The 72,089-nt window shown below is 32.8% G+C and overlaps 2 protein-coding genes and 1 long non-coding RNA gene across 3 annotated transcripts; all 3 read right to left on the bottom strand.

Moving 5' to 3' along the window:
• Positions 1-45,693: 45,693 nt before the first annotated feature.
• Positions 45,694-46,215, bottom strand: LOC149569138 (uncharacterized). The gene is made up of 2 exons (XR_016362709.1): positions 46,054-46,215; positions 45,694-45,922 (listed from the first exon to the last, which is right to left on the bottom strand). It is a non-coding gene; the product is annotated as an uncharacterized LOC149569138 (long non-coding RNA).
• Positions 46,216-49,043: 2,828 nt separating this feature from the next.
• LOC149569137 (protein LEAD-SENSITIVE 1-like) lies at positions 49,044-50,422 on the bottom strand. Its single transcript, XM_089821911.1, has 2 exons — positions 50,259-50,422; positions 49,044-50,128 (listed from the first exon to the last, which is right to left on the bottom strand). The coding sequence occupies exons 1-2, from the start codon at positions 50,416-50,418 to the stop codon at positions 49,506-49,508; spliced, it is 783 nt and encodes a 260-aa protein (XP_089678037.1). The 5' UTR covers positions 50,419-50,422; the 3' UTR covers positions 49,044-49,505.
• An 11,085-nt stretch (positions 50,423-61,507) lies between these two features.
• LOC149569136 (protein LEAD-SENSITIVE 1-like) lies at positions 61,508-63,009 on the bottom strand. Its single transcript, XM_089821910.1, has 2 exons — positions 62,692-63,009; positions 61,508-62,561 (listed from the first exon to the last, which is right to left on the bottom strand). The coding sequence occupies exons 1-2, from the start codon at positions 62,915-62,917 to the stop codon at positions 61,951-61,953; spliced, it is 837 nt and encodes a 278-aa protein (XP_089678036.1). The 5' UTR covers positions 62,918-63,009; the 3' UTR covers positions 61,508-61,950.
• Between the last annotated feature and the right edge of the window lie 9,080 nt (positions 63,010-72,089).

Below are 72,089 nucleotides of genomic sequence, written 5' to 3'. Positions count from 1 at the left end.
TATGTTAAACTAATCAGCAAAGATTTGGTCCTCTGAGTTGCAGTGATTTTGAGAAAAAAAACCCGACTTTTAATCACCATATCTTAAATGAATTTTCATGTTGAGGTGATCCAAGTTTGATCAATTATTCTTGATACAACTTGGTGTCGATTTTCCTTTTTATTATTTTGTAGATCTGTTGCTATTTATTTAATGTACAATTGTGGAGAACATTTCAAATGATTGACTTTTGTGTTTCTAAGGTTTTCGTACAAGTAAGAAACATTACTTGATTAAAAAGTTCGCAATGTCTTTTAGACTCTTGTGGGGAAAATGTTACACATCCACACCCAGGAGAAGATTCTAGTCCATCAATAGCAGTAGTAGGTTTTCAATATAGATCATTGTTTGATGTTGTTCTGGTTCACACAAATCATATGAGAAATGCTTATCTTAATATTTTGGGAATTTGGTGCAAATGTCGGGTGGTTGCATCTCAAGACTAGCCTGAAGTCACAAAGAATTAACTTGGGGAAAACTTTTATAACTTCACACACCATGGATTAGGGACGTGTTCTAAATTACTAAATAATGAAGAGGTGAAAACCCTCTAGAGCACAAGTTCTACCTTGATTATTAGGAAATTCAACTGATTATTTCACTTTGATTCTTTGTAGGGAGCTATTGATTTCTTTTCCCAAAGCAACATGAAAAAAGCCTCTGTGAATCATATTTTATAGGTAATTTATTTCATTTTGATTGGTTTTTGTGGTGAGATTTAGTTTTGCATTTCTTATGTCTCCTTAGTGATAGTTTTGGTATTTATTCAAAGATGGTGTAAGTGAAGGATAGTTTTACCAAGTTCTACTTTATGAACTGGATGTTATTCGCAGGGTTAGTTTCCTAATACTCACTATAGTACTTGTTATTCAATTGAGATAGACACGACTCATTAGTTTGTTTGTATTCTCTTTAGATTTTGTTAAAGAAGACAGCTGAATGCTATATGAACTAAAAGTTTTGTGGTGTCAATAGGCTTGTGCATCTCTTGAGCCAAATTACCAACTCCAGTGACATTTGTTGTTGTTGAAAAGCAACACCATACTAGACTATTTGAAAACAACCATGCAAATAGGCATTCTATAGATAGACATGGGAACATCTTGCCAAGTCTTCAGTACATAATAAAGCAACTGAATTTCATAAATTATTTTTTTGATAGTTGATTTGTTTAAATATTGCCCATCAAAAATTACTTAGTACATCTCATCTTTTTTGTGCATAGGAACTTGTAGTTCTGAAGAATCTGATAACAAGGAATCTAAAGAAGATATTGTAGTAAAGGTATATTTGGTGTTCTTTTTTAAGTGAAAGTGTGACTAAAAATTTTGTATATTGTCATATTTCACATGCAGAAAGGTCAACTTGTAAATAGATGTGAAGCTGTATGGATTGAAGTTTCTTCTTCATTATTTATAATGCTCTTGATTCCTCCTTTGTAGCTATAAAGATACTTTTTATTTTCACCTTTCAAGATACCCTTTACCAGGTTCTTCAAGATTCCAAAATATCTTGGGCTGACGCCACTCCAGCATGCCCTAACTCCTACTTGGTTCATAGACCTAACTCCTTTCTATATGTTTCTTCCTCTTATTACTCCATCTACAGGTTGCAAACAAATCATCCTCTTCCACCAATGTGTCATTCCATTCAAGAAAGACCATGTCTAATGATATCAATGCACAAAAAAAATACGGAGACAATTGCTAGACTATGGTCTAACTTTTAAAAAAAAAGGTGATGGAAAATGTTATTGTCCTTGCAAAATGTGTAAGGGCTTAAAGACTTGAAGATATCTAATCACAAAAGCTGAGCAACATTGTAGGCAGCATGGTCACATTGAAGAGGGAAACAAATATCATCCATTGGTATGTATTTTAATAGTTTATAAATTACATAAGACATGATTTGATGATAACATCATGGTCATGGTTAATATAAGGTCATCATTTTCATATAGGTCAACGTCCTTGAGTTTCATGTTATGGACCATGACAATTTGGAGAAAGCGGATTTCCAAATGAGGGTACATGGAGGTGTGAATATTGAAGTGGAAGGTAATGACACCATGGAAGAAGACCAGGATGATGAAGATCATGATGATCATGATGATCACGATGATCAAGATGATAATGATGATGATGTTGACGCAGAGCTTGATGTACCTATACTTGAGAAGGCACACAAGTCCCTATATGAAGGCCCCAAAAAAACTCTTCTTGCCACTATATTGTTGTTGGTAAACTTGAAGGTTATGAATAGTTTATCCAACATAGCAATGACACATATGTTAAGGTATGCCATCTTCTTTCATTCTTTTACTCATAGTTCCCTTACAATTAACATTGGGTTCATGTAGTGATTAATATTCTTTAAATTGAAAAATTATATTTTTTTTCGTAGGTTGATAGGTGAGTGTTTGTTACCACCATCAAACATTCTACCTCACTCATATCGAGAATTATCTACCATCATGAAAGATATTGGAATGGACTATCAAACAATACATGCATGTCTGAACGATAATATTATATATCATAAAAAACATGAATTTGCAACACAATGCCCTACTTGTCATATCAGTAGATATCAATTAGATCGATTAAAAAAAAAGGTACCTCGCAAGGTTCTTCAGCATATTTCCATTATTCCATGTCTACAGCGATTATTCAGGTGTAATAGCTTGGCACAATTCATGGATTACCATGCACACAATAGAAGTCAAGATGATATTATACAAATGCCTATAGATGGTTCAAAATTTAAGGAAATAGAAGAAAAATGGCCACACTTTAAAGAAGAACCTCATAATCTCAAGCTTTCATTGGCAGCAGATGGTGTCAATCCTTTTGGAGAGATGAGATCTACTTACTCGGTGTGGCCTATTTTTGTTATCAACAATACACACCTCCTTAGTTGTCCATAAAGAGAGAGCACATAATGTTGACACTAATTGTTCCAGGTATTTTTTGATTTAGTGGTCATCTAAATTAATTTATTATTACTAATCCATCAAATGGTCATAATAATTATGTAATGCTTTTGTTCATTCAACTAGGTAAGTACCAAGTTAAAGATATCAACGTATATATTGAACCCCTTATCGACGAGTTGATGGTGTTATGGAATGGGGTTACTATGTATGACATTTGTAGACCAATAGGACAAAAACAATTTCAATTTGATGCAATGCTTGTATGAACAATACATGATGCCCCTGGGCTAACACATTCTTGTGGTATGTTCTCTTCTTGACACCTCTTTTTTGGTATGTCAAATTAACACATTTAATCCAATTATACATGATCTTGTAGGTCTTTGGACAAAAGGAAAATTTGCATGTCCAATTTGTGGTCCAAAGATGAAATCTTGTCATTCAAAAAGTTTAAAAAGAAGATGTTCAATGAGAATAGGCACTTTCTGCACATAAATCATAAGTACCAAATTATCGGAAAACATCTTTTAAATGGGAAAGAAGAGGATACGTCAAAGCCATAGAGAATGACACCTTGCCTATGGAAGTTGGTGTACAATAAAATAAATCATCGAGGTAATATCATTCCATCTTATGGTTTTTGTTTCAAATTTATATTTTGATATTGTGTTTTATTTATTGATGATGTGATTGATGCTTGTGAAGGTCATCAAGGCATCAATGACCAACTTCCAAAAGGACTAAAAATTTATCCTACACAATTTACTAGGTTGTCGTACTATGAGAAACTCCCAATTGTGCATTTGTTTGATCCTATGCATATTGGAAAGAATGTAATAGAGACATTATGGAAAATCTTGGATGGAAGGCATGCCAAAGACCAAATTATCAAAACTTGCAATGACATTGAAGAATCCAACCATGCAATGAAAAATGGCATTCAGTCAAATAACAATGGAGACCAAATTGATACAAGTGCCCTTAGTTGGTTATTGTTAGAGCAACAGAGCAATGCTATAAAAGAAGTCATAAAAAAAATACGATTTACCACAGGTTTTGCTGTGAACATAAACAATCTCATACCAAAGAAAAGTGAATTTGGGACAGGGTTGAAAACACACAATTGGCATAAATTTATTAAGGTAATTCATGCTATTTTGTATTTAGTATATATTTATATACTGCATGTAGTTTTAATTGCATTCTTTTATAAAATATTGACAAGATCATTTTACAAATATGCAGTACGTTCTACCTCTATCTCTCCCACACCACTTCCCCAACAATGTCAAACAGGTTATATATGATCTTGGAAAATACATGAGGTGGTTGTCATCTAAAGAAATCAATAAAGAAGATATAAAATATTGGAAGAGTAAAATTCCTCTTCTGATGTGTGAAATGCAAAAGTGTCTACCTCCAAGTTTTTCAATGCACAAGAACACTACCTCATACATCAAGTTGAGGAGATTGAATTGTGTAGACCTATACCAACCAAGTCAATGTGGATGGTTGAGAGGCACTTAAATTTTTTGAAAGGCTTGGTTCAATAGAGAGCACATCCTGAGGGTTCTATGGTGGAGGGATATATGGTATACTAGACCATGGTGTACATTAGTGAATATCTTCCTCGGTTTGTAGCAAAGATCCATGTAGATCATATTTGGGATCCCAACTCAATTAACAAATTTGAAGGGGATTACTTGATGGGAAAAGGTAGATCAAGGAAAGTGAGAGGTAAATCTAAGATGTTATTATAGTTAATTAATTCTTATAAATATTCAATATAAGTTATTTATAATTAGTGTTTTTTTTTTTTTAAACAGGTGGTCGAGAGTGGGATGCAATACATTTGTATATTGCGAACAATCTTGACTGGATGATGGAATGGATTGAAGGATGTCAGCAAAATGGTTTCTCATTAACATGGGAAGGTATTGCTTCATTGGTTACAGAAGTTCATCGTAATGGATATTCCAATGTTATGTCGATGGTAGTTGATCTAGTAAAGGGTTTAAGAGGTGGAGAGGTACATAGAAATTTGTTAATGATCATTACTTGATGTATGTTTGATATCAACTCATAATGCAAATAATTTACACACACTTCAAAAATTGCAGGTCAAGCACCACAAAGCTATGTACTATCATGGCCACAAATTTCACATAAAAAAGTTGGATGACACAACGAAAACTTGTGATTCTAGGATAACTGGAGTTTTCGAGGTCACTAATTATCATCTAGAAATGACATACATCCTCAACAATCTCAAAATCAATACTATGGCATCTTGGATGATATAACTGAGTGTGAATTCAACACCTTCAAAGTAGTTCTATTCTTCATCAAATGGTATAGGTTATGACTAAATCAAAATGATCTAGATAGAACGGTTATTCAACATGATAATGGATTTACAATGATCAATACAAGGTCATTTGAACTAGTTGGAGATGAGCCATATGTTTTTTGAAGCTAATACAAGAAACTATTTTACTCAAAGGTTCCATATAAACAAGCTTGGTCATTTGTTGTTAGACATGATCTAAGAGGAAGGCCAATAAAGTATAATGTTATGGAAGAAGAAAATATTGAAGATGATGAAGAAGCAGATGATGAAGATCAAGATGATGGTGATGACGATGAGGGTGATGATAATGATGGTGATGGTGGTAATGATGATGATGATGATGGTGATGATGAAGATGATGGAAATGGTGATGATGGTGATGATGATGGCAATGATGATGGCAATGATGGCAATGATGATGGTGATGATGGCAATGATGAAGAAGAAGAAGAAGAAGATAATCAATGACTACAAATGTTGTCACCCCTTCTGTTGATGATCTTGCATTCCATTAAAAGGTAAATTTGTTCATGTTTACGATATTGAATATTGTTCACGTTGTCTTCTAAGTTATTTGTAGCATACACGTATCATGTAATTTTTAGCTAACTTAAGATAAATGATTAACAAATGTAGGAAATTTGATTACATATTTATTGTGTTCATTTCTAATGATTACAACATATGTTATTTATAGTTACCAATGTTTATGTTGTGTCCGATTATGACCCTTTTTACAAATAGCCAATTGACTACAAGTACATTGTCACCCCTTTTGTTGATGATCTTGCATTCCATATGTAAGGGAATTTTTTTCATATTTACGATGTTGCCTATTTTTCATGTTGTCTTCTAAGTTATTTGTAGCAAATGTGTATCATGTAATTTTTAGCTAACTTAAGGTAAATGATTAACATATGTAGGAAATTTGATTACATATTTATTGTGTTCATTTCTAATGATTACAACATATGTTATTTATAATTACCAATGTTTATATTGTGTCTAATTATCACCCTTTTTGAAAATAGTCAATTGACTACAGGTACATTGTCACCCCTTCAATTGACGATCTTGCATTCCATACATAAGGTAAATTTGTTCATGTTTACACATATCATGTAATTTTTAGCTAACTTAAGATAAATGATTAACATATGCAAAAAAATTGACCCCTTTGGTGTGGATCATGCACAATGACTTGGATCAGCAGGTATAAGTCAATAAATAGACATAATTTTCTTATATTCTTCTTGTTTATCATTGAGCACGTATGTTATAAATAGACATATTATATAATCATATAATATATATATATATAGACAAAGAAGGTCCGTATAGAAGTATAATTGTATAATCACTTTCAACTTACTACATTTTATATTTGTCACTTTCACTTTCCATTTGATGGATTGTAGGACCCACCAAATAGGTACTTGTCAGATCTATCTACAACAAATGAGGGAAATGAGGAAATGGTAGATGAGAGCTCTACATAGGGAGATCAACTAGAGGTCCAAAGATTAGAAAAAATTTTGATAAATGCATGCAATTTTTTCTTGCTAATGGGGGGTCATGTTCTTATGATGATAAGACCAAAGGCGACATCAAGGTGCCCTTTCGATACACACACATTGAGAAAGAATGGGTACCCAATGAGCTACCTCCAATTAACATAGATTTTTGTGTTAATGAGAGGATATATCACATTGCTCCATCCTCATTACATGGTTTGGGCCTATTTTCCATGGATGGGATAAAGGTATGTTACAAAAAAGTTGTCGAATTATTCAAGTATGTCGATCCATGTTACAATTACAATGATTGGATGCAGATTGTTCGATAAAAAAAAAGTATGCGTAGGTATGTACTATCAGCTAATTATATACAATGGAAAGAAAATGATCAAAGTAAAATATTTGCTATGTACATTGATGGGAGACCAAAAGAAACAAGTAATATTGTAGGTTTTATAAATATTACGTGACCTTCCTCAACTAGTAAGCAACCCAATTGCATATTTGAGGCACGTGAGGGGAATGAAGTTTTTGTTTGTGTAATAAAATCAATAAGTGTAGGAGAAGAACTACTAATAGATTACCATTTAAATTGCATAGATACAAACAAAGTTACTAGCATGAGGGTTGTAAGTACTATATACCATTTTGTTAATAAGTTTTTTTTTGTTGTCTATTGCTTTCATTTAGCTGAATTTTTTATGTTTAATCTTTGTAATAGGATGATATGGATCCGATAGATGATAGAGGCCACCAAGATGTCACTCCCACCGCTTCTTCAATGAGGGTAAACCTTATTGAAATTGTACAAATTAGATAGTTGAAAAATGTTATATTATTACGTTATTTTATTTACGTTTTTTGAGTTTTTATGATAGTTTTACTGATATTCCTCTCACAATTTGACGTTCAGGATAAGGGTAAAACACTAGTAGTAAGTACTAAGCCACTAGCTATGCCTTTTGATGAGGATATTGCTGAAACTCCCAATATAACAAAAATGTTGAAGAAAAAAAATTTAAAAATTAATTTAGAAATAATGAAAATTTTGGATGAGGCAAATATGGAATCCGAGCAGATGACACATAGGCTATCATATTTGAGAGCTCAAGCTCATCGTTATGAAGTAAGCAGTAATGAATCTTTAGTTATATAACAAAAGCTCAATAAGATTTATATCTTATAATCTTTTACGTTGTGAAGTAAAATATGTAAGATGTGCAAAAATACTTTATTGATGCAATTTTTTTAAAGAGTTATAAGAAACTTTAACAACTAAATTCTTGCTATACAGCATTTTTTTGGCAACTGATCCACAACTTGAAGGACAATGCGGTGAGGCTAGTAGTAGCAGAGCTCCAACTGCCACTAGTAAAATAATCTTTTAGTTGACAAGTTAGAAGGAATTTTTTATATTGAACATTCAAAACTTTTTAACTTAACTCTTACTTTTATTATTTTAGAATGTCTTTGCTAACAATGTATTGTTCAGGTCATCCAATGCAGGAGACTCCTACAAGGTTGACGGATGCCTATACTAGATTTTCGACTACAATGTCGGCAACAAGGTGATGTCTAGCTAGTAAATCCTTATTTTTCTATATTTGGTTTTGTGTTAATTATGAGTTGATAATTTGTACTTTAATCTTGGGTGCATCACATAGTGTATTTTTTTTTTTGTGGTAGGAAATGTATCGTCTCGTATGCTACTAGATGTGGATCATAGTGCATATATTGGTGATAATTCACCATCATTTCTTGGAGCTACTCATGTTTCTAGCACGGGAGCTATGCAGACATCATTGTTGATTGACGATGATGAATCAATGCCTTTGAAATGTCCTAAGATTCCAAGTACTTTAAATAATTATTTTTTATATTGTAATAAGGATTTTCTTGCAAGATGTAAACATGATAGGAAGTGGTGAATGCAAGGGCTTTTGATGTGGAGTGATGCCTCATGGCCTTCTTTAGTATGTCATATTGTGCAAGTTGTTTAATTATTCTGGAATTCCTTTTTATTAGGGGTTTGGTAGGATCATCTAAATTATCAATGACCTTTTATCTATACCAGTAATTCTCTAGTTTAGTAATTCAATTTGAGCTATGAAGTATTTGATTCAGTACCAGTGGTGGTTTTAATTTGGATTGCTCAAATGGTAATATTGTAGGTACATTGATGGGAGACCAAAAGCAACATGTACATGTATATCACTTGTAATTTAGAGTTCATGATTTCATCTATTGATATTTAACAAGTCTATTATGCTAGGGCACAACCCTATACAAGTCTATTTTGCATTTTAATGTTTTAGAAATGGATCTATGAATTCCAAATTTGATCTAAATATTTCTATTGGCACTTTATGATATAAATAGTGCAAGTGTGTGCACCATTGAGATGTGCCATTTGATAATTGTAATATCATGCTTTCAATAGAAGATACTAACCAATTTTTCTACAGAGAACCAAAAGTGGGAGTTTAGTTTTCAATGATTTCCAACATCATTGCTATTGCCTGTTAGAGTTTTAGCATGCTCACTTTCAGCTTCACTGTCTATTTTAGCAATATTTGTTTTCCATAATATCCCAGGTATGATCAATGACAACATAAATTAAGAATGAAAAAAAATGAAGGGCATGGCAAGTTATATGTATTATGAACTTTTTTTTTTCAAGGTTTATTGATTAATATAGTTACAGTACATTTTTTAGTTTTAGAACATCAGCAACAAAACCTTTGTAGAGTTTGACTAGTTTTAAACATTTTTAAATTTTTTCCAAACTTCCTTTTTGGTCAATTTTGGTCAAGTTGACCCTCCAACCCTGAAATAGATCACTAAAAAGATGTAATGTATCTCATTTTATGTATTTTTTATTCACTATGAAAAGTATTCTTCGCATGATTCATTTTAATGGTTCTTACTATTAATTATCCCATGACATTTTTTGTAGGAAATGATACATTTTATAGGAGGCTTTATGACCTCACACTACAAAGATTTGGGCCCACCTTATGTGAAAGGTGGAACATCATAATTGAACTAATTTTATCCCACTTTTTTTTTTCATATCATTAATTGGTGCAACATTTTTCCTTTCATTCGGGTCTTTTCTTATACTAATTGTATCTAAAAAATTTGTGTTTTTTCTTAAAAGGTGGAACTTCCAAGATCAAAATTTAAAAGATGATCTCATCAAAGATATAAAGCATGAGTTTGGTAGTAATATTTGTTATCATAAGAAATTGTTACAAAAAGCTTCCAGACATCTTAAGGTTGTGAGGGACTCGTATAGAAAGAGTCTCATCCTAAACCTAAAGTACGAGTGTACTCCCTTTGTTTCAATGAGGGACTAGAATGAGTTTAGTTTAGATGCAAAGGAGAAAGGAGAACATCAAAAAGAAAGTACAATAGCAAATCTGAAAAGGTACGCAATAGTATTAACTACTAGTACATTAATGAGAAAATTTAGGGTTCAACTTAAGTATGAACAATTTTAACTAGCTCAATTTAATCTGTCTATTGATGAAGGGTATGTAATTCATATGCTGACACAATTGTTTTCACCTTATTATGAATGCTCTCTAAAATTTGGGCATCTAATAAACTGTGGTGGTTGATTGCACATAGAATGCCCATATACAACTGTATATATCTCACTCTGGGCATAAATCCTACATAAGATATAAATAGTGCACTTATAACTTCACATTTAGCTATATTATGTATTACTACCTCTTAGTTTTCTAACATATGCCCTAACTTTCTAAAATTATTAATCTAGGAGTCATTACCTTTTTGTGGAGCAGAGATTTGGCACCACATATATTAGAGACTAGTTGAGTATCTACATTTTGGGAACCATGATGTAAATTTGAGAAATACAAAAAATCTACTGAGCAATGTATTTTTTCATCCTAAAGAGTTTTAATCTAAAAATAGTGAAATGCAGGAAAACCGTTGGCTGGAAACAACATGAAAATGATTCTAAACTACTGGCAAACCTGAGCCATTAATCTTTGTGCATTTCCCATGGCTCAACTCTCTAACTTGAATCCTATTTTATTGCTTTGTTATCCTATGAGCCTTTTGACTCATAGTAGCTACTAGGATTAATGTCTTGAAAATATAGTAATGCTCAACTACATGTACCATAGTTGTATGTGTTAGCGGTATATTTTACCTCTTGATGCCCCAAAAGTTGTAGTAAGATTGAAAGTGGAAATCTCATGATCCTTCATATTTTTTTGTGGTTACTAACCCTTTCCAACTATTTTGGATTATATCAGGCCACCTTATAAGTTATCATTTGTCATTTAGGCATCAAGAGTGCCTTGTATGAAAGGGTGGTCTAGAGATGTTGTGTGCCTACAAATATAGATTTTTGTTGTTGAGATTTCCGAAAATGGGAAGAGCATGGCAATGTTATTTTGACTAATGAATGGAATTACAATAAATTCAAGCTATGGTAGCTCACTGAGTATGACAAAATCATCTTCACTAACTCCGATCTTCTCATTCTTTTAAACTTAGACTTCTTATTTGATCTCCCATAAATATTTTCCACCAAAAATAACATATTCATCTCCAACTTAGGAATGATGGTGATTGAATCCTCTAAGCACTTTCAGATGATTTCTATCAATGCATCCAAATATATTTATCCATTTTATGATTCTTTACAGTTTGATTGTTATAATTGACAGTTTCATATCATGGTTTTTGTTGTTTCTATTTTATATTTAGATGCAAAGAAAATTGAATAAAATGTATTTTTTGAAATAAAATTTGAAAACAAAGCTTGAATTGAAGCATTAGAACAAAGTAGCTGTGGAATTGAACAATTAATTCTTCAAGAATCCATAATATTTTTTAAAAATTGTGAGAGTTTGAAATTTTTTAAGTTAGAGTTGTTAGAAGTGACTTTGGCTAGATTAAATTTGAAGTTCTCATGAATCCTTAGTAAATAGTCTCAACTAACATATATTTTAAGGAGAGAAAATTATTTGGCAACTTTGCTAAGAAATTATTTGCAGATACATGATGAATCACAAAAGAGAGATCATATCTTACAATGGTGGAGACCAGGGTTACCTGAATAAGGTATTGACATGATGGCATAGGCTACCAAGGTGAATGAACTACTTTTGAAACACTTCTGGTCCAATGATATTAAAGAATATGATATCAAAACTAGTCTGTTTGGTGCATTTGACAATTTCACAACAGAATTTTGTGAAGAAAATAATGATAATTCAAGAAATACTTATCCTGAAAGAAGTACACATGTAATTATCCCTAGACTATTTCAGTCCACCTTATTTTCCCTCATCATCCCTATTACAATGACTAATACATTAAGCCTTTGGAAGAAATTCAACAAAGCTAACTTGAGTATTATATATTGTTCTAAAAATTATCCCCTATACGTCACGAACTCCATGGATAAATAGCATGATTACACATGTCACTAGAAATGAATGTCATGAGAAAGGGAAAAAAAATTGAAAAAATTGAGACTAGCTCATCAATGTGGTTGATACTTTAACTTGAAAACTACTAACATACCTAGATTTCCCTATAAATTTAATCTTGAATTGTCCATAATATACATTTCTTGTATTATATATCCCAACTTGTATAGTCAATGAAAAACTTTTTTTTTTTCATCTAATGTCTTCCACCATACTTTGACAGTCGTGTGCTCTCTCTTATTGAAATATGTGCACTACTCCCTGCAAGCTCAACATGATGACATGAGAAAATATTTGAATTTGTTATTTTAAATTTTTGAATCTATTGTGAATAATGGGTAATTAAAGATCAATTTAAAAGGCATATATGTGATGTTATTTAGTTTTAGAAGCTATTTTATAATTAAAGGTATGATGCTATAATTTCTTTCCTTTTTTCATATTTTTGTTGGAACATGCTACTTTATGTTAAAACCTTCATACCAATATATAATAATCCACTAATTATTATTGATCTTTATATCTATATCATCTAACATATTTTAAACTTTTCATAGTTTGTAGGACATATCAAAGGCAACAAAGGCCAGGCTGGAAAAGGTTGGGCAACACAGACTTGGCTCTGAGGATATTTGAAAATCAAAGCATGCATTGTAAGTAGCATTAAATGAATTGCAAAGAAAAATTATTTATAAAATGCAAATAATTTTGTTGATTAATAAAAAAATGCAGGGTGCTGATTTTAATCTAGAGGCCATAGAAGAACACAAAAAAATTGCCTTCAAGCAAGGCTATGCAGTCGTGGTTGAACGCCTACGGCAAGCTTCCATTGCACCAACCAAATAGTCTCCTACATCATGTGCATAGGTAAATATGCCAAAAATATATTAGAAAGTGAATACTTGAGTAGCAATTTATTTGATAATAATGTGCATGACATTGCAATGCAACCTGTTAATTGTGACACAAATCATACACAACATCATGAAGCCCCTGATGTGCATCATACTATCGATGGAGGTACTCATTTTTTATTTAAAACTAATTATGTAATTATTAATACAATTTAACCTCTTTAATTTAAATTGGTCTAATCTTTTTGTGTTGAGGATATAGAATCATGTCGTGCTGAATGAGTGCCAGAGGATGTTTAGACTGATCAATAGGTAGATCATGTCACACATTCAGGCAAAGAAAAACTATGTTTTGTTATTTTAAATTAATTTTTTGATTTATAGTTCTTTTACTTAAATAAAAACTCATAATTCACTAATATAAAATGGTGCAAATTTAACTCATGAAGTACTTGTTATTGCAGCGGACCCCCCTTTGGTGCAGCAGCCTCATGATGTTCCTAAGCAGATGAGGAGGAGACATGTGTTAGAACTAGTAGAAGAGGGGGATGAGGAGGAAATTGATATTCCTCTTAGAAATTTTATGAAAAAAAAACAGAAAGAAAGCCAAAAAGAAATTATTATTCATGAATGACTTACTCTTGAATATTGTTAATGAATATTATTCATTAATGTTGGATATTAATGAATATTGTGTTAATGAGTTATTCATGAATGACTTACTCTTGAATGTTGCGTATTAATGAATTTTGAGTTAATAAATTATTCATGAATGTTGTGTGTTAATGAATTTTATGTGTTAATGAATGTTATCATGTGATTATAATGATTGAATGTTATATTTCAAAAATGGATGAATGAATGAATGTTATTAAATGTTAATGGGGAATTTAGAGTGATGTTGGGGGGGAGGGTGGGGGGGGGAGGGGGGAGGGGGTTATAGGGGCCAAATGAGCTTCCACCTTCACATAGTTGGCACTATTTAATAGAGAATATTTAACTATTCTCAAAACCAAGTGAAGCTCAAACTTTAAAGATAAGTTAATAGTTAATAGTGACAACCAATTAGCAAGTCAAAATGAAGTTCTTTGTTATAGGTACCTTTTTATTTTTTTAAGCACGATGTGATGTTTTAATATTGTAAAAAAACAAAATTCTTAAGTTAAAGTATTCTTTTACTATAACAACATAATTTATGACCATTTTAGTAACTATTCTAACATCACTTTATGACAAATCCCATTTTTGCAAAGATGGCGATAAGTGGTGTTGTCTATTCCTTGGGAGATTGGAGTGCACAAGTCTATATCTCAAAATCATTTGCATGTGGTAGAAATGCATACTTACAACCATTTCACTCTACATTTAAAAACATTGATGATAATATTGCTTCTTTTAATTTATATTTTTGTCTATAGTCATTATAAACTTTGCAACCTTAGTCAGCTTTTATAGGCTATGAAGAACATAGTTGAATTCTACAATAATTTTGTGGTTAAGCATTTGTGTTTTCCCTACTCATAGTCCAATTTATTTACAGTTTGGAAGGGTATGATTAGTGCACAATCTACAATTTTATACTCATTCATATATTTATTTCATAATCAATTTTGTCATTGAGTTTTCTTGTATTGATTTGTAATAATATCTTTAATATAGGGGCCTCTAATTTCAACTTCAATGGAAAAAAGAAGTTCAATACAAGAACACATCATAAAGTCAAATCTATGAGTGTTGAAGGTTCCTCCAATATATTTAACTATATTACCTATTGTACTCTTTTTGTTTAACTATATATATTGTTCTCTAATAACCACTCATCTCGTAATATGGCAGGCTGAGAAAGAGAACAGAGAGAACAAATCATTTGGTTCGATGTGCATAGATGATAATATTACAAGGATAAATATGTTGTTCTTGGAAATTAAGCGAAGATATTCATCTCTTTCTGCTTATGGTACAGGTTAGTCTTTAAATATTCTATTATATAGTTTGATGATATTTTTATAATGATCATATAAATGTAAGAGACATCTTTTTGTTGGTTTAGTGAGCTCAGTGCTTATCCTATCAATTTAATTCTTGGCCTCTCAATGGTAAATCATTTGGAGAGCTTGGGTATAGCAAGACATTTCAAACATGAGATAAAAGAGGTTCTCGATGATGTCTACAGGTAATTGGGAGATTTTTTTCTAACTAATTGTAGTACATTTTATGAATTGATTTGCATATTGTTCGAAATAAATGTTCTTCCTAGGCAGATTTTGGATAGAGAATGAAATGGGTGAAGCAATGCCATCAGCATCAGACATAATAACCATTTCTAATAGTTAAGTCTTAATTTCACATAATTCTTGTTTCTAATATATTTTATTCTATTTTTTAAGTTGTTAAGAATTTTTATTTATTTGTATAGAAATAGGTTTTTTTGGTAAAGTCAATTAGATTCTTATTTATTTTCTTAGTTTATATATATAATATGAATTATGTTCAATTTAGAAGACCATGCCACTAGAAGACCATGTTAAATTTATATAACTAGTAAGTATCAAGCCACTAGCTACCCCTGAGACCATGCCTATGTAAATGATTGGTAAAATAGTAACTTTGAATCTAAGACCACTAGCTACCCTTGAGACCACTTTTGGTAAAATTGTACCGACCCACTAGCTACCCTTGAGAACATGCCTGAGACTAGCTATCCCTAAGACCATGCCACTAGTTCTTAACATTTATGAATTTGAATTTGATCTCTTTGGATACTCCATGAAGGAGATGATGTTTCTACACATCAATTGTGAGCAGTTGCATCTTACTAAAATATATTTCCAACTTCATGAGTAAATCAACACATCATTTGTGAGCAGTTGCATCTTACAGCCACCCTCCCTGATCAATTTTCACTGATACTATTTTTTCCAACATCATGAGTAAATCATAGATGGAACATTGGCAACTAGAAAAATAGATTCTGATAAATGTAATGGGTACAATAGATTCTTATATTTAGTATTATCTATGTAATTTTTTTTTGTTCGTTGGTTTCAAACTTTCACTAGTACCAATTGGGTAGATTCAATAGATAATGTAAAAACCATAGCAGTGGCTACTTTTTGCCTTAGAGCATGAACTGTTTCATGGAGTGACAAGAAACAACAAACATTAACTCTTTCCTCCACTGAGCACATCACAGCTCCTATTCTCAAAGCTTAGTTTGGTTGAAAAGGTTGGTTTCTTAAATGCATGCCATTAAAATAGGGGAAGCAGTAGTTCACTGTGACAATCAACATCCACTAATATAAGCATGTTCCAATCTCTCAGTGCACACAATACATAATTTGCATTAAACCAAATGAATCAACCAAATTGATGATAGAATTACTACTTCTCAACTCAATATAATAGACATTCCCTAAATGTATAGGTACATTTTCTAATTGCATGTTCCTTTTACACATCACTTTGTTAAGTGCATTAACCATATATTGCATTCATTACATTTTCATTGCACATATTTCATTTACATCATAATTTCATTACACTACTATATCTCATCAGCATTTCATATATCAATCACATAACATATAGTGCATAAATAAAAATACTATATTACATACATCACATATCATAAAGCATGTTATTGAAGTCCATAATATACATCAAATATATCATATCCATATCATCAATCATGGTTTAATTTGCAGTTACATCCTATCATCACATGTACCCATACATTAATGTCATTATCCACATATTTCTATTTCATAAACCATTATAATCTTAATTATAACTATTTCATATCATATGCATCACATAACACATATCCTACATCACAAAAAAAAGTACCATTAACATATACATCATAACAACATATATACATAGGTACATCCATGCATCAACATAAGAATCATGTAGAAATAATTGTATCATCGTATAGAACATCAAAGAATATATATATGAAGTTCATAATATCCATAAAATGACCCATCAAAGTGCCAAATCATATATAATTGTATAAATCATAGTAACAAATTGAATTATACATCTAAAAATATATCAAAATGCATAAGTACTGACATAACTATCTTCCCATGGAGTCAAAATTATTTGTCACATGACTAGGTGGTCTTAATATAGATAGCTAGGATGGACCCCCGTAATGTCTTTTTGATGGCATTGGTGGAATGCCCAATGAACCCTAGGATGCCTTGCTTATGCTCTGTAACTATATCTACTTGGAGGATGGAGGCTTCCTCTAATTCTTTGTCACTTCTTGGTGGTAGGTTCCCATATAATATTTTTCCTCTAATCTTTCTATACCTTCCTCTCATAGTGAGACAAAGGCATTGACCACCACCTATCTTACCCCTATAATTGTGGCTTCCTATTCAATGCTTTGTGTCTCTTCTCTATAGGTATCTTTTTTGTCTCTTCTATTCATCTCACTCTACCATCAGTATCTAGATCTTATTTCCAAAATCCTCATCATTGTCCTCTACACCTACAATCACAATTTCATCCCACCCTAATAAAACTCTAACTCATCCACCCTCCTCTATAGATTTGGCAATGAAATCTCTAAACACACACTCTACATTTTCATTACTTGCACACTAAAATAGGATTTTGTCAATTTTTTAAGAGATGTGGTTCTTGTGCCATGGCTTGCCATATATATATATAGTAGTTTAACCTCACAATAACCAAGCCATTTCTTGTTGGCCCAAAAATTTGGCCTCAATGGAAAGAGACAATACCCTACCACATCCCTAGTGAGTGAAATAAGCGTGTTTCAATTTCTCAATGCACACACAATGCATACTAACATACATTTGCATCAAATCAAATGTATTACCCAGATTGACAATAGGATTACTATTGCTCAACTCAAAATAATACATTCACAAAACCACATTGACTAGACAAGTTTGTCAAGTTCAGAGATGTTTTTCTTGTGCAATGGCTCATCACTTAAGGAATCAATTTAAATATACATATTTGGCATGGTTGTTTAACTTCACATTAACCAAGCCATTTTTCGTGTTGTCTTGAAGTTGGCCTCTATGGAAGGAAACAATACCCTACCACATTCTGATGCAGAAGCATCCAGAGGTATAAGGGCAATCCTGTGTCACCCAAAAAATGTACTTAGACTTAGTTTTTGTTTCATATGTTTTTATTTTCGGATACCCATTTGGGTCAAATAAAGGTTCCAACTCTCACAGTTCCACTATCAGTGTGCTAGAAAATCCCGAAAAAATAGGAGCATGTAATTGGGCCATCATTTTGGTGAACTAGGAGGTGTAAATTGGCTAGATGAATTTAATTTTCATTTAGAGCATTCCAGAAAAAGAATCAGGTCAAAAGGCCCCACGGTTTGAAAGTTATTGCAGTTTTTCAATTTTTGCAGACCTCCTAAGAATGCTTCAAAGTCAGGTTAGGGGCATTAAATGACCTCAAAAAGGGTCAAAAAATGGGGAATGAGTGAAGCTGGTCAATAGGGCTATAGAGCACTTCGAGAGCTTTTCAGAAATGTAAACAGTTCATCAATCGGAGCTACGGTTCAAAAGTTATGCCTCCCGAAAGTTCGGTTACCATTTTCGGATTCTTCTAGATTTGCACCGACTTCTAACGCAGCTTTTGGAACCTTCTATTTGGTTGGTGGATGCCTACTAGCACTTTCTAGAATGTACTCCTAGTCCTTAACCCTCTGGGGTCTATTTAAGGAGATTTTTGGCATTGTAAAAAGGCAGTTCGGAGTGGAGTTTGAGAGGAGGTACTGAAAGGAGAAATTATCTCTAAAATTATGCTATTGTAAACCCTTAGGGAATGTTTTGAAGTTTATTTTCTCTGTACTGTTTGTACTAGCTTATTTTCTCAGTTAATATAATTTCCCCTTTTCTGTTGTGTCCATTCTATTCTTGGGTTGTGTCCCCATCAAGGGATGACACCCAAGGTAGATTGAAAAGTGACCCTGTCACTTTATGAATGGTAGAGGGAATCCCAAATGGGAAACCTCAGCTGCTGAAATCCAAGTTGAGTCCTCGATCAGTCGTCCTTTCCATTTGACCAAATACTCTTCATACTGCCTGTTTTTGGTACTCCTACCCACACGATGATCTAGAATGTCTTCTATCTCCTCTTTCTTAGAAGCAAGAATTGGGCATGGTTCTAACACCAGCTCCTCATCTGCACCATCATCATGATACTCTGTTAGATCTACAATGTTGAAAATGGGAGAAATGTGAATACCATCTGGTAGCTCCACTTCATATGCATTTCTTGAGTCATGTTTCTTCAAAATTTTGCAGGGGCCAAATTTCTTCATTTTCAGCTTGTTGTAAGTACTAGCTGGTAATCTTTCTTTTCGTAAGTGCACCATGTCTAGATCCCCTACTTGGAATTCCTTATGTCTTCTCCTTTGATCAGCCCTAACTTTATACTCTTGATTCATCTTGGTAATGTGTGCTTGAACCTCCTCATGTAGATGCTTGATATGTTCAGCAAATTCCTCAACTTCAGCACTTGTCCTCTCCCCTTGCTCTATCTTCCTAAATTCTGGTGCAGTCCTTGGGCTACTCCCATATACAATTTGGAATGGTGATTTTCCAGTACTCCTATTTATAGAGTTATTGTAAGCAAACTCTGCTTGTGGTAGAATCAAATCCCATCCCTTGGGCTTATCCCCAACTAAACATCTTAGCAAATTGCCCAGACTTCTGTTTACCACTTCTGTTTGGCCGTCAGTTTGTGGGTGATGCGTGGAACTGAATTTCAAATCCGTTCTCAACTTTTTCCACAATGTCCTCCAGAAATACCCCACAAATTTAGTATCTCTGTCAAAAACTATACTCCTTGGAAGACCATGTAGTCTTACCACCTCTTTGAAAACAAGTTTGCAATATGTATAGCATCATGAGTTTTGTGGCATGGAATGAAATGTGCCATTTTGGAGAACCTATCAACCACCACGAATACTGAGTCATTACCCCTTTGTGTCCTTGGCAATCCAAGAACAAAATCCATACTTATGTCCTCCCATGGCCTTGATGGAACAGGCAATGGTTGATATAGGCCAGTATTGTGACTAAACCTCTTGGCAACTTGACAAACCTGGCAACTCTGTACAAACTTCTTCACATCCTGTGAAATTTGAGGCAAAAAATAATGTTCTCTAAGAATGGCAATGGTCTTATCCCGACCAAAATGTCCTACCATCCCTCCACTATTTTTCTCCTTAATCAGATTTTCCCTCATGGAACTTCTTGGAATGCACAATTGACTACCCTTGAACAACATGCCATCCTAAATCAAATAGTCTAACCACTTGGTTCTATCTACAGCAACAGGCTCTTTGCAAGCTTTCCATGCTTCAGCAAAATCAGGATCCTCAGGGTACAAATTCTTGAGTTCATCAAACCCAACTACTTCAACCTGTATTACTATAAGCAACAACTGTCTCCTACTTAGTGCATCTGCAACCCTGTTAGATTTTCCACTTCTATGCTTCAACACAAATGTATAACTCTGCAAGAACTCTACCCACTTCATATGCCTCTGATTCAATTTACCTTGGCTATTTAGGTATTGTAATGCATGATGATCAGTATACAAAATAAATTTCTTTGGAAATAAATAATGCCTCCATTTCTTTAAGGCTTGAACTATTGCATAGAACTCTTGATCATAAACATAATACTTCTTCTTTGCATCATTCAATTTTTCACTAAAATATGCAATAGGCTTACCTTCTTGGCTTAATACAGCCCCAATAGCACTGCCACTGGCATCACAATCCACCTGGAAAACCTTTCTAAAATTTGGAAGTGCCAACACAGGCTGTTTTGTCACCTTCTTCTTCAGCAATTCAAAACTTCTCACACCTGCTGCAGTCCATTTGAACTCTTTTCTATCCCCTCTTATTGTATCAGTTAGGGGTGCACATATGCCACTGAAATTCTTAATAAACTTCTTGTAAAAACTAACCAGACCATGAAATGATCTTACCTCAGGAGCAGACCTTGGAGTAGGCCATTCCAAGATGGCTTTTACCTTCTCTGGATCCATTTTGAGACATTCAGGTGATATAACAAACCCCAAATAGACTAACTCCCTTTTTGCAAAGATACACTTCTTCAGATTAATTAACATTTTCTCTTCCCTTAGCCTTTCAAGGACACTATGAATATGCAATAAATGTTCTTCCAAAATCTTGCTGAAAATTAAAATATCATCCAAATAAACAATAACAAATTTTCCCAAGAATTTCTTAAGTACCTCATTCATGAGCCGCATGAAGGTGCTTGGGGCGTTCATCAATCCAAAGGGCATGACTAACCACTCATAAAGACCCTCCTTGGTCTTGAAGTTTGTTTTCCACTCATCTCCTTCTTGAATTCGTATCTGGTGATAACCACTCTTCAGATCTATCTTTGTGAAGTACTGAGCTCCACTCAAGCAATCCATAAGATCATCCATCCTTGGAAAAGGAAATCGATACTTGATAGTGATCCTATTTATAGCTCGAGAACCTATACACATCCTCCACTCTCCATCCTTCTTTGGTGCGAGTACTGTAGGTACTGCACATGGACTCAGGCTCTCTCGAATCAAGCCCTTCCTCAATAGCTCCTGAACCTGTCTTTTTAGCTCCTCTTTTTCAGTAGGAGTCATTCTGTGAGCAGCCTTGTTAGGCAAACTAGCTCCTGGAATCAGATCTATCTGATGACTGATTTGCCTTACTGGTGGCAATCCATCTGGAACATTATCAGAGATAATATCTCCAAACTCCCCTAGTAAATCTGAAACTTCAAGTGGTATTTCACTACTACCTTCTTTATCTTTCCTAGGAATCAAAGCATAGCACATATGCTGATGTTTCATGCCATCTAAAAACTTCCTTTCATCAATAAGACAAATCCTAGCACTGCTACATACCTTTTCACCTTCCTTTTTCATGGGCTTCAATTTGTGGCGAACTCCATCCTTTGTCAGAGAGTATGTGTTTGCATGTCCATCATGTACTGCATGTCTATCAAACTGCCATGGTCTACCCAACAATAGATGGCGAACATCCATCAAAATAACATCACAAAGAACTTCATCATGGTAACTCCCAATTTTGAATTTCACTAAACATTGTTCACTTACCAAGACCTTATGATCATCTTTTACCCATGCAATCCGATAGGGCTAGGGATGTTTCTACCTCTTGAGCTTCAGCTAAGAGACCATCTCTTCTGATACCAAGTTATCAGTGCTACCACCATCAATGATCACGTCACAACATTTATCCTCACACTTGCATCTGGTACGGAATAGACTCCTTCGTTGTCCTGGTTCAATCTCACCACTTATTAGGACTCTTTCATTTACCAAGGTCTCTCCTCTTTCTGCATCCTCTGAATGTGATGATTGTGCATCCTCATCCACATGAGCAACCCTAGCTTGGCCCTGAGCTCTCCTATCTGTCCTTCCTTGTCGTTGAGGGCATTCAAAGGCATGATGACCTTCTTCATTGCAATGGAAATAGGTACCATGAAAGCCTCCTCTTCCTTGTCCACGTCCTCTACCTCTTCCTCTTTGATTTCCAAAGTCTTGATCATGGGAGCAATTGAAACCCTCATTCCTCTGGTTCCTGCTAGTACCCACATCTTCATTTTTCTTTTGGGTTTCATTGCGGCCTCCAGATGATCTACCGCTTCCTTTTCCTCCTTGACCATGCCCTCTTTGTCTTCCTTCAAACCTTTTATTTAGCTTCTCTTCTTCTCATAGGGCAAACTGGTATGCCTCTTCAATGCTGGTCATTCTTACCAGACTTAATTCTTCCTGGATGCTAGGTCGCAACCCACTGATATAATGAGCAACCTTCTCCTTATTTGCTTCTGCATGCCCCGCTCTAATCAAGAGTCAGTAAAATTCCTCTGTATATTCTTGGACTTATCTTCCTGCTTCCTTTAACCCATGCATCTTCTTAAACAAATCAAGCTCGTAGTCCACAGGAATGAAATGCTTATTCAATTTGTCCACCATGAGATCCCATCTTGTGATCTTCTCCTTTCCTCTTCTATTTCTTTCCAATTGGACCTCTTGCCACTAGATTTTGGCATGGCCTTTCAGTTTGGCCTTTGCAAACTTAACCCTATCTGGGTCCCTGATATCCTTATACTCAAAGTATTCTTCCAGTTCATTGATCCAATCGATCAACTCATCTGGTTTCAGATTTCTTGAAAATACACCCACTTCAATTGTAGGTCTTTTCCCAAACTTAGTAATGGCCCTAAAAAGCCTTTCCTCTGCATGATTCAGAACTTCCCCATCAAATTCCCTTTTTGGTCCCATTACTTCTTCTTCATTGTCATCCTCACTATCGTCACCTGTGGCAACATTTGCTCCTCTACGGAGCTCCTCTTGCAATGCCTGTACCTGCCTTTGGAGGGCTCTAACCTCCTCAGGATTAATAGCTCTAGCCCTTTCGCCATGCTCTCTTCATGGAGGCATCTTCTAACTCGAACCCACAACCACACAGTCCTGGTGCAAACTGCCTCACAGTCGGCGCTCTGTCTACACACTCAGGAAAATCGGCTCTAACACCACTTGATGGGGACACAACCCAAGAACAGAATGGACACAACACAAAAGGGGAAATTATATTAACTGAGAAAATAAGCTAGTACAAAAAGTACAGAGAAAATAAACTTCAAAACATGCCCTAACGGCTTACAATAGCATAAATCTAGAGATAATTTCTCCTTTCAGTACCTCCTCTCAAACTCCACTCTGAACTGCCTTTTTACAATGCCAGAAATCTCCTTAAATAGACCCTGGAGGGTTAAGGACTAGGAGTACATTCTAGAAAGTTCTAATAGGCATCCACCAACCAAATAGAAGGTTACAGAAGCTGCATTAGAAGTTGGTGCAAATCTAGAAGAATTCGGAAACGGTAACCGAACTTTCGGGAGGCATAACTTTTGAACTGTAGCTCCGATTGATGAACCGTTTACATTTCTGAAAAGCTCTCAAAGCGCTCTATAGCCCTATGGACCAGCATCACTCGTCCCCCATTTTTTGGCCCTTTTCAAGGTCATTTAATGCCCCTAACCTAACTTTGAAGCATTCCTAGGAGGTCTCCAAAAATCGAAAAACTACAATAACTTTCAAACCATGGGGCCTTTTTACCTGATTTTTTTTCTGAAATGCTCTAAATTAAAATTACATTCATCTAGCCAATTTACACCTCCTAGTTCACCAAAATGATGGCCCAATTACATGCTCCTATTTTTTCAAGATTTTCTAGCACACCGATAGTGGAACTGTGAGAGTTAGAACCTTTATTTGACCCAAATGGTTATCCAAAAAATAAAAACATATGAAACAAAAACTAAGTCTAAGTACATTTTTTGGGTGACACAGGATTGCCCTTATACCTCTAGATGCTCCTACATCACATTCTTAGTAATGCACATGTACATTCCATTAGCCAAACCAATTTGAAACAAATGCCTTCTCAATGCATCAATAATAATAGACATTACCATGAGAAGTACAATGAATAGCGTCAGGAATATTCAACAATATGAAAACATTATCATTAGCTCTAAGTAGTATCAACAATATTTGGAACATGGCTAGCAATGGTAAGCATTTATGACATTAAAATCAATCAAAATAACCATAACATTAAAATCAATGGGCAATGCATTAATACTACACCCTTTATATCTACTATTGTGCTCCAAAAGCCTTGGATTGTCTTCAAACATTCAGTCTTTACCTCAGACTCTACACTATTATCCTTTCTGGAAGGCAAATATCCATTATGAAATTACTCCTCTATTCTTGATAGGATTCATCAAAGTAGAAGTAAAATGGTGAAGATTAATGCCAATATAAAGACCACGAGTTAATAGGCCAATTCTACATGGTTCAATAGTCAATAAGCTTCTCATAGTCACTAGGAAACTAGGCTTCACTAGAATCTGCTACAAGTGGTTTGATCATGAAAGCCATCTGCATAAGCTTAGCTTAATCATGGTTATTCTATTTTGTAAGCATCAAAATGTTATAAGGTATACAATATGACAAGCTAAGTTCAAATGTCCAAATTTGGAATAGTATTGAACATGAGTGTGGATCCAAAACCTAATTCTGACAAATGTGTTGTGTCTTGCATGTCGACATGCCTTGTTGGTTTCTTATATTGCAATGGAGTCAATTTTTGGCTAGTCAACCTTTTTGTTTGGACAACAATAGAGAAATATTTAAGCTATTTTTCTAGTTTTGTAACTTGATTGTATTAATTAAGATGAATCAATGATCAATTTAATGCTTAGATGTATGATTATGAAATTGTATTTCATTTCTTATATGATTACATCATGTGATGTATACCACTCATGATTATATTTAATGTTTATTCTAGTCATATTATCTTGGTTACTGAGTTGATATTTGTTATGAGTCTCTGAGCAGTTGTAGGACATAACAAGATGAGAGTGTGATTGAAGTAGATAGGGTTAGCCTCTTAGAAGGGAATGAACCAAATGATCTCATAGCCCACACACCACTTAGGATATGATGCAAGTAATTGATGTTTCATTTTACTCTAACCCAATTCTTGTATGTTCTATGAGATGTCATGAAGTTGGTAATAATGCAGCGTTTATAATAAGTAAATTGTTAGCATATTAATCATTTTCTTAACTGAATAAGTTATTCATGGCAATGAAAATGTAGGATTTCATCTTGAAGACAACTTAAATGCATTCAGATTTAAAATTCAATAATAATCTTCACACACTATATACTTTTTTTATAGCCCTTCCTAACTTAATAATAATAATAACAAATGACACTAACTTATTCATTTTTTTCACATATAACTATTTAGTTTTTCTTATGGAATTACAATTGGGTCAGTTATTTTCTCCCAATGTTTATAAAACAAAACAAAGGTGCATTCAGGGGTAACAATGGCTAGAGAAGGGAAGGTGCTTGTTCAAGCTGTGAACAACATTGTTTTTAGGTTCTTGTTTCTCTTCCATGTGAAAACTTAAAAATGAGTCTATGCTTTGACAGAAAACTATGTAAATGTTAAGGTGCAAGTTTAATCTAAATTTGGTATTTTTCTCTGTTAAAGCTTCTTGAAAGAAATTGTTGCTTGATTAATTCTCTACCCTAGCCTTTCATGCATAACACATCCTGAAAACAATGTGGTTTGAGTATGAAAAATATAGAAGGAAGATTAAAAAGAAAACAAAGGAAGATCCGCTACTTCAATTAACTTTCTGTCACTTGATTTTGAAATCAATTGCAACTGCTTAAGAATCATGAGATTGAACTAACGTGTCTCCTTTATAGCGTTAATTGAATTACTTCATCCTATTTTCTTCTTTTTCTCTTGACAATTCCCTAACCAAACATCTCAAATTTCCTCATACAAGCATAACACTGAAACAAGTATTGGATGCACTAGATTTTGTCACTAAGACAATGCTGCAAAAGGTACACTTTTAGAGGTATTGTTGAGATGTCACCCAAATGATACCACAAGCTATTGCCCATCCAACAACACAAATATTTATGCTAGCAAAAATATAGGTACAGTTTCAAAGGTATTCTCAAGAGATTCATCAATTCCTTTCAAATGCTCCAAAAAGGGTTCAAATGGAATTTTTGTTGGGCATTCATATGTGCAATTTCCTCCAAAGACGCCACAATGTTGTCCTAGCTACATACAATAATGGCATAGCTTAAAGAAAGTAACTGAAATTCCTATAGAAAAATTTATGCATTGTGAAGTTTGGAAATATGTGCAAATGCCCCAAAGGTAGCAAAAATAATAGATCATATAAATTAATAATTTGAAACCTAGTAAGAAAATACCAAATTAGATAAAGTGAACAATCACCAGCATGTGCTCATTTCTCTCAGGCGGTTATCTTTGCTGAAATAACACATGCTAATCTCTTACAAAATTTAGATCGTGATGATAAGTACACCCCAATCATCCTAGAAATCTACAAAAAATCTATCCAAGTTTATGGCCTATTATTATTATGAGCTTTATAAGTTTATAAAGTTCATTTTCTGTTAAAAATTGCTATTACATTTTGGTTTTCTTTGTGCTGTACATAATCAAAATTAAACCCATTTATTTCTTATTATAGGGCCGCATCAGCCTTATCCTCAAAAAAAGAAGAGGAATGTTATAAGATTAGAACCACAAGAGCCATAGGAGAATGCCGAAGATAGTCACCATGTGCCAATAGGCACATCATGACTATCTTCAGCCAATAGGCACATCGTGACTATCTTTGGCATTATTCAATCAAGAATTATCTTTTAGTTGAGCTTGCAAGGGAGATCAGTTAGGAAAGATTCTCTGTTAGCGCCTTCAAAATCAACAGGAAAGTGGGGTGTGCGACTTCCTCTAGATAATGGTACCATTGGATCAAATCCAACATTAAGCAATCAAGATTTAGAACTAGCTCCAAGGTAGTTCATCATATTAGAACATGGCAAATGGTGCCTTGTAATACCTTTTTATGTTTATTGCTTACCTATTTGCAACTCCACAATTGATATTGACAGTCTCTTGCCCTCACCATGCAAATGAACTACTTTACTTTTATTGATGTAGCTGAACTATGAGTGCCTTTTGTGGTCTTGACAAATCGTAAGCTTTCAACTTTTGTGAAGCCATTACGGATGCAAATGAACAACTGGTGAGGTGTCAATTTTAAGGCAATTTTTTGTTTCTATAACGTACAGTTCAATTGCTAGAAATATTTCATCTAGAAGCGTCAATTGATAGATTGTTAACATGTAATTTTCTAGTTTGGTTGGGTAGTTCTCCTTGCATTTGTAAATCTTGTTCCAGTCTTTAGCCTAATGGCAGTTTGGTATTACATCTAGGGCGATAACATAGTTGACTTAAAACTTTGCATTAAAGAAAACATCAAGGGATAATATTTGAATTGTGGAAATTTGTAAATTATGTTGGTTTTAGACATAGTTATAGTTATAGTTATAGTTATATATGCGCTCTTATGATGATGTGATATTGGGACTGTAAGTTTTTTTGTCGTGTTTATCTGTTTGAAAAATAGAGATTAGTTAGTGAAATTATTGGCTTTCATTCCTGATAAATAATTCTTTCCTAATTTTATTTTTCCCTGCAGGAACCAATATTTAGACAGGTTGTGCCAATATTATTGCATAGGCTTTTCTCTCATAGGAGCCTTTTAAACTGAACAAAATTTGAGTTGTAAAGTATAATTGCTCAGTGGAGACTCAGGATATCGTGCACATTTCTTCTTCCTTCCCATTGTTTTGTATTAAATAAATCATGTGATGAATGAAACAATGGTGTGGTGGTAGAAATGTGCATGATACCCTGACTCTCGTGCACTGAGCAATTACACTTTAGAATCAAATGTTGTGCAGTTTAGAAGGCTCTTATGAGAGCAAAGCTTTTACAATAATTGGCATAGCTCATCAAAATTTCTACCTATCATTGATCTCAATTTTGACGCACATATCTTCTCTTTGACGTCGAATGTATGGCATCGGCATAGAAAATTAAGGGTTATTGGTCGCAATTTCAATGCCAAATTAGTTGAGGTTTACGTCAAAATTTTGACCAGTGACACCTACAAATGGGAAAATAACAATTCAGGTTGGACTAAGGAAATTGATGAAATCCATGTCAGTAAGTCCACCTTTATGAAGTGAAAAATTTGACACAAAATGCTTGCATCAAAAAACTAACTAAAAAAGATCGACAACAAGTTTAGTCACCTATTTGACCTACTCTAGTCAAAATTTTGATCTTTTCGCGTCAAAATTTAGGCCTAAATTTACTAGTGAAGAACCCCTATTTTTACAAACTTTTCTTCACTTCATACAAAAAACATATTTTCCCACTGCTAGGAAATAGGTGAAGACAAATACATTTGAAAACACATTCGTAACAAAATCAAAAGAAATCATAGTTCAAGATTTTTTAATTAAAAAGTTGTCATACTTAAATGCATGATTGAAGATAGATTTATGTGAAAAGATAGGAGATGATAGATGCAACTAAAAGAGACGGGAGGAAAGTAAATATGAGTAGTTGGGGTAGTTGGGATTAACTCTCAATAAAATTTGGCTCCTCAATTTTGAATGGAATGACACCAACCAAACACTATGTCCCAATTTACAAATCGTTCGTGTTCCTTTCTTTTTCTCTGCCACATAGATACTTTTTTCAATTCTATGATCTTTTTTTAAATAAAAATAAAAAATGGATGGAGCCATTGAAATTTAATATTATTAATAACTAGTTCAAAAAATTCACAAGGAAAGAACTAGAAAGAAAACCTTGCTTCCTCGTTCCTTTACATGGTAAAAATAAAAATAAAAGCTACAAGTATAGCTAGCTGTGTAAGTGAAACAACAAGGTTCCTTGGTGTTTACAATCCATAACTGAAAAATCTACATACTTAATCACTTCCCACACCTTGGGACAACCATATTATGAAATCGGTTTACTAATTTTCAAGCTCCTAAATTGTAGTAACCATATTTTTTTCAACAACATACCTAGTTGCTCATCTAAATCAATATAATCCTTGACACATGATGAATATGTGTACAACCTATCACATACCCAATTTGCTAATAGGTCTGCAACTTGATTGCCTTCACACATTATGTGGGATATGTGGACCTCTTAAAAAGAGTATCAATTTCCATACTTGATTCAAGATATGAGCTAGTTTCCAATTATGCATATCTCTTTTGATGTACGCATTAACTATTAACATGGAATCTCCTTCAATGTGCACCCTATTGAAACCCCCTTGTTCAGCTAATAGTAATCCATGTACTAGGGCATGTGCTTCCACATTATTATTAGTTCCTTGAGGAATGAGAGAGAATTTAATTACACACACATTGCCCTGTTGATCACAAATACAAATGCCAATATTTCAAGGACCTAGATTACCTCTTGAGACACCATCAAAGTTTATTTTAACAAACTCTTGAGATGGAGGAAACCATTTTACCTTTTTCCTATCTATAGTGGCAACAACATTCCATTGTTGTTTTGATCTGAAAGGAACCATGATCCCCTTCAATTGTTTCACAATTTGTCTATCTCAAGAAGAGAAGAAAAAATTGCATTTGACTGATAAAAGATTTACATTAACCACTTCTAACATTGACTTCTTGATGCTTATTACCACTTTACTAGTATTATTTCTCTCTTTACAAAAGATGCACTTGTTTCTCTCCCACCAGATTCCAATCAATAGTCTGTGTTCGCTAATTCACTAATTCGCTATTTTTTTTGTCTACATCAAACAATTATACAAATTTATTTGGGGCCAAGTATTATTCACTTCTACAAATAAATATTTTTTTCCCTTTGCAATAGGAAATTTTAGAATAAAATCGATCATTGCTCAATTAATCTTCTTTCTCACTGAGAAGTTGAGAATAAAAATTGCTATTCAGATTAATGTGGCTACTCAATTAGTCTTTTTTTTTAGCTGAGAAATTCGCTAGTAGAGTGCTAAAAACCTAAGCAAGATTACGAAAATGGAGCAAATTGTTTCTTTTAGAGCTCATCTTGGTCACCTTGAGCCATTACAATTTTCTATATTGTATTTATTATTCTATTACACTATATTTTAAAGCCTCATCATAACCTTAATTATACTTTAAATGTAAAACACTTATTAGGGCCCATTTGATTTGTGAGATAGGAATAGGAAATTATCGATACATATTTCTATTTTGCCCCTAAAATGAGCTTTTGATATTATTAGAATAGTCATTCCTATTCTCAATACACATTCCTATAACTACAAGCAAACAGACCCTTAATTATTTTGTTAATCTATTTATTACTAAACTATCTACATTTTGTTATATTAATTTTTGTTTTCATCAGATATTCATCTAAACCAATTACTTTGGTGACAATCTTCATCATGAAAAAATAATTTGTAAAGTTCGAAGATTTATTTTTAACAAAAGCATCAAACTATAATTATTACAAAACAAGAGGAAATCACAAGTTCAACAGTTTAGAAATGACGTCATTGGGATTCTCAAGAACGGGAGCCACAAAAATTGATTGAAGCGTGCTCAAATCCTATACGATGAACAAAATCGCTTGGATGGATATAATCTGATTCTAAGCTTCTCTGTATGTATCATGGACCATATTCCTTATATGCGAAGGCATAAGGATCTTCCTTCTGCTTTGAATGAATCAGTTTCAAGCTTAATATTTGCTTCTATAAGGTGTGCTGATTTGCTCGAGTTGCAGAGCTTGGGAGGTATTTTTGCACAGAGATATGGAGTTGAATTTTGTCTGCTGCATTGGATGAGAATTCTGATTCTTCTGTAAGACAGTAGATTATTGCTAAATTGTCTAATAAATTGGCAGCACTTGATTTTAAGTTGAAATTGGTTGAAGAAATAGCAGTCAAATTTAACCTGCCATGGGGCTCATCAGTTATATGTACAGAGCTTGGCAAGCCGAGGACATATTGATCAAACATTTGATAGGGTCAGATAATTGCATTGATTGATGTGAATCTTCCTACCTTATAATGACACTATTTTCTATAGTATCACGTTCATTTATACATTTTACAACAGAGAACTAGGCAGCAAATCACAAACCCAATGATGGTAGGTAGCACAAATCAGAAAATATGTATACTCTTGAATAGTCAACTGAAGTGGATGAGTTGGGAGTGTGAAGTAGTTGAGAGTGATTTCATTGGTTCCAATTGTAATGAAAAATATTTCATTTCTGATTATAGTGGTGGCCTTTTCATCCCCTACCAGTGCTGAAATTCTCTCTCTCTAGTCTTTAAAATATTCAATTTGTTGCCAAACTAGTATCACATTTTTCATTCATGTATACAAATCCAACGTATAAGTAAAAATATGACAAGAAACATACATGGGCTCCACAACCATTGTAATACAAATGTATTAAGTTCATGTGAAACATTATAATATGTAATGTAGCTGCCTACATTTATTATGCCTTACTAAAACTTTCCAAGGTCCATTGCCTTGAGTTTCTTTGGCAATCCATTTACTACTAAGGCAATGCCTTGTGTTTTCAAGTCCTTCAATATAAGCCCACCAAAGTTACTTACTTTTTTAGCACCAGTCCTCCCTAACAACATGCAACTTACTTGTTCTTTTCTCATTAATTTAGAGAAAATCATGAATAATCTTTTGCAAGAATTCAAATTGATTGAGGTTAAAGAGACAAGATGAGGAGAAGTAAACCGAGTAAGAAGAGAGAATTTTCTAACTTAAGTAAATTCTTCCCACCATAGAAAGATATAAAGGATTCCATTTGTTGAGTTTAGTGCTTATACTCTCTCTAGCCTAATTCCACATCTCATTTATGCTAGGATTGAAGGCAAAAGGAATCCCTAAATATTTTACAACATGATTCAATCCACCCAAATTAATACCATACTTGTTGCACCAAGAAGGAGGATTAGAGTTCTATCCTAATAGGATGGATCTAGGGATAGAGATTTTGCTCCCAAAAGATTTATGAAAAAGATCACGTTTAATCATCATATAAGCCATAATGGTCTCTTTTAGGGAAAAGAGAACAACAGTGTCAACTATGAATTGGATATTGGAACTCACATCCCTATTAGGAAGACAAGGGCCTATAACCTAGGGAGATTTAGAGCTATCTATGAGTAACTAGTGGAGAGAGTTTACTGCTATCACAATTACAGTTGGAGCCAAAGGGAAAACCTGCCTTATGGATCTTGAAATTTCAAAGAAATCTGATCTAACACCCTTAACTTCTATAGTTACATTAGCATATTTCAACATAATTCCTACCATATATACAAATTCTTCTAGAAAATTAAGATCTTTTAGTACCATGAGAATGAATCCCCACTCAACCTTTTTTATAAGAGTTTTCATAATCAATCAATAAAATCCCAATTTCCTATCTTAAGCTATTGACCCACTCCATAGTTTCCCAACAAGTTAGAAGATGTCCAAAATATATTTCTCTTCTACAAACCCTGTATATGTTTGGTTAATAATCTTAGGGAGAATATATACAACCCTAGAAGCTAGTAATTTAGCAAGAATCTTGTAGGACACATCAAGGAGTGTTATAGGCCTCTGATTATTTATAAAAATGTTACCAGCTCCCCTTGTGAATCAACTTGTTCGTCCCTACATTAATCTCTTGCTGCATGGATCACTTCTCTAGCACAAATAGATATAGTTCTTGCAAGATGGGAATAATCCAATCTATATTTAATTACCTTAAAAAATACAACTAAGAGTTGATCTGGACCCAGAGCTTTCTCCTTACTCAATGTGGAAATCACATCTTTGATGGGAAAAATCTTGATATGACAATTTCTTTGGAATAATAAATTGAATCTTGTCTTCTTCATGTCATCCCCAACATCTTCTAATGTGAACAACAACTAATAATAATGGGAAAAATTTTGGAAGCTACAATTGGAAAAGTTATTATGTTGTCATTGATACCAAACCTACTGACGAGACATTATCAATTATAATGGAGAGACATTTACTAATAGTGTAGAGTGTCATATCATTTTATTGGCGAAGATGATTTGAAAAGAAGCGTTAGCAAGGTGAGCTAGTGAAGTTTTTTAGAAAGATAAGTATCATGGAATTATAGTGAGAATTTGATATGTTAGTCGTTGACAAGATAATTTATGTTTTTCAACTATTACATGAATTTAAGAAGATAACTGAATTGATGTATGAGTGAAATGATAGAATTGACTCAAACTCTAAGATTGACTAAGCATCAGTGAAGAAAATAAAGAAGAATATTAAGGAACTTAAGAAGAAGTTAAACAAATGGTTTAACTAGAGTGATAGCTATTTCCAAGGAAGTTGATGAAGGAAATTTTAGTAATGACCGAGTTTCAATAATGATCGAGAAAGATAGTGAACACTGAGCGAGAAAGAATGGTGTATGTCAAGCTACATAGTGATGATCAAGAAGAAGAATTTAGTGATTGTTGAGTGACAACAAAAGTTATAGTTTGTGAAAGAATCAAGTTTGAGGCTAACATAGTTGAAATTTTGGATTAGTCAAAGCATGTAGATGATAAGGATTGATGAGATGGTCTATTTAATGCATGGGGAGAGTGTTTCGTGTGATCTAACGTAGGGATTTGATTAGAAGTTTCTAGAAGAATAAGGAGGACATAAAGATGGAAGGATTCAATGAATTTGACCTAACCCTAAGATCTACGGTGATATTCAACCAGAAAAAGATCAAAATTTCATATTTAAGGAGGCATAAGAGATGTTTTCTAATGTTGGTTCATTTTTATTGGTGATCCTAAGAAGAAGTTGTGAAGAGTAAAGTGGAAGAGAAGAAGTGTGAGGAGATTAGTGAAGTGTGATTACTTGAAGAGATGCCAAGTAGATCAATGATAAAAATGTTAATGGAGGCCAGTCAATGAACCAACATATGAGAAAATAGAGATCTAGAATTGTAAAGTGAGTTGTATTTTATAGATTAAACTTATTGTTACATTATAACCATTGTGGCAGCCAAAATCTTTTAATCAAGGTTGACCTAACACTCATTTTGTAAATCCTTTAATCAAGGTGACATTTTAATGGAATGTTCAAAAGGCCTCTAACAAGGCCACTCCTAAGAGAGTGATTGAATCCTTTAATAGGGTCACATTTAAAAGTGCATTTTGTTACCTTTAATAGGGTTGTCTCTTAATTGAGCCCACTTCAGAAGAGTGGGTTTTCTCAAATTGTGTTTCCACAATAAATCCTGGTATCAAAGTGTCATTTACTTGTGTGAATGATAATGTATACATTCTATTTTTATAGTTATTTATTTTACTATTAGTCGGCACACATAGACAAAATATAGAGTTAAAGAATGTTGATATGTTGCTATATGCACTGAGCTATTTTGTGAGATTGATTAAGTTTTTTGAATCTATTAAAAGTTGAATTGGTACATCTAGACCCAAGGATAAATGATTCAACCAACCTCTTAGTTATTATAAATCATTCTAAAAATAAGTATCAGAGCTATATTTCTTGTAAGGGATGGAAGCTACACTTTTCCTTCCAACCTTCCAGCACCAGGCAGGTGTCAGACTCTATACATCGTGTTACCACTTGGCAGAGTCCTGTGTTTTTAAGAAACAATCGCTACCCCCTGGTATGTGCCGCTTTCCCATGGATGGGAAAGCACCCCTTCTCCCAAAGTTACGGGGTCATTTTGCCGAGCTCCTTCAACATGGTTCTCTCAAGCGCCCTAGTATACTCTACTCGTTCACCCGTGTCGATTTGGGGTACGGTTAGTTCACCGGGAGGATCACCCTGCCAATTTGAAGTTTTTTCCTGGAAGTTTCAACCCGAACAGAAATGTGCAGCCCCCAGATATAGATAGGGGGCCTACCCCTGCACCACCATTGTAGTGTCGGGTTAGCTATGGAAGTTTGAAGGACTTATAGATAAAGATAAAGATGTACAAGAGGTAGATACCAAAGCTAAACAAGGAGAACTTCCCAGTGTGTTAATGCTTGATGAGATCAAACGTATCTGGTATTAGAGATTTTACATCATATTACCTGGACAATGAATACATTAAGGTACCTAGACCTATGAGAGTTGAACAAATGAAAGAGAAGCAAGAGCCCCACTAAGTGATGATTGAACTTGCAACAACCCTAAGTTATGTTTAATTTGATGATGTGAAGGATCACACTACTAAAAATAAAATGTGGGATAAGTTGGCACAACTCCATTGAGGAGACAAAAATGTATTGAGAGATAAGGCATAAAGCTTAAGAGGCAAGTTTGATGATATGAGAATGAAAGATGGTGAGACTATTACACAATACTATGGCTGATTCAAAGAGGTGGTAAATTCTAGCAAAGGTGCTAGAGGAATTACATCTGAGGAGAGACCATGATAAGAAAGGCATTGAGAACTTTATTTCTTGTTTATGCTATTATATTTTCTTCAATACAAGAGTTGAGGTGTACACTTGGTAATGATTTGACTTTGGACAGTCTAGTTGGTAGACTCACTACATTTGAATTATCAAAATTTGATAGTTATTCACCTTCTTGTGTTGATTATACTTTTAAAGCGCAAATAACCCTTGATGGATCTAAGAGAAAGAAGAAGAGAAAGTATGTAGAAAGTGATAATGAATCTGATTATGATCTTGATGAACTTGAAGCATTATTTTCTAGAAGATAACAAGAGGAAAAGGCAAATACAAAGGTAAACTTCCTATAATCTAATTTACATGTAACAAAGTTGGTCATATTGCTACCATGTCCTGATAGAGATGAGAAGGAGGAAGGAAAGAATTCAAGAATTGAGGAAGGAGAGACAATAGAGACAACTAAGGTAACAAAGATTACTAAGATAAAGGTAATAAATATTGCTAAATTTCTAAAGAAGATGGTTCTAATAGTAATCCTAATGATCATGATAAAGAAGCTATTTATGTTGACATGAAAGATGATTTTGATGAAGATGATAAAACTGTATTGATTTCACATGTGAGTAAGAATGATAAATAGATAAGTGATAGCAGTTTCTCACATAATATGAGTGGTAATACTAGTAAGTTTGAGAAGCTAGAACATTATAATGGGAGTAGTATTAAGTTTGAGAAATGATGTACCATGTTATGTGAAAGGTAAATGATCAATTATACTAAATGATAAGATCAAATATGACAATACATATTGGGTTGATGGTTTAAAATATAACTTGTTGAGTGTGGCATAATTGATCAATTTAGGCTATTGAGTTGAATTCCAAAATAAGAAGGAAAAGATCTATGATTCTACTAGTGAACTAATTGGAAGTGGAGAGTAAACAAGAGGTAACTTGTTCTATCTAGACCTATCTAAATGTACTTTTATATTTTCACAATTTGAAGATGTTTGGCTTTGGAATAAGAGGCCATGCCATGTAAAATTTGATTATTTGGTAAGCATTAGTAAGATGAAAAGAGTTAGAGGGTTACCAATATAAAGAAAACCTAATAAAGTAATGTGAAAACTATGTCAAATAGGTAAAATGACAAAGTCTAGTTTCAAGAGAAAGACCTATTTTACTTATGATATTTCTTAAAAAATAATCTGATGCATTTCAAATGTGCAATATAAAGAAAACCTAATAAAGTAATGTGCAAACTATGTCAAATAGGTAAAATGACAAAGTCTAGTTTCAAGAGAAAGACCTATTTTACTTATGATATTTCTTAAAAAATAATCTGATGCATTTCAAATGTTTAAGTGGTATTTAGCTAGAGTTGAAAAGGAAAAAGGAAAGAGTCTGAAGTGTTTGAGATCAGATAGAGGAGGTGAATTCATATCAGATGAGTTCAAAATATTCTGCAATGATAAAGAAATCAAGAGATGAATGAGTGCACATAGAACTCCACCACATAATGGTATAGATGAAAGAAGGAATAGATCAAATATGGATTTTGCAAGGACATTGATGATGGGGGATAATATTTCACAAAATTACTGGACAAAATCTATAAGTATCGTAGTCTATACTCTAAATTGAGTTCAAATGAAGAAAGATACAAATAAAACACCTTTTGAACTTTGGCATGACTATACACCTAATGTTAACTATTTCAATGTCTTTGGAAGAAAGTGTTACATGTTAAAAGATGCAAGAAAAGGAAAAAATTATTAAAAAAGTGATGATGGTATACTTATAGGATATTTCTCTAAAAGAAAAGCTTATAAGTGTTTGAATTCTAATACTAATAGAATTGTGGAAAGTGAAAATGTTAGAGTTGATGAATTTGCAGGATGAATGAAGAAGAATGTAAGAAAGAACTTGAAGAATATACAATTATTTTTAATATCTATGATACTACGCCTAGTACCTTACCTAAACCAAAAAATGGTGGTTGTTGAGCATCAGCAACCAAACACTATCAAGGTTCTGCAAAAGAGTTATGTCAAGCATCAACAAAGTGTCAAGCATCAAGCTGTAGGAGCCAAGTTATAGATAGAGACTACTGACCATTAGATAGAGGAAGCCAAGTTATATGAAGTACACCAGATGCAAATGAACAAGTAGAATCTAGTGAACCACAACAAAAAGAAGCATGCCTCAATTTGTTTTGGAAATGTTTGTGAGAAGATGTCATACACCAGATTAAATAATTGGAGACAAAGATTCAGGATTCATGACAAGAATAAAATTGAAGAATGATACATGCTCATTATGTGAATTTGATCATAAATATGTCAAATAAGCTTTGGAGAATGAAGATTGGAAAGGATCAATAAATATAGAGATTCAAAAATTCAAGATAAACAAGACTTGGACTTTGGCATCTTACCAAAGGATATGAATGTGATTGGAACTAAGTGGTTTTTCAGAAGTTGAATGAGAAAGTTGAAGTAACAAGGAAGAAGGAAAGACTAGTTTGTATCGAATATGCACAAGAAGGTGTTCTCTATGGTGAAAAATCTTCCCCAATTGCAAGCTTTGAAGGCATAAGAACTTTTCTTGCATATGCTTCTTACCAAGGATCCAAAATATACCAATAGATGTCAAATTTACATTTCTAAATAGAATCTTGGAGGAAGAACTATATATTGAATAACCTAAATGATTTATTGATCCTAGCCAGAGGAATATGGCATATATATAAGCTACACAATGCTTTATATGGTTTGAAGAAAGCCCCTAAAGCATGGTATGAAAGATTACACAATTATTTGTTTAAAAAATTATTTGCAAGAACTAATGACAATAACAATATGTACTTGAAAAATGGATTTAAAAGTAAGATAAATTGGTAGGTGAAATCTTTGTTGATGATATCATATTTGGAGGACAAAATTTATCATGTAAGTCATTTACTAATAAAATGAAGTAATTTGAGATGCCAATTTTTGGTGAGATAAATTTATTGTTGGATTTCAAGTTTATCAAATTACTTGAAAGGTATTTACATTAAAAAATCTAAGTTTATCAAGGAGATATTGAGAACTTTTGGAATGGAAGGCTGAAGACCAGCTAGAACACCTATGGTGACTAGACATAAATTGTTAGAGAATGACAAGTAAATTTAGGTGATTCAAACATTATATAGGTCAATGATTGGAAAATTGTAATATGTTGCCCATAGAAAATTGGACATTGCATTAGAAATTGTAATTGTTGCTAGATTCTTTGTTAATCCTAGAGAAAATCATGTGATATAGGTAAAAAGATCCTAAGATATCTAAAAGAAATAGAAGACTATAGATTTGATGTAGGAGCATCTTAAGTCTTGGAGCAATCTTGCATCAACAAAATAATATATCGTCTTTTTGTCTTGGTCTGTTGTTTTCAACATAGTTATTACTACTTGTAGTTTTTTCTTTGCTCAGTTAATGCCATGCAAAGGACCCATCCTCGATCTTTATCCTAAGTGTGTAAGCCTTGATTTTTGTATGTCTCAAGTTGGGTGTCATTCTTTGCAGTCATGTTTTTCTATGTTTGTCTTCCTGGAGGCTTGTTCATTCTTTTAGCACAATTTTCTAGGCCATATTGGTGTGTTGTGAAGTTAGAAATTGAATCCTTGAACACATGTGAATCCTACAAGTGTGCGTTGCTTCATTTTTACATTTTCTTTGGTTTTAGTTTACGCCTCCAATGTTGGACCTATAATATAATTAAATCCCTAACTAGCTGACATGTAGCTTAGATGGCTATGTAAGAAGCTTGGTTAGTAGAAGTTCAAGGGGAGAGCATTTAGAAGGAAATTGATGATGAATATATGAATGCAAGTTTTCATTCTTATTCCATAATTTTATTGTATATGGCCTTAACCTAGAAGGCCTTATAGTCAGACATGTTGTTTGATTTCTTCTAATAATTACAATAGTGTGGCAACCAGTTGTCGAGCCTTATGTTCAATGTGTTTCTTATTATTTACACTCAAGTAAATGCCTATAATCTTGCCTTGTAATCCAGTTGTATGTTGCTTCTATGTGTAACTCTAAGAAAGGGATGTTTGTAGGTTGAGTTGATTTGGCTTAAGCCACCTTCTCCCTATGTCAGGTGGTATCAGAGTGAGTTGTTTCTCATGGATTAGATTGTGGAGAACCATATTGGTTTTTGTAGGGTAGAAAATACAAAATTTGACCTATAACTTGTAGGAGGTTACAATCTTGCAAGATCATTCATGGCAAAGGAAATTTAGAGAATGCTATATTCAACATGTTGAGGAAAATTATAGCCAGGCTTGAAGTTATGGAGACATCTTAGGGAAGAGGAGTACATACTGAAGATGTTAATGATGAAGAAGAGGAAAAAGCTAACCCTAATCCTAAACTAAAAGTTGAACAAGATGAAGAAAGGCTTCTTTGATTTTTATCTAGAGTGAATGCTAGACCTTCTATTGAACTTTATTTCTACGATGGAAGACTTAAGACTAATGTAGTGTTGGATTAGATTTATGAAATGTAAAAATATTTTGAGTATGAAGGTACTCCTAATAATAAAAAGGTTAAGATAGCACTTCCAAAATTGAAGGGTCATGCATCTCTTTGGTGGGATTATTTGTAAACTAGCTGATATAAGAAAGGAAAAGAAAAGATCAAGAAATGGATGACAATATTTGGGAAGAGGAAGAAGAAGTTTCTCCCTATAGATTATCAAGTTAGCTTGTTGAGGAAGATGTAAAATTTAAGGCAAAAAGAAATGAGTGTGAAGGAATATACTGAGGAATTCAACAAATTGGATATTAGATCTGGACATGTGGATAATGAAGTGGAGAAGGTGGCTAGATATCTAAATGGCCTTAAAATATCAATAAAAGATGAGATCGCTTATGTTAAGATGGATAGTGTGAGGAAGAAAATAAATTTTCTTTTAAGGTTGAAGAAAGATTGGAAAAGAAACATGATCTAAGATAGAGAGGAAGAGATGGTAGATTTCAGAGAAATAGAAGCAAAACTTATTAAGAAAGTAGTAGATCTGACAATGTTGTGCAAGATAAAGGATGGAAGGATGAACCTATTATTAAAAGAGATAATTGCTCTAGAGGTAGCTATATTGGTTACTCTAGGAATAATAGTAATGGAAAAAGCGAAGAAAGATCTTAGTTTAAGGGTACTTTCTACAAATGTGGAGAAGATGGTCAGAAAGCTATTGAATCTACCAACTCTAGAAATAAAATTGGAGGTAATAGCTAAAATAGTCTAGCTTGTGAAAGAGTCGATGAAACATCTAACGATCCTTAGAATAGTGAGAACTTGATAGTCTAAAGGGTCTTGTGGAATCAAGAAAATAATGAGGAACATATTCTGTAGAGAACTTTATTTAAAACTAGATGTAATATCGCAAGAAAATATTGCCAAGTAATCATTGATAGTGGAAGTTTTAATAATTTGGCATCCGAAGAACTAGTTAAAAAATTAAAATTGTAGAGATTGAGACATCCTAAGCCTTACCATGTTTGTTCGATCAAAAGGAGCACAAACTACTTGTAAGTGAATGATGCCTTGTCAAATTTAAAATTATGATTTTTCATGATGAAGTCATGTATGATATTATGCCTATTGATTGTTGTCATATTCTTTTGGGTACACCTTGGAAATATGATAGACAAGCTTTGCATGATGGTAGATTGAACCAGTATACTATTTGGGTAGAATGTGAAGAAACAAATATTGTTACCTTTGGTAGAGAAGTTGGATGAAAGTCATTGTACTACAATCAGAGTATGCTTGGTTGAGGATAATGAGTTTGCAAATGTAACAAAAGAACAAAATGTTTTCCATTCTATGATTTGAAGGAAAAATGAAAAATAAGATGAGTTAAAGCATGTACCTGAGATTGAACCTTTGTTGACACAATTTTTTGCCATCATTTCTAATAATGTACCTAATAGATTTCCTTCTATGTGAAGTATAAGTTAGTCTATGGATTTGATACCTGGAGATAGTGCACCACATAGATTAACACATGATGAGAAGATTGAGTTGAATAAACAAGTACAAGAATTGCTTGAGAAAGGTTTGATTGAGGAAAGTTTGACTCCTTGTGTAGTATGTGCGGTGTTTGTACCTAAGAAAAATAGAGAATGGAGAATGTGTACTAATTCTAGGGTATGTGTAGGATCATGGTGTGCCAAAAAGTGGTAATCTAAAAAATATGTAGTTCTAAAATCCATCAAAGCATTTCAAAATCTATTCCAACTTTTTTCCCACCCATCTTGATACTTGAAAATAATTAATACCTTTATAAGGCCTACTATATCTTTTGATACCAACCCTATATAGTCAACTTTAAAAAAATTCCAAAAATGTGTTTTTGGCCTATTCTTGTATTTTTTTTTTACTTCAAACATGTAGCTGATGACTTTCTTTTAAAATTTGATGAAATGAAAAGGGCTTCTTAAGAATTTTCTTAGCTATCCATAAATGTATGGTTTGCCAAATTATTACTTATTTTCTAATGGAATTACATATAAAGTGTTGATTAACACATTGTTGGTTTACAATTTATTCTCCTATTAGATTTTATAATCTTGACACTTTGATACCCAATGCTTGGAGACGCAAAAGGATGTTTACCAACGAATGGGTCAGTGTATATATTCATTCTATCACTACCCTCTGAATTGATTGGGTACAAGATATGCAATGAATATGCTTTTATGAGATCAAAAGTTTTGACATTATAAGCTCTTAATTCGAGAGTAGTAAAAGATAACCAAATTACTAGTAGACAAAAAATTTAGGGAAAATAGATATGGACAACCTATCACACCCAATGGAATGACTCTAATAGACTATCTTGACATTTCGGACTCTCGCTTCTATTCTAAATGCAAAGTTAACCAACTAAATGAAAAAGAGGAAGAGAAGAAGAAATGCACATGAGGGAAAATGGAATTGCTTTGACTACTAGGCTTGAATGAAATGGAATTTAGCAAGTTACTAATAGATTCACACACATCTATCCTTCAAAATCTTAATGAAACTATCTAGCATAATATGAAATGAACAAGAGAAGAAGCAGAATTATATATGAAAAAAGTAAATGGAATCACCTCTACTAAAAATATCAAAATGAAATGGAATCCACCTGATTGTCATAGGATCACATATAATTGTCCTTCAACTCTTAATGCAAAACTAATTTATGAATGGGCCACAAAATATGACAAGAAAATAGGGTAAATGGAATTACAGACCAATTCACCATCAAGTTTTCTGACCTGTTTATTATCAAATGAGGTTACATTTATAGTTCTCTATCATTTCATAACCACGGACTTATCTTTAGTTCAAGAGTTTTTTCCTATGTTTCTCAAACCTAGTTTAACATTTTCAATCACATCAGTATGCATGCTAGAAAATCTTCTCTTCTTTGATGTTGTGTCTACACCTAACAATTTCAATGCCTCTTGCAACTTCTTTTGTGTAAGTAAAAGTGAAAGCAACTGAGCTTGTATAAGTGTTTTAGTGTTATCAAATTGAGTCATAATTTCTCTTATCTTCTTATTCATTGACCTTTTCTTAGATAAAATTAAGGGTTGAACAGTAGCTACAAGTCTTCTCAATTTATCCACATCCATTTTAAGTAAATGATCTATTTTTTTATGAGAAATACCATTCTTTATAGATTGAGCAATATTTAAGAGTTTGTCCATACTAGTTCTTGCACTTGATCCTGACCCTTCTTTGACTTCTATTACTAGAATTTCTACAGGGAGCGATCTTGAGCCTTCTCCAACATTCATTGTTTGAGATTCTGCAGGGAAAGATTTTGACCCTTCTCCAACTTCTGTTATTTGAACCTCTGTAGAAAGTGATTTTGAACCTTCTACAACATTCATTGTTTGAGATTCTATAGGGAGTGTTCCTAACCTTTCTCCCATATGCACTTCTTCTACTTCTGTTGAGCCTTCTTCAACATTTCCTTCACCTCGTTGATTGTCTGCAACAAATTTATAAATAAATCAAATTAGATAAAAAATAAGATTGAAACATAATTAAATTCAAGACCATTAAAATATATATATATATATATATATATATATATATATAATTACATACCTTATTTAATTTGATGATAATGTGCCACAGTCTTCTAAAGATTTCTTTGTTTCAGTTCATCAGATCTCTTCCTTGCATTTTTTTTTGCCTTCCTTTCTTATTTCCGATTATAAATTCATTAAATAAAAAATAAAATTAAAAAACTAAAAATTTACCCCTTGCCTCAAGATAAATTTTGTGCAATAACTATATAAAATTATCGCAATACGGCTTCGCAATTTTTTAAATTGACCTGTCTGCAAGTGACATCAACATTTTTTGTTTTTTACATGTTCGCGCAAACATAATAAACTAGACATGTTCGGGTGAACATGTCTAATTGAATTTCTAGTGGTCAAAAATCTTTGGGCCATGTGTTCACGCAAACATCCTTAATATGTTCACACGAACACTATGTTTGTGTGAAAATAGAAAATTAGAAGAAAATTGCCCCTTTTTTAAGAAAAATTTTTTTTTGGCTCTTTTGACAACCATAATTGCAAATGAATGATCTTCCACTGTAAAATTAAAAAATGCCAATTTTTGTTGCTCAAAGCAAGCTTTCCAATGACTACAATTGTAATACATATTTTATTCATTAAGACTTTCAAATATGAGTTTAACTCATCATAGGTTCATTACGGATTGAGCATCAACTGACTTCGACACTTCGGAAAAATTAGTAAATTAAGTCAAATTTGTTTTTTTAATATTTAAGAAATCGCTTATTGAGATAGCTTTCTATTCAAAAAAAAAGATTTATGATAAATTGAGTTCAAGTTCTCTATGTCAAAACGAATGTATGTCTGAATTACGATTGGTGTCACTTCAAAACTTCATAAACTATACAATATTCAACCAAATTGAATCAAACCAAATGCATCCTATAGATATTGATGTTACAAATCCAACGCCAAAAAAATTACTTCATTATCTTTTCTAGAAAAAAAATTTATGTGTGTCAAGTGGGCTGTCACTCTTTAAAAATATTGAATTTTAATATGTACCACTTTTCAGAGAAGAAAAATTGACATAAATAAATTATTTTTTTAAATTAAAAAATATGGTTACAAAGTATGAACAGAGTACCAAAAATCACTAGTTTATGTCATCTTGAAATTATTTATAGTTTTAGAGATATAGTCACTTGAACGTGAGGTTTGTTTCAAAAATATTGATTTTAGTGTCAAAATTGGTCAAAAAGTGAAACTCATTATTGTGAGATCACCCCAATGTGATCAAAATGAATGATATTCCATAAACATAAACAATACACATGATCCGCGATAAATTGAACAATACCATACTAAATTAATATGTATATCATTGTGCACATAAATGACAAAAATGGATATCAAAATACATGTATCCATAGAGAATTACACAAATATATATATCAAAGTTCATGTATCCATAGAAAAATTACACAAATATATATTAAAATACATAGATCCATATACAAAATGTGGTTGATCATGCCAACGGAATATGTATAATATCAATGTTTCTATAAACAATGTGGCATATGCCATCACAAAATGTCTCATGACACATCCTATGACAACTATACTATCCTAGGTTGTTGGTGGATGATCAAAATGCAACCTCTTCACTGCACTAGGTGGATTGGATGCTTCCTACATAAACAAAAAAGGAAAACCCAAAGTTAGACTACTATGATTATATATATCTAACATTGAATTACTCAAATGCATAATGATCCTTTTTTTAATGAAGATTTATAGTATTAAACTTTCATCATAAATACCTCTCTCGTCGACCTCTTGTGCCAGTTAGGAGTCCTCTCATATGTCCTCAGTAATGCTTGAACCTTGTTGATTGTGGCATGTGTATGTTCAAGTATGTTTGTCAAATGAATCTACAACTTAAACTATAACATTATAATTTATAACATATAATAAAGAATTCAAACTACAACTTACCTATGTCGACGACTCCTCTAGATATAATGGTTGCATCAACAAAGATACAAAACTCTGGCAACCAACCTCCTATGCACTAGGTGTTTCCTATGAGATACAAAATACTAGTAGTTAATATCACAGAAATTAGTTTTGAATTTATTTATGAAAATAAGGAAAATAAAAAATTAATGATACTTATACATATGATGGGGCTCTCAGTGCGAATGGAAATGCCAGAGCATTTGCGACATGGAATCTGCCTGGACTCATCACCAGTAGCCACACCCTATACAATAAAGAATGTAATTAAATTTTATTACCACAAACATTTTATAAGAATGCATTGATATTTAATCAAATAGAAGGTACCTAATTACCTCTCCCTTGTCAATGGGTCCTACCTCATCCCTTGCACTCTATCCCCCACTAACATGTGATACCTACAAGGAAAAAGAAATATTAAAAACCATATATGCTACAATATCAAATAGAAAAAATAATGAGAACACAACATAATGGACCGTAGATGTCTCAAGGCCAAATGAAATAGCAGAGAGTGTGACATTATCAACCTACCTGAGCTCCTTCTCAGTCATCAACTAAACATGAATGAAGATCACATACATGTATAAGTTAGTATGGGTTAAAAATTAAAATTACTCTATTATAAAGATTAACTTTAAATCACATATGTCGTAACAAAAAAATGTATACACGTACCGACACAAGAGTTCATGCCTCTCCATGCACCTCCTCTCTCACACCAAGGTGTGTAGCCTTTGTATGCACATCTAGTGTATCCTCATCAAATACAAACTGATACTCAGAAAGATCACCTATTGGACCCAAACAAATATTCTTGCATGTTATGCAAGTATGGGGAACACAAACATGTGATGAGCTCACAAATGATGAACTCACACTAGCATCATCAACACGGGGAGGCAACACTGACCTAGCCTGGGATATCAATAGGCTACTCAATCTATGGATGGCTCTAATAGTTTGAGAGCTAGCCTCTACAATGATATCAAGATGTGGCACTCGAGGAGGAGGGGGAGACATCAATAGAGGGGACCAAAGTGTCAACTTTCTTCTACTGGGCAAAGGGTCTATCCTGAGGAGCTCCTCCTCCTCCTACACCCATGTTGGGCTTCATGCTCCAATAGTTCACCTTGGGGCCCAACACAAATTCTACATACAATTTTCTAAGGAAATAAGATGGCACCTCTAAATTTTTGTGTGGAGGGACGTCAAAAACCATCCACCAACGATCCCAAAAGTTTGCACACATAGCCTCATTTGTGCACCATTTAATCGATAGTTTGGATTTTGTGTGTTTGACTTGTTTACCATTTTTTGAGTCTGCAAAAAGGTTAACCAAATCAGCTTTAGTTATATCTAGGGTCGCAACCTCATCATAGTCCAACCCATCATCAAACATGGCATGCATTTGGTCATGCCAGCGAAGATCAACATTTTGTTCATTGGTAAGTGTTTCAATATTATCCACTATAGCGTTTAACATGGATAGGAGCCAATGCGAGTATAGTATTATATGTGGTTTGCAAAACCCTCAATTCAGCGAGATTTTCAAATATCAAATCTTCGATTCGAGGAGGGTTTTGAGAGGGTAGGGGATCATTTGGTGGATGGTTTTGAGGGGGCACTAGATTGTTTGGTGGAGTGTTACATGGAACATTATTTCTTGCCTCGGTATCATCATTTCAATTAGCCATATCTATTAATTTGCAAAATATAATGTATATTAAAAATAACCAAAATTTCAATAATTTCTATTTTAAAAAATCCAATTTTTAACAAATTCAATCAAAAATAACTAATTTATAATAAGTTTCATTCAAAACATTGAAAAAAACAAAAAACTCTTACTAATATTGTATAGCCATTCTGAGATCTGATATTGGAATAGAGGGAACTCTCAGACACAAGAAAAATGGAATGTGAAAAGAGCCCTCGAGTTTTTTTTTTTTTTTTTTAAATCAATGTTATAGGTTTCGAGTATCTAATTTCATATCAAGATACCCAATAAGACTTGGTCTTAATTTTTTAACTTTAGTATTAGGATGAGTGGAAAAAAGTCAGAGTAGATTTTGAAATGCTTTTAGACATTTTTAAACTCTATTTTTTTCACATCGCCACTTTTTGGCACACCATAATCCTGCACATACCTTTATGTATTTTTATTAGGAAATTTACAAACCTTGCTATCTTTTCTTCTTCAAACAACTCATTCAAAGAGGTCATGTTTTGTATCTCAAGTATATGAATTCTATTATTAGATATTAGAGATCATTTATAACTAGCAACATCTTGATCTTTGTGCACCTAATGATGGCTTTAAGCTCATTCTCAACTCTAAAGAAAACAAAAATAAATCATCAAGTTCTATTGCATCATTTGAAAGCTTAAGGGGCCTCCAATTAGCTACATAAAAGTTACAAAATAGTAAATTAATAAATCAGAGTTCAAATTTTCCAAACAATGTATTCTATAAAATTCAAGGTTTGAAAGTCTTTATGGGATTACACCCATTATGTTTGACTTCAAAACAATTATATGTTGACAATTTAGTAACTACATTCTAAAAGATCACAAACTTTTGTAATATAGTAGGAGAAGGCAAGTCTAGTATTACACTCATATATTGTTGAAGGAGTTTTGAAAAATTAAAAATTTTTGTGATAAAGAAGATTTGTATATGTATTTTAAGCTTTTAATTATTTATAATTTTTTTAATGAAAATTATCACTAGTTGTTTTAGGTTCAAGCTCCAGCCTCTTTGCCATTCACAATGGTCCACACATGGTACTCCATTAAAATGTACATTTTAAACTTCTCATTAATATAATTGAAACAAACTAAGATAATAATCTATGAAATTCACCATCATAAAACAAATATAACTTTTACCAGTTTCTTACACCCTGGATATGTCGCTGTAATCAGCACATTTCAATCTCACAACAAAGCTTATCTCTACCCCTGTGCCCTAAATTTCTACCAATGAAAACGACACTCGAGCTAGTATTCTATGCAGCAACGACTTCTATCAGACAACACCCACCCACCTTTGCAAAATATTGCAGCTTCAACATACTTCAAGCAGTATATGGTCATGGATCTTTACAACCCAGTTGACAAATTTGACGACCAACTAACTTAAAACTTTATCATGGTTTACACGTAATTAACTAAATTTCTCCAGTTAACATGACCTGAAAAATGAAAAATCCATGAGACATACATGTAGAAGTAATTAAAGTGAAACCGATTAACTTATTCTACCTGCTGTACTCCTTTTCTTCCATTTTTCTAGGTAGCGTTTGCAATGTAAGTGCCAAGTCCATATTCGTCGTGGCTTTCGGCGCAAGTGTTCGCAAAGAGCGAAGCTACCCACAACCACAATGGGGAGAAGCGGCCAGGCGCAGATGTGCAGGCATATCGTTGTTGGCAGAATTATGGAAAGCATTAACGCTTGTGGCAGAATGATGGGAAACATTATTTGCCCACTTCGAATATGTTGACCGGTCTTACAAAAGAGAGCAAAGTCCTCGCAGTTGTTCCTCGCCAGATTGTACTCCCCAAACCCATCAGTAAGCAACAGCTTTGCTCGATCAATCACGGTTTGTGGGGGATCAGAATCCGCCGACGTGCACCATTTCAGCAAGTCTATTGGTATAAATGGACCACGGTACCCATATTCGTATCGATAAATGATTCTGTCGCGCAGAAAGCAATTTAAGAAGCTTAGCACGACACCACTTCGTCCGTTGTGGTGCCCACAGTTAGGGCAAACGTCGAATCGATGAATGGAGCTTTCACTTCCAAGCGCCTTGTCGTCCAAGGAGTTTTGAAAATGTATCACTAGACCCAGATCCTCTCCAATATAAATACCTGTGCAGCAATAATTAAATCTCCCAAAAAAAATTACTACAGAAAATTGGTATGAATGTCGGTAATTAACATTTTAGAATTAGCAGACTAAAACAAGTCTATTAAAATCTTCATAGTGTAATGAGGGTACCGTGATGATCGTAGACGCCACGGGCACGCGGAGTGTAAATGTGATCCCCAGCTGAGATTTCACTTCTGCTAATCTCAACGTGGACACGCCAGCGCCGAGGAAGTTTTAATCGTGAGGAAGTGTTCGCCATGTCAAGCCTGTGTATGCTGCTTCTCTGCATAAAATGACAGTTTTATAGCAAAAATTAAGATCATTCTAGAGCAGAATGAACACGCGGATTTGGAGTGGGCGGGGCCCCATCCTTAATTGAATGAAAAGTCCAAAAAAATCTAGAGGTACTAAATTTAATATTCTATTTTACAATTAACAAAGCTAGTGTTTGCGTGTAGTGGCCGCGTGGAAGAAATCGGAGAGGACAAATGCTCATTTTAATCAAGACATTCAACGGTAGATTATAGTATATGCAATCTACCATTTACTAAGTGAAGTCAATGGAGACTTATGCACTTTTATTAAAAATATATACATATACATATATATATATATATAGTAGAATCTATTAAAAAATATTATCAAAATATTTATGAAAAATATTATTCTTTTATTTTGACTTTCTTTTTTCTTTTTTCTTTTTTAAATTATGACTATTCCATTGCTTATAATAAAAAATATATAATAAAGTTACATATTCACAAAAAAAGGAGCCGGGGGAAACAGGATCCCCTTGTGAGTTCATATAGTCACAGGACGAAAATCAACTATTCATCAAAAAAACTTTTAGAAAACATCAGAAAACAAAGAAATCTTCATGCCGTCAGCGCAACGCCAGCCGAGAGAGGAGGATCCTTATCATCAGAGCCCCACTTAAGGGTGGGGTGAGTAGATGGCTCAGGGGGAACCCATCCGTCATCAACAACAACAACATTATCTTCATCTTTCTCTCCCTCATGCCTGGGAGGAGAAATGGCTAAGTCCAACCAGGGAAACACCCACTTGGGGTCTAAGTGAGCAGAGGGCCAACTGGTAGAAGGAGCAGCAGGAGGAGCCATTGGGGACCACCCTGAACTAGACATCCGGAGGGGCGAGGCAAAGTGGTGCCGACCACCAGATCCTCCAGAAGAGCGGCGCCAACCAAAAACACCACCACTGGTAGAGCGGTGCGACGAAGAGCAAGGCGTGTGCAACCGGCGAGCAGAACTGCTACATCCTCGACGGTGACCACGAGGAGGAGTATGGTCACCGCAGGCCAAATCCGACGGAACATGAGCTACCATGCAAGGGGCGTTTCCCCAATGAGCCAAAAGCTCCTATAAGTGAGCCACCTCCAAAGCCACTTTTTCTATTTGTACTTAAATTTGCAACATGACATTGTTATAAATACATGCTTTAGTATAAATAGCCACATTAATGTCAAGTGTGTTGTTAGCATAAATGACTACATTGTGATCTTTCCAAATGGTAAATAAGATCTCCAATCTGAAAGCATATCATATCTGGGCGTATTTGAAGGGTATACCCAAAAGAACCATATGCCAAGAAAAAGGTTTATCTTGACATTTTAAAATATTTATTTACAATAAATCTTATATCTATTATATTGATTTAATACTAGAAGTCTTTCTTTGGTCTCTATATGAGAGATTGGCTTAGTAATTGTCCTGTGTGCAATCAAATTACAAATGGCCATGACAAATTCAAATGTCAGTTGAATGAGATGATTCACATCTATTGTTCTTTAAAGAAAATATTCACTTCATATTCTTACCCACCGTTGAATAATCATTTCTAACCCTTGTTCAACAAAATATTCATTAATCGATAGGAAACCCTCACTTTATTTCCTTCATCTTTATTTGATGCCCTAACTCACTAAAAAGTTAGTGTTGCATGTTGCTCAAAGGTTTTGTGCACATTCATGAGCTTCAATAAGTGTTTGGTCACTAGTCATCAAATCACCTTTCATAACCCTTATTAGACAAAACATTCGTTGATTAATAGGAAACCATTGCTTTATTTATTTTATCTTTATTCAATGCCTTGACACACTCAAAATTTATGATCATTTTGTAATACAGACACACACACACACACACACACACACACACACACACACACACACACACACATTTTGTAATATTATTAATATCTGATAATTATTAATCAATGTCAAATCATTAATCATTACTATATTATTTGAATAATCAATCTGATTGAATTGATTATATATATATATATATATATATATATAATATTCCATGTGTTGATTGTCACTATTAATGAAATAGTGTGTATTATTATTGTCATGAACTGTAGCATTTTGGATTATTAGGCATGTCCCATGTAGGGACATATCCCTACACAACATGGGCCACATAGATGGACATGACTTCTCTATACATATTTATACATTCAAATCGACAACACTTGGTACACACAGATATAAGAACACTATTATTACAGGTTGTAGAAATATAAGTCATGTATGTGAGAGCACTTCATATTCAAGTAAATACAAAATATACTTACATGTTTAGTAGCCACACCTAACTATACAAATCTACAAGAGAAATTAATTCAGTCATATCATCAAGGAGATTCTTTCAGATTGACTCATCTTATAAGCATACAAATAGAAAAAAGGTATTATAACATGATCCTAATTCCTTAACAATGAGATCTTTGGACATTCCTATTAGAATATTCAATTTAGGAAATTCTTGCATGTCTCCTATTAGTATCTTAGCTCATTCTCTAGCGATTTACATTTATTTCCCTTCTATGTATCTTTCATGGCTAGTGATCATGGCTTTGTGTCCATGTTCTAGCTTTGAGTTGTGTTTCATTTCTGCACTACATATTCAATTAAGGGCGTGAGTAAATAAATATGATTTTGGTTAGGTCTGTCATTTATGATCATTCCATATTATTTATTGTTTATTTATTATATATTATTGCAAACTTACGAAGAATAAAGTTTGAGTAGTTTTTTATAAGTAACATCATGTGTAACTGTCGGCAACGTTTGTGATTCAACATCAAGTTTTTTTTTTGGTAACACCAAATGCTATATCCAAGAGTTTTGAAGTAATTTTGAAAGTTTTATTTTTGGTAACACTAGAGGCTATATGCAAGAGTTTTCAAGTAATTTTGAAAGAGTTTATAGTGATACAAAATTATTATTTTTATTGATTTTTGGGAGGTTAATTGACTTGTAGGAGAACAAAGATGGGTTATATAGAATTTGTTCAATGATATAAAGTGAATGTTAAATTATCATGTGGTAATTCGTGTGTACACACGCACATGCACATGCACACGCACACGCGCACACACACATTACATATACATATCCATACATATACATACATACATTCACATAAATATACATATGCATATGTATGTGTGTCTGTGTTGTATGATCATACAAGTGCATATGATAGCGTTGTGAGTGCTCCAGTGTAGAGGAAGATATAACTCACAATAGAGGAGATGATGCTCAAGGTTTTCTTGGTCAAAGTCATAGTTATCAAGGAAAACTCTTTGCCCTCTGATCTTTAGGAGGACATGCCCAATTTCAATTAAAGGTTCTATTGCTTAAGGGATTCAAGTATTGCCTTAAGGGTGTTATCTTTTGACTACAAGTGATAAGTATTTTATGATTATAGGTCTCATTTAATGTATTATTTTATATGACAAGACTTATAATATATTAAATGGTTCTTACTACCATCATTATTCTCATAACTGTAAATCGATTTCCATCACATAACATATGAATTGATGCCCATATCTAAACCATTTATTACAATCACTTGTTTGAACTGAAATAAGAACATAAAAATGAAAAACTTTGAATTATGAAGGTTTTCGTTTAGCTCATCGTCTCCATTCACATAATTAATTTTGTATTTATTATTAAGCCGATAGGCTTCTCCTTTGGAGCGATAGTTCTAAGACAATATTTTTTTGTCTCACGTACAGTCAGTTGTCTCACGCAATTAATAAACAACTAAGTCAAGGTAAAAAGATCTATTGTTTGTTATCTATTCCTTGACTTCCATGTCTTTGAGAGCTATATGGTCTACAAAGCTAGTTGACATCATATCTTCAATGGAAACACCCCATCAAAATGTTGTAATGGTTAAAATGGTATGTTAAAATTATCATAATGATTCAAATCTTATATTAAATGAGAACCCAAATTTGTAGACTGACTTATTTATATCTTTAGGTCAAAGCATTTATCTATCTTTGAGAATGATCTAGCAATGCAAAAGACCCTATATTAGACGACTCTGTCCTGTGTACAATTCATTGTCCTTTCTAACATTAGCCAATTGACGACATCATTTGCATTTCAAATTGCGACTTTCGTTCTTAAACAAAACAGATTAATTGTTAGGTAATTTGGGCTCCGCGTGTTGAGCTGTATATGAAAATTGGAATGTTTCTTCACCATTTTAAAAAACATATTTTGAAAGTGAAAGAGACATAATGCGTCACAATTGAATGCATCTAGAATACAAACTCTTCACCATTCGACAAGCACAAATGGACAATTGACACCACCGAAAAAATTACGAGTGTCACAATTTTATAAAACGGAAGTTTGGAAGTGAAAAGACACCAGCTAGATGGTGTTAAATTGCTAGTGGAACTTAGTTGGTGTCTACGCGTGGCGATAATCATAGATCACTAGTAAACGGATCGGGCAGGGTGATGTACAAGATGAATAGTGCTCCCGCGTAAATTTTTTTTTTTAAAAATCGTTTCAGCTTTCATGTGAGTGTCCGGATGGCTAATTATATATCGACACGTTCTCGTTCTTTTTGGTTTTTAAACAACCGGCGTTTTCTGTGAGGCGACTGCAACCATACCGCTGGTCAAAGAAGTACAAGGAGATATTCGCAGAGATATGCGTTAGGTAGCATTTAGCTTTCTTGGAAGGATAGGTGAGATGCACATGATAAGGTCGTCATGGAAAAGTTTAAGTCTCCAATTTAACGAGGACACGTTTCTTTGAATAATTGTTTTCTGTTGTGGCCACGAGGAATTGCGCACCATACAATGTATGAGACGTTACTTTCAAGCCGAGAAATGTACAGTTTAAATCCGCTCTGATCAGCCTTAGCTTTTTCTTTTTTCTTTTTTTCCTTTCTCTATCAGCCTATCACTGTACAATGGTCTTTGTTTTTTTGTTCTTATGATTTTTATGACTGCTTTGACTATTGGTTTAATTCATATTTAGCATTATTTTCCGTTCATACATTGAGTGGACTAGTTTCTTAAATAGTGTTTTTTAATTCAGATTCAAAGAGACATTATATTATTTTTTAGGGTTATATTAAATATTAGACCAATGATTTCTCACTGTTATAATATTCATTTGTTAAAACAAAATACATTATGTATCTAGTTATAACTTATCAAAAATTGATCTATTATTTTATTCGGCCACATTCAACACTAGATTAATTCTATGTTATTATAATATCTAAGCAGTAAAATAAATTTTTCATTTTAATTTTCTGTGATTCATTGATGTCTTACCTTGTGATTGTAGACATATTGCCTAATTGCTTTTCAAAGTATAATGTATCACATGATAATCATATCTAATCTTTATCACATATCTTCTATCTTTTATAGTTTGATTACTATATTTATCTTATTAAAGTTTATGTGACATAATGTTACATTAACATATATTAATTTGAAGATTTATTCTATATCCTTATATGGGCTTACTTTGGAATGATTGTAGTATCATCCATATTTCTTAAGCTTAAATCATCATATCATTTTAGATATCATATAATACATTGCATATCTTCAACCTCAAAATTTTCTTTATACTTTTTCTGATGCAATTTTGATCTTTGATTTATACATTTTAATGTTTAGATCATTTTATGTGCTTATAGCCTTATCATTTTCTTTTGATTTATGAAGTGCACAAATGAATAAATGAATAGAATAAAAAATACTACTTTTGACAATAAATAGACTTTTGTAGCACGATACACATCACTTGAATGTCTCTACTATATTTATATAATCCTATTCTAATCAAATTGTTTTTATATTAGGGTAAATTGACTTAATTTTAATACTAGCTTTAATTGATTACTAATTTATAATGTATTCATTTATAACATGTTCTTATCTAACTTGTATTTTTTGCAAGTCATATCAATATTTACAAGCTCATTCTGACCTTATAAATACAAATAAAATTAAAATATTTGAATTTCTTAAACCTCCATAAGTTTTTAATTAGTATATAGGCAGAGAAGTAATGTTTCATTCGATCTTAATTAACAATTTTGACATATATCACCATGGAATAAGCTAAAGTTTTTAAGGATATTTAAAAATAAAATCAATTTTAGAAAACTAGTTTTTATATTTGGATTGGTCGAAGTTAATTTTGGTAGGGATTAATTCTTTTTTTCAAACTAAAAAAATCAACCAAAAAGATAAGAACAAATTAAAAATTAATTACATGTCAGCTAGGTAAGTTGGAATAAGTTGGAAAAAGCACTCACTATGATAGACATATTTGCACCCAATATCTCCACCCTGCCCACTTTGTTCCATCAAAATGTACGGAGTGCAACATTTTAATAATTTAAAAAAAATCTAACTTCAACAAAATGTAGTGACCCAATGCTTCGCCATTTTTTTAAGTTTGAAGAATATTATAATTATAAAACTATGCTTCTATATAATGTTTAAATACTTAAATATTTGAATAATTATTTATTAGTCCCTACTTATATATAGGCAGGGTACTAATGTTTTCATTAGACTCCCTACTAATTTGTGCAAGCTAAAAAAAAATACCAAATTCTAAGTTCAACAAACTTTTTATCTTTAAATTAATTTATTCCCTTTTTCTAATTAGTCCCTTGCATTTTTGCTAAGGTTTATTTTATTTTCCCACTTCAAAAAATACAATATTTTCTAACTACTTTATCATGCATAATGAATTCATTAATTACAACTTTATCTTTTCCATATTTGTCACAAATTCATTAGATTTTTAAAAAAGTAATCTTTTTGTTTTATACAAGAAAAATAATGTCTAATCAATATTAATTATCACAATTTTTAGTTTTTAAAAATGTTAATATACTTTAAATTATTTTTAAAATTAGTTTTATCTAAATCAATAATCATTGTAAATTATTAAATTTGATTTTTTTAATTAAAATATACTATTGCTATTAAGAGTTATATTGCATTATATATATAAATTTTAGTCTATATTAATTAAAAAATTTAAAAACAATTAATTTCTAAATTTAACTTATGTGATAAAATTCTAAAAATCTTAAATTTATTGGTTAAAAATCTATTAATTTAAATCTCGTGATTTTACAATGCATGGTTAGTCACCAAATTATTCTATAAAACTAAAATTTAAATTATTAATTAAAAATCTAAATTAAATTTGTTAAAATTTATAACTTCTCTTTTCAAAAACATTGTATGTCTTTGACTATTACATCCATATGGTCTAAAGATTAAATGATTTTTTATTCTATTATTAAAATATGAATCATTAACTACAAAGGCAGGGACTCAAGCTCTTCCAGAGCTCTTGGTTGTGGTGGTGTCAACTGACAAAATCTCATTTTACCCTGCACTTGAGTGTAATTGGTTATTAATTTGATAATAAAGGTTGTTAAAATGTTATTCACAAATTATTGCATTTGAATCGAATATTACAAACATGATCAAAATGAATGATATTCCATAAACATAAACAATACACATGATCCATGATAAATTGAACAATACTATACTAAATTAATATGTATGTCATTGTGCACATAAATGACAAAAATATATATCAAAATACATGTATCCATAGACAAATTACACAAATATATATCAAAGTTCATGTATCCATAGACAAATTACACAAATATATATTAAAATACATAGATCCATAGACAAAATGTGGCTGATCATGTCATTAGAATGTGTATAATATCAATGTTTTTGTAAACAATGTGGCATATGCCATCTCAAAATGTCTCATGACACATCCTATGACAACTATACTATCCTAGGCTACTGGTGGATGATCAAAATGCAACCTCTTCACTGTACTGAGTGGATCGAATGCCTTCTACATAAACAGAAAAGGAAAACCCAAAGTTAGACTACAAAATTTATATGATTCGGTGTATCTAACATTGAATTACTCAAATGCATAATGATCTTTTTTTTAGTGAAGATTTATAGCATTAAACTTTTATCATAAATACCTCACTCATTGACCTCCTGTTCCAGTGAGGAGTCCTCTCATATCTCCTCAGCAATGCTTGAACCTAATTGATTGTGGCCTATGTATATTCAAGTATGTTTGTCATATGCATCTACAACTTAAACTATAACATTATAATTCATAGCATGCTAAATTTATAACATATAATCAAGAATTCAAGCTACAACTTACCTATGCCGACTCCTCCTTTGGATACAATGGTTGCGTCAACAAAGATACAAAACTTTGGTAACCAACCTCCTGTGTACCAGGTATTTCCTATGAGATACAAAATGCTAGTTGTTAATATCACGGAAATAAGTTTTGAGTTTATTTATGAAAATAAGGAAAATAAAAAATTAATGATACTTATACATACGATGGGGTTGTCAGTGTGAATGGAAATGCTAGAGCGTTTGCGACATGGAATCTGCCTAGAATCATCACCAGTAGCCACGTCCTATATAATAAAGAATGTAATTAAATTTCATGACCACAAAAATTTTACAAGAATGCATCGATATTTAATCAAATAGAAAGCACCTAATTACCTTTCCCTTGTCAATGGGTCCTGCCTCATCCCTTGCACTTTGTCCCCCACTGATAAGTGATACCTACAAGAAAAAAGAAAGATTAGAAACCATATATGCTACAATATCAAATAGAAAAAATAATGAGAACACAACATAATGCACCGTAGATGTCTCAAGGCCAAATGAAATAGCTGACAATGTGACATTATCAACCTGTCTAAGCTCCTCCTTAGTCATCAACTAAACATGAATGAGGATCACATACATGTATAAGTCAATATGGGTTAAAAATTAAAATTACTCTATTATAAAGATTAACTTTAAATTGTATATGTTGTAACAAAAAAATGTATACATGTACCAACACAGAAGGAGTTCATGCCTTTGCATGCCCCTCCTCTCTCACACTAGGGTGTGTAGCCTCTGTATGCACATTTGGTGTATTCTCATCAAATAAAAACTAATACACAAAAAGATCATCTATGGGACCTAGACAAATATTCTTGCAAGTTATGCAAGTATGGTGCACACAAACATGTGATGAGCTCGCCAATGATGACCTTGCGCTAGCATCATCAACATGAGAGGCAACACTAACCTAGCCTGGGATATTAATAGGCTACTCAATCTATGAATGGCTCTGATACTTTGAAAGCTAGCCTTTGCAATGATATTAGGATGTTGTGCTTGAGGAGGGGGGTGGGGGGGGAGATATAGTAGGGGGGGACAAAAGTGCCAACTTTCTTCTGCTAGGAAAAGGGTCTATCTTGAGGTGCTCCTCCTCCTACACACATGTTGGGCTTCATGCTCCAATAGTTCACCTTGAGGCCCAACACAAATTCTGCATACAATTTTCTAAAGAAATAAAATGGTACCTCTAAATTGTTGTGTGGAGGAATGTCAAAAACCATCCATCAACGATCCCAAAAGTTCGCACGCATAGCCTCATTTGTGCACCATTTAATTAATAATTTGGGCTTTGTGCATTTGACTTGTTTACCAATTTTTGGGTCCGCAAAAAGGCTAACCAAATCATCTTTAGTTATATTTAGAGCTGCAACCTCATCATAGTCCAACCCATCATCAAACATGGCATGCATTTAGTCATGCCAGCGAAGAGCAACATTTTGTTCATTGGTAAGTGTTTTAATATTATCCACTATGGCATTTAACATAGATAACATAGGAGCTAATGCGAGTATAGTATTATATGTGGTTCGCAAAACCCTCAATTCGGTGAGATTTTCAAATATCAAATCTTTGATTCGAGGGGGTTTTTGAGGGGGTAGGGGATCATTTGGTGGATGGTTCTGAAGGGGCATTGGATCATTTGGTGGAGGGTTATTAGGAACATTATTTCTTGCCTTAGTTTCATCATTTCGGTCAGCCATACCTATTAATTTGCAAAACATAATTTCTATTAAAAGCAACCTAAATTTCAACAATTTCTATTTTAATAAATCCCAACTTTTAACAAATTCAATTAAAATAACTAATTTATAATAAGATTCATTCAAAACATTAAAAAAAAAAAAAAAAAACTTACTAATATCGTATACCCGTTTTGAGATCCGATACTAGAATAGAGGGAACTCTTAGACACAAGAAAAATGCAATGTGAAAAGAGCCCTTGATTTTTATTTTTTTTAAATCAATGTTATAGGTTTCGGGTATCTAATTTCATATCGAATACTCGATAAGGCATGGTCCTAATTTTTTAGCTTTGGTATTAGGATGGGTGGAAAAAAGTTAGAGCAGATTTTTAAATGCTTTTAAACATTTTCAAACTCCATTTTTTTCACATCGCCACTTTTTGGCACACCATAATCCTGCACATACCCTTATGTATTTTGATTAGAAAATTTACAAACCTTGTTATCTTTTCTTCTTCAAACAACTCATTCAAGGAGGTCATGTGTTGTGTCTCGAGTATATGAATCTATTATTAGATATTAGAGATCACTTCTAACTGGCAACATTTTGATCTTTGTGCACCTAATGAGTGGCATTAAGCTCTTTCTCAACTCTAAAGAACCCAAAAATAAAGCATCAAGTTCTATTGAATCATTCGAAAGCTTAAGGGGTCTGCAATTAGCTAAATAAAAGTTAAAACAAAATGATAAATCAAACCAAAATAGTAAATTAATAAATCAAAGCTCAAATTTTCCAAATATTGTATTCTATAAAATTCAAGGTTTGAAAGTCTTTATGGGATTACACCTATTATTCTTGACTTCAAAACAATTATATGTTGACATTTTAGTGACTACATTCTAAAAGATCACAAACTTATCTGTAATACAGTAGGAGAAGGGAAGTCTAGTATTGCACTCATATATTGTTGAGGGAGTTTTGAAAAATTAAAAATATTTGTGATAAAGAAGATTTATATATGACTTTTAATTATTTATAACTTTTTAATGAAAATTATCACTAGTTGTTTTAGGTTCAAGGTTCAGCCTCTTTGCCATTCACAATGGTCCACACATGGTACTCCATTAAAATATAAATTTTAAACTTCTCATTAATACAATTGAAATAAACTAAGATTATAATCTATGAAATTCACCATCATAAAACAAATGTAACTTTTACCAATTTCTTACACCCTGGATATGTCGCTGTAATCAGCACTTTTCAATCTTGCAACAAAGCTTATCTCTACCCCTGTGCCCTAAATTTCTACCAATGAAACCAACACTGCAGCTAGTATTCTATGCAGCAACCACTTCTATCAGACAACACCCAACCACCTTTGCAAAATATTGCAGCTTCAACATACTTCAAGCAGTATATGGTCATCGATCTCTTTATAACCCAGTTGACAAATTTGACGACCCAGTAAACTAAAACTTAATCATGGTTTACACGAGATTAACTGAATTCTCCACAGCTAACATGACCTGACAAACGAAAGCTCCATAAGACATAGATGTAGAACTCATTGAAGTGAAACCGATTGACATATACTTCCTGCTGTACTCCTTTTCTTCCATTTTGCTAGGTAGCGTTTGCAATGTAAGGGCCAATTCTTTGGACGCCTTCGACGCAAGGCGTCGAAATCAGCGAAGCCAACCACACCCAGAATGAGGAGGAGCGGCAAGGTGTAGATGCGTAGACGGTTGAGGAGAACCGCTTGTGGCTGAAAGAGGAGGAGTATCATTTGCCCACTTCGAATATGTTGACCGGTCTTACAAAAGAGAGCAAAGTCCTCGCAGTTGTTCCTCGCCAGACTGTACTCCCCAAACCCATCAGTAAGCAACAGCTTTGCTCGATCAATCACCGTTTTTCGGGGATCAGAATCCGCCGACGTGCACCATTTCATGAAGTCTATTGGTATAGATGGATCACGGCACCCATACTCGTATCGGTAAATGATTTCGCCGCGCAGAAAGCAATCTAAGCAACTCAGCACGACCCTACTTCGTCCGCTGTGGTGGCCGCAATCAGGGCAAACGTCGAATCGATGAATGGAACTTCCAAGCGCCGCCTTGTCGTCCAAGGAGTTTTGAAAATGTATCACTAGACCTAGATCCTCTCCAATATAAATACCTGTGCAGCACAAATTAAATCTCCCAAAAACAATTACTACAGAAAAATGGTATGAATGTTGGTAATTAACAGTTTAGAAGGCGCAGAATAAAACATGTCTGTAAAAATCTTCATAATGTAATGAGGGTACCGTGATGATCATAGACGCCACGGCCACGCGGAGTGTAAATGTGATCCCCAGCTGAGATTTCACTTCTGCTAATCTCAACGTGGGGACGCCGGCGCCGAGGAAATTTTAATCGTAAGGTGATCAAACAAGCGAAGAGATCTCTTGTGTTCACCTCAATGTTAATGGGCCGACTCGGCATGGAGGAAGCGTTCGCCACGTCAAGCCTCTGTATACTGCTTTTCTGCATAAAATGACGGTTTTATGGCGGAAATTAAGATCATAGAGCTCGACATTTTTTAATAAACTAAAATTGTTTATGTTTTTCTTTGTCGTCTTGAGAAGCTTATAGAGCAGAACGAACACGCGGATTTGGAGTGGGCGGGGCCTCATCCTTAATTGTATGAAAAGTCCAGAAAAATCAACATTTTGGAGGTACTAAATTTAATATTCTATTTTAAAATTAACAAGCGTTGTGTTTGCGTGTAATGGCCGCGTGGAAGAAATCGGAGCGCACAAATGCTCATTTCAACGATATCAAGACTTTCAACATATCTACTTCTATAAGATATAGTATATGCAATCTACCATTTACTAAGTCAAGTCAATGGAGACTTCTGCAGTTGCACCGGTAAGGGTTCAAGATGTAACTCGATAGGATAGGTAAGCTATAAATATATATTACTAGCACTTGCATCAGGAGGTGCAAGGGGTATCGTGATAGGTATTTGATTTGAAAGTATAATTAAGAGTTTGCATAATAAAAGTAAGTTTATAAAAGTGTAGGTCTACAAACATGTATAGTTGTAGAAAGTAGTCTATTAAATAGTATCATCAAATAGTGTTTGTGGCTTTTGCAGGTCTTAAAAAACCATAGCATGAAATGCATGAAAAGACAAAAAATTATATTATTGCTACTTACAAATCTTTTCTATTTCTTTAGAAGGTGAAATGTTATAATTCATAAGTGACAATCATCATGAATTGAGCAAAGGGAGTAATTTAACAACTACTTTAAAAGTGGGCGTGTAGCTTATTCTCTTGGTGTGAAAAAAGCATTTAAATAAATATAAAATATAAAATCAATAGAAGCACAAGATGAATCTTAAAACCATACAATGCATACCAAAATTTATTGCATAAACTTGCAAAACATAAATTAAGACCATAAGCAATAGCTTTCAAGAGTTAAAAGATAATATTATTTATTTTTATTAAAATGAATGCTAACAATTAAAAAGTAAAATTTTAATGAACTATTGGCACCTAAATGGCTTTGAAGTTTGTAGAATTTTCATCCACATACACATTTATGTTAAAAAATATGTCAATGTATAACCTCCAAATCTAATCTACCATCAAATCTATTTTAAAAGGGAAACTTGAACTAACACTATTTCTCCTCACATTCTTGCTTGCTCAATTGATGATATTTTTTATGACCTCTCTAATTGGTTCAATATCATTAACTACGTTAATTTCTTTCCAAATTCCATGATTTCTTTTCTTTTCGAAACCCCTCCTCATGACTTCAACTATTATCACAAATAAGAAAGGGAATATGGGGTTAGCTTGTTGTATACCATTGGTTGCCTAGAAGAATCCACAAAATGTTGCTTTCACCATCATTGAACATTTTATAGTTAAAATACAAAAACATATCATTTATAGTCATTAATTACTAAATCCAAGATTTTTCTCATGCAACCCAATCATATATCTTACTAGCATCTAACTTGACCACCATTCCTTTAATTCTTTTTTCCATCATCATGTGCATAATTTCAATTCAGATTATCATGTTGTCAATGATTTCTCTTCCATGTGTGAAACTATTTTGTTCATCGGACATGATAGTTCCTGATATTCTCTTTAGCCTATTTACTAAACCTTTGTGATGATTTTGTATATTGAATTATACAACACTATTGACATGTAATTGCTACATGCTCCACATGTCATCTTAGTGTAGTTACATAGTGTAATTGCTAAATACTCCACATGTCTTCTTAGCGTAATGTACTTACTAAATTTTGTTTTTACTAATTAGTCCAAGAAGAATTTTATTCTCTACGTTTGTCATCATCTCATGGATATGCTTGAGTTCAAATGTGTTGGTTGTTCTCAAAAATTTGTTCCCACAATATTCTAATAAAATTCCACCACCAAATCTTTTACGTCAATACAACCAAGAATGCCTTTGTAGTGTTTGTCTTTTGGATTGATTCAACTTTGTTGCTCTATCTTCTCACAATTAAGGATGCATGAAAAAAATTATATGGTAAATTGAAATAAAGTTTTTTGTCCTACAAGATGTAATAAAATTCGTGTTTCTTTTTGCAAATTCATGACCAGTTATGTAGCTTTGTCTAGAGCTTTTCTCCTTTTCAGAAACCTTGTCCACAAATTTTGTCCAACACAAAAAATTGTGTCAAGAGTTCTCCTATTTTCACACTTCTATAAATTTTCAGCACCATGTTAATTTTCGTATCTACCCCATTCCTTATTGAGGCTCACGATGGGAACCTCTCACCCAATTCTACCTTCTACAATGGATCTCATGCAATTCTACCTTTCTACAATGGATGAAATTTTCAACCAATTATGGTTTTCTCACTGCAGCTAGGCTTTCTACTTTAGCAGCCTTGAAGTTGCAACAAGTGCCCCAAGATTCTCCATGACTTGTCCCAATCAAAACAACAAGTCATCCTTCGATCTCCCATTTGCACACACCATCAAAGAGGAATTCCAAGGAACCCAAATATGGTGGATGCGACAGCTCATAACAAAGGAAAAATAGGGGAGCGATAGAGACAAGGGAAGCAAAAGAACATAAAGAAAATATGTGAATTGAGGGTTGAGATTCATCAGAATTGGCATTTAGAATTCTATCACACTCCACAAGTTCAACATTACCATGATAGTGGAGGCGGAGGACTCATTATTTCTTGTTTATAGATTACTAAAATATTTATAGGCATCTTTTGTCTTATTTTTACATGATTCCTATCTTATTTCTAGCATGATTCCTAACAAGATTTTCTTTGTGATATTGCTAACAGGATTTATTTAACTGTGTGAATTTGAGTCAAACTCATTGACCCATGTTTCTCTCGACTTAAATATACAATCTCCAAGTCCTTTGGCTTTAGCTGTATAAAAACCAATTGAAAGGAATCTTTTTTTTAATGTTTTATGGGAACCTACTATTTTCTCTTTAGATGGATGCTTTCACTCTTGACCTCAGACTTGGTCCCTAGTTCCTTAGCATAGGGAAACTAAGACTGCAATATTGAAGATCATTTAAAGGATTGCCAAATTCTTATGGAAATCCAAGATTGCCAATATCTCATGGAAATCCACCAAAGCCCATCATTTCTACCACATCCTAGTCATAGTCATCAAGATCTTCCTCCAAGGCTTTTTCTCTATGTCAAATAATAAGAACAAGACATGATTTCAAAGAGATGTTGCTTAATGTGTCTTCAGGTAAAAGATTTGTGGACAATTTGGCTTATTTAAGTACTTTCAAATAGGAATATATGCAATAAACACATAGAAACAAGATTATGTTCTTCACAAAATAGCTTACCATAAAAAAAACAAGTTCCATACATACCTTCTTTCCCCTTTTCCTCTCTTTCCTTTGTCATATCCTTTCATTTTCCTCTTGTTGTTGTTTCAATATCCTATCATCCACATCTACAAATATTGTGTAATAGAGATCTTCAAAAAGATTAGTGGAAATAAAGATGATGCAAATTGTATGGATTTCTCTCTCCATATTTGCCAAACTCAAAATTCTAAATAGGCAGACAGAGCTTACAACATCTTAGTTTAGAACTGCCTACAAACACAAGCATGATATTCTGAGTTCAAAATAGTAGTAAAGATTCTCAAAGTAGGTACTTGTAGCATGGACATTTGTGGATTATAGTCAGTGGACTGGCTGAATGCTAAGTGTAGTTGAGTGGAGACAGTGAATAATATTTGAGTTCTTTTCCCCACCATGAATCTGATTCCTTCCATGGGCTTTTTGGATTGGGGGTTTTGTGGATAGTCCTGAGATGTCAGCCATTGAGAGTTGTTTCCACTAGATTTAAGAAAAAAAAAAATTAGTAACTTCATAAACTCTAATTTAATATTATACAAATAATATAACACATTTAGTTTCAAAATTCTTAATATCATCATTTTACTTATAACTACATATACTCACCTCACACTTTTACATATTTATTAACATTTGAAAACATTTACAACTTGAAACAAAACTAGAGCACAATAACACTAAGCATCAAAATAACTATGCCTATAAAAACCTCTTTATATTTTTATAATTAATACGGGCAATCTTTTCTCTCTTATTTACTTCAAAATTTAAAAGCATATTTCACTATTGTCATGATAGCAATATCATAATATATAGAATATTTCATAAATATTTTAGCAGAAAGTAACTCCTCAATATAGAATATATAGAATGTTTCATCTATTTTAAGGAAACTAACTCCTCAATATAGAATATATATGAAAATTTTGATAAATATTGTTGTCAATGAATATCTTCATTCTTTTTCATCTTATCTCTAACATTATAATCGGGTGGGAAAAATGAGTATGATTATTCTAGTGTTGTTTGCATGAAGTATCATCAACTAGATTGCTTTAACAAGACACCTAATCAATAAGGCACATGCTAAACTGTAGAGAAACAAGGAAAACAATGAGATAATATTTATCAAAAGAAATTGCATATGGATGTGGTTTAAAAGAAGTTATTACTACTAATTTGTTAGATGAGAGTTTTCATTTTAAAGTAGTATTATTATCATATGATTCTAAGGTCGAATATAAGAAGGTTTAATATTTGTGTGCTTTCAACCTTAACTTTTCGCATCATCAAAAAGTGGGATCAACATAAATTGTGGAGGTGTCATTTCCTAGAGCTAGTAGGAAAATAAAGGAATCTCATTTGTACAAGAGTTGGAAGATGTTGAAACTTTTCCTTAATCCTTTCTATGTTATGGGAATGTAAAATATCTCCAAAAAAATGTAAGATCATTCCTTTATGAAGATTATTGGCAACTCAAACAAACATATTATTTAAGGATAGAAATTAAAAGATAGAGATAACAATAAATAAGGAAATTGGGTTAAAGAGGACTAAAAATGATGTTAAGGCCTTTGAAATTATAATGGTTGAATATATCAACAAAATAATAGGAGTCCATGAATATCAATGAGATCTTAAGACCTTTTCAAATGTTAAAAGAAGTCCATGAATATCAATATGTTCTTCAACTTTCAAAATGTTGAAAGGAGACCATATATATCAATGAGTTCTATGTCTTTCAATTTTTTGAAAGAAATTCATGAATAGTAATGAGATCTTAAAAGGAGTCCATCAATATCAAAGAGTTCTTAGACTTTCAAACTATTAGGAATCGATGAATATCAATGAGATCTCAAGACCTTTTAAAATGTTAAAAGGAGTCCATCAATATCAAAGAGTTCTTAGACTTTCAAACTATTAGGAATCCATGAATATCAATGAGATCTCAAGACCTTATGAAATGTTAAATGGAGTCCATCAATATCAATAAGTTCTTAGACTTCCAAACTATTAGGAGTCCATGAATATCAACGAGATCTTAAGACCTTTTAAAATGTTAAAAGGAGTCCATCAATATCAATAAGTCCTTAGATTTTCAAAATGTTGGAAGGAGACCATAAATATTAATGAGTTCTACGACTTTCAATTTGTTGAAAGAAATTCATGAATATCAATGAGTTTTTAGGCTTTCAAACTATTAAAAGAAGTTCAACAATATCAAATAGTTATTAGACTTTCAAACTATTAGGAGTCCATGAATATCAAAGAGATTTGAAGACCTTTTAAAATTTTAAAAGGAGACCACGAGTAACAATAATTTCATAGACTTTCAAAATGTTGAAAGAAGTTCATAAATATCAACGAGTTCTTTAGACTTTGAAGCTGTTAAAAAAGAGTCTCAATGAATCAATGAATTCTTAGACTCAAAAAATGTTAAAAGGGGTTCATAAATTTTAATAAGTTCTTAGATATTAAATTTTTTTGGAGTCCACTAATATCAATGAATTCTTAAGCTTTGAAATTATTAAAAGAAATCTATGAAATCAATGAGTTCATCTAAAACTGTTAAAAGAAGTCCCATGAATATCATTGAGTTCATATTTTCAAACTAATAAAAAGAAGTTTATAAAATAAATGAGTCCCATTAATATCATTGAATTCAAATATTTTCAAACTAATAAAAAAATTTATAAAATAAATGAATTAGACTTTCAAATGTGAAAAAAAATCATGAACATCAATAAATTTGTAAACTATCAAAAATAAAAATTAAGTATGAATGACTCCAATTTTACTAATGTCCCTTTTTATCACATTTTTAAAATAAAATATTATATAATTTTAATTAATTTATGGAATTGTAGAGATATATGAATAGTTTGTTTAGTTAGCGATATATGGATAATTTTTTTTTCACTGAAAGAAACACAACAACATTTACACACTACAACCCTGCCATGTAGAAGATATTAAATTTGAGCAATCAGTATTTTCACATAATTGACAACCACAAACAAATATGGTCAAGTATATGTTTTCCTCATCTTGGTGATATGATGGATAATGTAAATGAAATCAAACATACACTCTTATACCATTGGTATCTTCTGTTATTTACAAATTTTTCATGCAACTAGAATGAAGTGTAAAGAATCAATCTGGTGATTGGACATTCCATAGCCAAGTTTTACATCTTCTGTTCTTTACAAATTTTCTATGAAATCGGAACAAAATGCAAAAAATCAATGATATGATAGAAATTAAGAACCAATGTTATGAAAAATTTGCTTACTGAGTACAAGATCTCTTTGAGCATGGGGCTGCTTGATTGATTTCATCTGGTTCAAAGGCCACCAATTTGAGAAGCACCATGTTAAACAAGGTATTGATTGAGTTGGCATTCAAGGCCAATTCCAAAACCTCTCTTTGAGGCTCCATACCCTCTTCCAATCTAATTCTATGAGCTAGAGATCCGTACCCTAATAATAGTGCTTTCACTGCTTCAATGGTGGATTTCATTTCTTTGTTTCTCTATCTTTCTTCTCTAGTTGATCTTTTGTATTCAATTTTAGCTGAGAAAATATTGTACTTATCTAATAGGGTTGATGACCCAGTTGACAATTCTTCTGATATTATTCGAAGAATCTCTTTCATGTTCGCATTCTTGTTTCCCAAATCTTTGATGCTTTGCGCTGCTAAAAATTTAGCCTACCCCTATTTCCAAGCTCCTCTCTATTTCTCTTTCCAAAAACCCTCAATGGTCTAGTGTCAAAACCCTATTTTCTCTTTGAAAGAAGAGGGGAAATGCACGAGTTTAGTGTTTTTTGGGCCGTTGAATAGTACTTTATGCTTCCTACAAAGAAAAAAACATAAAGAATGGTGTGATTTAAACTAAATTTGAAAAAACCCCAATTTCAAGCAAGGGCCCAAAGTCTAAATCCAATGAAATTAATTTCAATTAAGGACACCATATTTCTTTGAGCTCTTCATTGGATGTAGCCGATTTATTTTTCTAGATGCATCAAGTGATGATCTTGAGGTTTTCTACAAAGGGGAGAAGGCTTTCACAGCTATAGAGGACAGTATATTGGACGACTAAGTGGGATGGTATTAGGCTAAGTTCTTTGGATGACTAAGTGGGCTGCATGATCAGAAGGTGCATGATGGTAAAGTGAGATAAAAAACTACTTAATAATAGTCTGAATCCATTCTCTAGCTATAGCCAATTTCAGGTTGCAAGAAACCCCTATTGGCTAAAATCATCTTCACCTGCAATGCAAAATCGTTGAGATTCTATTAAAGGAAATTAAAGGAGTAGAGGCATGTTTTCTACGCTTTGACCAAGAGATTATATCAATAAATAGATTTGATTGGAAAAATCTAAAATCATGTCATTAATAAAGCATTGAATGTGAAAACTTTTGTAGGGATGAGTCCACCTGGAGTTTGGCTAAACTAGCTAGCCAAACTACCATTTACTATTAATAGTTGTTTACTAATGTGAGATGAGTAATAATCTGAAACCATGATCTAAAAATCATTTTTCGATAGTTGTTTATTGGCGTGAGACAAATTCCAACTAGAGGCTACTCCAGAAGGAAAGCCTATTTGCTAAATGTCATAGAAATAAACATATAAACATATAAGAATATAAATATTTATTAAATTATTTTGGAATAAAAGTTAGGAATTGAATTATTTAAAAATATATTACTTGCATCACTATAAAAAAATCATGTAGAGTTTATGGAAAAATTTAATATTATTTTGGAATAAAAGTTAGGAATTGAATTATTTAAAAATATATTACTTACATCAATTTAAAAAATGTAGAATTTATGGAAAAATTAAATATTATTTTGTAATAAAAGTTAGGAATTAAATTATTTAGAAATATATTACTTATATCACTAAAAAAATGTAGAATTTGATTTTAATTTTGGAATAAAAGTTAAGAATTGAATTTAAAAATATATTACTTACATCACTAAAAAAGTAGAATTTATGGAAAAATTAAATATTATTTTAGAATAAAAGTTAAGAATTGAATTATTTAAAAATATATTACTTTCATTACTAAATATATATATATATATATAAAAAATTTATGGAAAAATTAAATATTATTTTGGAATAAAAAATAGGAATTGAATAATTTAAAGATATATTACTTACATCACTAAAAAATATGTAGAATTTATAGAAAAATTAAATATTATTTTGAAATAAAAATTAGGAATTGAATTATTAAAAAATATATTACTTACATCACTATAAAAATATGTAGAATTTATGGGATTTTTTTTAAAGATATCTCGTATATTTTTAAAATTATTTTAAAAAGTTATAAATATTGAAATGAAATACATTATAGAACAACCATGAAGTACTTAGAATTATGAAAAAATAATTATTAATTTTTTAAAAAAATTTAATTGGTAAATGGCTAAAGCCTTATATTATATTAGATAAACAAATTAAAAAATTAAAAAATTCTCCATTTTGATGGGCATAGGTAGGAAAGAAGGTGGAAAGAAAATCTCTAGTCTAGCCCGGGACCAAGGTCCAATATTATACAAATGATAAAAGGGGCATTACCCCAATGAGAATATAAGTTCAAAAGATATCTTAAAGCTCGAGAGAAAAGCAATGCAGTGAGAAGCTTTAAAAAGAGAGGATCAATGAGCATCAGAAAATAGACATTCCTTTGGAAGGAACAATAAACTTGTCAAATGAGGAATAAAACTGTTACAAAATTCTAACAACCAAAGGGGTTAATCATAAGTTATAATAAAGATTGCTACTC

The sequence above is a fragment of the Cupressus sempervirens genome, chromosome 3 (assembly GCF_028749045.1).
Source record: "Cupressus sempervirens isolate cs-2001-9-10 chromosome 3, ASM2874904v1, whole genome shotgun sequence".
Classification (NCBI taxonomy): domain Eukaryota; kingdom Viridiplantae; phylum Streptophyta; class Pinopsida; order Cupressales; family Cupressaceae; genus Cupressus; species Cupressus sempervirens.
The sequence above is the reverse complement of the archived record's forward strand: the minus strand, read 5'-3'. Positions and strand labels throughout refer to the sequence as shown.

Excerpts from the sequence above, each read along its gene's own strand:
- LOC149569136 (XM_089821910.1), bottom strand. The coding sequence starts at position 62,917 with ATGCAGAAAAGCAGTATACAGAGGCTTGACGTGGCGAACGCTTCCTCC. Across the intron at positions 62,562-62,691 it reads TGGCGTCTATGATCATCACG|GTATTTATATTGGAGAGGAT; the intron begins GTACCCTCATTA and ends TGTGCTGCACAG.
- LOC149569137 (XM_089821911.1), bottom strand. The coding sequence starts at position 50,418 with ATGCAGAGAAGCAGCATACACAGGCTTGACATGGCGAACACTTCCTCA. Across the intron at positions 50,129-50,258 it reads TGGCGTCTACGATCATCACG|GTATTTATATTGGAGAGGAT; the intron begins GTACCCTCATTA and ends ATTGCTGCACAG.